Source organism: Drosophila navojoa, chromosome 3, assembly GCF_054131105.1.
Source record: "Drosophila navojoa isolate 15081-1374.11 chromosome 3, UAZ_NAV_1.0, whole genome shotgun sequence".
Classification (NCBI taxonomy): domain Eukaryota; kingdom Metazoa; phylum Arthropoda; class Insecta; order Diptera; family Drosophilidae; genus Drosophila; species Drosophila navojoa.
Window position 1 is genome coordinate 15,789,982 of NC_142891.1, and position 57,888 is coordinate 15,847,869.

At 39.3% G+C, this 57,888-nt stretch overlaps 12 protein-coding genes across 13 annotated transcripts; 6 read left to right on the forward strand and 6 right to left on the reverse strand.

Annotated features, from left to right (window-relative positions):
* Window positions 1-7,125: 7,125 nt before the first annotated feature.
* On the reverse strand, window positions 7,126-8,716 carry Lrr47 (Leucine-rich repeat 47). Its single transcript, XM_030383325.2, has 2 exons — window positions 8,006-8,716; window positions 7,126-7,935 (listed from the first exon to the last, which is right to left on the reverse strand). The coding sequence occupies exons 1-2, from the start codon at window positions 8,576-8,578 to the stop codon at window positions 7,222-7,224; spliced, it is 1,287 nt and encodes a 428-aa protein (XP_030239185.1). The 5' UTR covers window positions 8,579-8,716; the 3' UTR covers window positions 7,126-7,221.
* Window positions 8,717-8,786: 70 nt separating this feature from the next.
* Window positions 8,787-16,657, forward strand: Fatp1 (Fatty acid transport protein 1). Its single transcript, XM_030383320.2, has 6 exons — window positions 8,787-9,076; window positions 9,275-9,352; window positions 9,427-9,710; window positions 13,815-14,441; window positions 14,950-15,151; window positions 15,215-16,657. Exons 3-6 carry the CDS (start codon window positions 9,607-9,609, stop codon window positions 16,154-16,156), a joined length of 1,875 nt encoding a protein of 624 aa, XP_030239180.1. The 5' UTR covers window positions 8,787-9,076; window positions 9,275-9,352; window positions 9,427-9,606; the 3' UTR covers window positions 16,157-16,657.
* A 1,039-nt stretch (window positions 16,658-17,696) lies between these two features.
* LOC115562243 (malectin) lies at window positions 17,697-19,267 on the reverse strand. Its single transcript, XM_030383329.2, has one exon. It carries the CDS (start codon window positions 19,113-19,115, stop codon window positions 18,033-18,035), a length of 1,083 nt encoding a protein of 360 aa, XP_030239189.1. The 5' UTR covers window positions 19,116-19,267; the 3' UTR covers window positions 17,697-18,032.
* Window positions 19,268-19,698: 431 nt separating this feature from the next.
* l(2)05287 (WD repeat-containing protein l(2)05287) lies at window positions 19,699-27,355 on the forward strand. Its single transcript, XM_030383317.2, has 7 exons — window positions 19,699-19,969; window positions 20,034-20,420; window positions 20,530-21,184; window positions 21,245-21,423; window positions 21,491-22,650; window positions 22,717-23,090; window positions 26,797-27,355. Exons 1-7 carry the CDS (start codon window positions 19,878-19,880, stop codon window positions 27,163-27,165), a joined length of 3,216 nt encoding a protein of 1,071 aa, XP_030239177.1. The 5' UTR covers window positions 19,699-19,877; the 3' UTR covers window positions 27,166-27,355.
* LOC115562245 (uncharacterized) lies at window positions 23,815-25,612 on the reverse strand. The gene is made up of 2 exons (XM_030383334.2): window positions 25,243-25,612; window positions 23,815-24,298 (listed from the first exon to the last, which is right to left on the reverse strand). Exons 1-2 carry the CDS (start codon window positions 25,333-25,335, stop codon window positions 24,152-24,154), a joined length of 240 nt encoding a protein of 79 aa, XP_030239194.1. The 5' UTR covers window positions 25,336-25,612; the 3' UTR covers window positions 23,815-24,151.
* Window positions 27,356-27,983: 628 nt separating the features above from the next.
* On the reverse strand, window positions 27,984-33,312 carry LOC108658217 (uncharacterized). 2 transcript variants are annotated; one of them, XM_030383332.2, is made up of 3 exons: window positions 32,983-33,312; window positions 28,274-28,484; window positions 27,990-28,213 (listed from the first exon to the last, which is right to left on the reverse strand). In XM_030383332.2, coding segments are annotated over exons 1-3 (306 nt in total). In that variant the 5' UTR covers window positions 32,985-33,312; the 3' UTR covers window positions 27,990-28,120. The 2 variants fall into 2 exon arrangements, with proteins under 2 accessions (XP_017966360.1, XP_030239192.1); XM_018110871.3 differs by lacking the exon at window positions 32,983-33,312 and having other exon boundaries at window positions 27,984-28,213; window positions 28,274-28,703.
* A 105-nt stretch (window positions 33,313-33,417) lies between these two features.
* On the reverse strand, window positions 33,418-34,790 carry LOC115562241 (uncharacterized). Its single transcript, XM_030383326.2, has one exon. The coding sequence runs from the start codon at window positions 34,733-34,735 to the stop codon at window positions 33,494-33,496; it is 1,242 nt and encodes a 413-aa protein (XP_030239186.1). The 5' UTR covers window positions 34,736-34,790; the 3' UTR covers window positions 33,418-33,493.
* A 1,387-nt stretch (window positions 34,791-36,177) lies between these two features.
* Window positions 36,178-38,156, forward strand: ppk13 (pickpocket 13). Its single transcript, XM_030383321.2, has 7 exons — window positions 36,178-36,480; window positions 36,547-36,673; window positions 36,733-37,017; window positions 37,087-37,177; window positions 37,303-37,388; window positions 37,447-37,928; window positions 37,994-38,156. The coding sequence occupies exons 1-7, from the start codon at window positions 36,318-36,320 to the stop codon at window positions 38,143-38,145; spliced, it is 1,386 nt and encodes a 461-aa protein (XP_030239181.1). The 5' UTR covers window positions 36,178-36,317; the 3' UTR covers window positions 38,146-38,156.
* Window positions 38,157-39,016: 860 nt separating this feature from the next.
* LOC108658713 (uncharacterized) lies at window positions 39,017-40,921 on the forward strand. Its single transcript, XM_018111361.3, has 3 exons — window positions 39,017-39,316; window positions 39,595-39,733; window positions 39,790-40,921. Exons 1-3 carry the CDS (start codon window positions 39,143-39,145, stop codon window positions 40,656-40,658), a joined length of 1,182 nt encoding a protein of 393 aa, XP_017966850.2. The 5' UTR covers window positions 39,017-39,142; the 3' UTR covers window positions 40,659-40,921.
* A 592-nt stretch (window positions 40,922-41,513) lies between these two features.
* LOC108649977 (uncharacterized) lies at window positions 41,514-43,272 on the forward strand. The gene is made up of 3 exons (XM_018099092.3): window positions 41,514-41,970; window positions 42,131-42,405; window positions 42,467-43,272. Exons 1-3 carry the CDS (start codon window positions 41,616-41,618, stop codon window positions 43,118-43,120), a joined length of 1,284 nt encoding a protein of 427 aa, XP_017954581.1. The 5' UTR covers window positions 41,514-41,615; the 3' UTR covers window positions 43,121-43,272.
* Window positions 43,273-43,302: 30 nt separating this feature from the next.
* On the forward strand, window positions 43,303-45,389 carry LOC108658389 (uncharacterized). The gene is made up of 3 exons (XM_089258716.1): window positions 43,303-43,661; window positions 44,190-44,458; window positions 44,535-45,389. The coding sequence occupies exons 1-3, from the start codon at window positions 43,343-43,345 to the stop codon at window positions 45,198-45,200; spliced, it is 1,254 nt and encodes a 417-aa protein (XP_089114842.1). The 5' UTR covers window positions 43,303-43,342; the 3' UTR covers window positions 45,201-45,389.
* Window positions 45,390-45,505: 116 nt separating this feature from the next.
* On the reverse strand, window positions 45,506-51,633 carry tadr (torn and diminished rhabdomeres). The gene is made up of 9 exons (XM_030383266.2): window positions 51,230-51,633; window positions 48,919-49,064; window positions 48,547-48,741; window positions 48,389-48,480; window positions 48,183-48,317; window positions 47,225-47,379; window positions 46,486-47,158; window positions 46,212-46,310; window positions 45,506-46,148 (listed from the first exon to the last, which is right to left on the reverse strand). Exons 1-9 carry the CDS (start codon window positions 51,241-51,243, stop codon window positions 45,624-45,626), a joined length of 2,034 nt encoding a protein of 677 aa, XP_030239126.1. The 5' UTR covers window positions 51,244-51,633; the 3' UTR covers window positions 45,506-45,623.
* Between the last annotated feature and the right edge of the window lie 6,255 nt (window positions 51,634-57,888).

Consider the following 57,888-nt stretch of genomic DNA (forward strand, 5'->3'; position numbering starts at 1 on the left):
AATTTTGGACATTTGAATATAGATATTCATGTCCGGGAGTTTTCATTTGTATGCTTGCAAAGTTTTAAGGACATGGAAGATTTGATTCAGCCATGCTCTGTGACTTTTTTTGCAATCAAATTGAAGTCTGCATAATAGGTGCTGTCTATATTTCGGATGTAACCCTAGTGTGGGTTGGAGGAGCAGTATTTTTATAAACCAAATTGTTAAAAAAAAAAAAATTAAAATTTTGGAAATTTGAATCCTGTATCTGGTTTGTAGTTTTGATTTGTATGCTTGCAAAGTCTTGACGTGACGTTTGAGTAGGAAAAAAATACTTTATGCTTTGGAATGATACTTTATGTAGCCCTTAGCAGGAGTCATCTTGATCTGTCGTGTTGCGCGAGCTCTACGTCTCGTCCTTGTAAACCCGCAGCTTACTATTTTCGGACGCTAGATCTCTTATCAGTGGCTGAATTTCGTCTGTGCATTCAATGTAGGTCTGCCAAGCAGACGAACTCGGAAGCAATTTCCATACTATTATTTTATGTATGCACAGCTGGCATACGAATTCTTAGGTTTGCTTCCGAGAATTTGGCTAATGTACGAGGCAGCGTAAGAATTGGTGACAAAGCGGGTCGCGGGCTTTGGGTGCTTAATGCTGCCGTAATCTCAACAATGCCACTGAGCTCGTAAAAAAATCGGCAAAAGCGATAAAAATCAAAGAGCTTGCCAGAAGAGGGGGGCGGAGAAAAAAATAAGCAGCGCGCCCAGTGCACAAATAACAAATTTCCACTTTTCCACTGGCCGCAAAGCAAACTTTTGCCCGCCCGATTTATGCGGCAATATTTGACTTTGAAATTGTCTACCCGTCCCCCAGCCTGCTACGCCCATCTCCCCAGGGGCATATGATGCAACCTGTAGCTGTGCCCTCCACTGGGGTAAACTTTCGCTTCTATTTACATTTTTCGCTCGAACGCATCGGGGTGTTCCATCTAAATTTTAAATTGAAAATTGATTTTTGCCAATGTATATGTATTTGAATTTTTTCTTTGCTCATCTTAGTCATTTTTTTTTTTTATTTGACTGATTTGCCGTTTCTTAAACATTTTGCGATTGAGTTCGGCCTGGCCGCAGGTCAGATTCAACCAAGATAAAGGTTGAGACGGCTGGAAAGGGGTACTGGTTGTTTGGTTCTTTGGTTCTTTGGTTGTTTGGTTCATTGGTTGTTCGGTTGATTGTTTGGTCGGTTTGATCGGTATGAAGTGTTTTCTCTTAAGGGGCTGTTGGACATCAGATGAGAGCGCCTCACTGAATTTCCATATCTTGTTCGAACGTTGTTTTTTGACAAAAGTTCGCATTTTCTTCACATTAGATATTTTCAAAAAGGGCGAATGCATATAGCCAAAAATAATACTTGGCTAAAAGTGAGCTGGAATGGCACAGTCCTTATTTGTTTATCTAAGAATGGAAAATTGTCAATGTTAGTGGTATTTGTGGTGGAGAAAACAATTTTAGTTGTCGAGTCGATCTAGATAGGGTCTTAGAGTGGTTTAGGGAAAGTATTATCCCGTTAATTTAGTAGAGGAAGGTGGAATGCCTTGGAAGTATGCGGGAGTAAATATTAGTGATGTTGGAGGAGCAGTATTTTTAAAAACAAATTATATATAATTAATAGTTTCAGAATCGTTTCGAATTGTTTTTGTAGCCTGCATTTATAAGCTTGGAATGTTATAATGACTTAAGCGCCTTAAAGCCGAGTCATTTGGAAAGTGTCGCCGTGTTTATTGATTTTATACTGCTCGTCGGCCTAAGACTGGAAAATTGTCAATGTTAGTGGTATTTGTGGTGGAGAAAACAATTTTAGTTGTCGAGTCGATCTAGATAGGGTCTTCGAGTGGTCTTGGATTGAATCATATTTTTTGCATTAGGGAAAGTATTATCCCGTTTATTTAGTAGAGGAAGGTGGAATCCCTTGGAAGTATGCGGGAGTAAATATTAGTGATGTTGGAGGAGCAGTATTTTTTAAAAACAAATTATTAAAAGTAAAATAGCAATAGTTTCAGAATCGTTTCGAATTGTTTTTGTAGCCTGCATTTATAAGCTTGGAATGTTATAATAACTTAAGCGCCTTAAAGCCGAGTCATTTGGAAAGTGTCGCCGTGTTTATTGATTTTATACTGCTCGTCGGCCTGTGAATCCTTATCACGGCTCGCTATAACAGTTGGCGAGTAAATTTGATATAATATCGGGTTAGTCTCCTGGCGGTAGTAGCTGGTATAGAACCCGGTCATAAGCCTATCAAAACGTATTTATTGGGCTCGTGCACGCGTCAGGCCAGACCGAGTCAGACGAAAGCTAGGCAAGCCAAGCCCCCATCGCAGCGCGACGACAGTTTCGCGTGTGTTTGCACTTTTCCGGTCGTTTTCTTAGCTTCTCCACCCCCGCCCGTCTGAGCGCCAGCTCCAAATTCGGAGGGTTGGTTTTTCGGCTTCAAAGCTTAGAAATTGATAGCAACGACAAATCATACGCGCGTACCTTGGCCAAGTCTGCGAAAGTCAGCTGCATTCTTTTGGTGCTCAGTGTATGGAAATCAAGTATATTGGCTTTCAAAAGTATTGTCGCCATCAAAGTCTTAATTGCCTACAAAATCAATTTGCGACAAAATATCTACCTGAGCGTATAGCTGAACCTGTTGCCGAAGTTTATTAAGGTAAATTTTATTATTCTTATTTATTATTTAATTCATTTAATCTTCAAATATTCAATTTTCATTCTAGACTTGAAGGAAATACTTGGAAGAAATACCTGGAGGACGACATGATTGGAGGACATACTTCGGAAAAATACTTCGGGAAAATCTTTGAAGAAAAAATGGAGGAAACACTTCTAGACGAAATATTCCGAGGAAAATATATACATACATATAAATACCTAAAAATTTTAATTTTTGCTCTCAAATAAGATAACCATACATATTTTCCATAGCCTTATTAAAATACCACCAAATTTTATGTACTACAACTTTTAATTAAATTAACGAAATTATTTACATAAAACACAAAACTTTTTGTCTTATATTTATTTATAAATTTTGCGACATGAACGGGTATTACGCAGTCGATTGAGCCTAACATCAACTTCTTACTGGCTCACATTTTCTTTAGGGTGGGTGGCTCATAACTTGTTAGCAGTGCGGTGCGCACCACCCGAAAGTGAAGTTATTTGTCGTCTTGCAACAATTTGCTGGCCTGCTAATAAAATTTGATAAGCCAAAGTGGAGCGCCAGACGCCAAAGCAGCCGAGCATAAAATGTTGGCACACTGCACGCAAATTGGGGATAAATTTAATGCCGCAGCGCGGGTGGGTGGCAGGACATGGCGCGGGGGCGTGTAATGCAGGGGGAGTGACAGTGCCACACAGACAGAGACCACCCCCATATCTATTGGAAAGTTAATTTGTGCCCCAAGCATGCATAAAAATGTGGCCAGCACACGAGAGACGACTCAACCGACTGATGCTGTGCCTCCTGCTTCTCCTGCTACTCCCAGTCCTCCCGATGCTGCTGCTGCTACGTTCATTAGCCATAAAAATGTGTGTTTGCCTCATCGTTAGCCATCAGAGCTTGCAGATTTTTCTACTTTTATTTTGTGCGCTTTGGCCCTGGCACTCGCTCTCTTTGATTTATTCGATGTGTTTTGATTTGCGCCATTTCATTCTATTCCATTTGATGGCCGAGCCCTCCGCATCCCAAAACTTTCTCTGCTCTTGGCCATTTGCTGCATGCGAAATGCATTTTTGATGACAGTTAATGGAGTTTTTACTGCCTTTGAAGCGCACTTTATGGGAGACAGAGCAGAGTAGAGTAGAGTAGAGCTGTCCAGAGCAGTACCTCCCCCCTCGACAACAAATATTCCCCAGCCTCCGCTGACTTGGCATCTTTTTTGTTTCACTTTTTTGGGGGGGCCTCCCAAGTTTTGTGCAAATGATTGAGGGTTGGCTCATTTTATTAAGCGCAGACAGACACTTTTTGGATATACATATATCTTCTTTTTTTTTTGCAATAACTTGACTCTATAAAACCATTTTTTTTATATTTTTTGGTTTTTATGGCTATTAATAAACGAAAATTTGGATATTTTTCGTATATTTATCATGTTCATAACATAAATTGTTGCCCAATTCTGTTTATATAGAAAAGTAATGAGAGTTTTGAAATACATTTTTGACAGGGTTATTGGCTTACTAATATACATATTTTTAAATTAGATACTTTGAAGAAATTGTGTTTTTTAATATTCAATGGTAAGTAGATAAAATACGAATAATTAAATTTTTTTTTTAATATTTATGTATTCACTTGAAATAAACAGTTTTAATTTTGCAAAAAAAAAAAAAAAAAAAAAAAAAAAATTATAAAACAAAATTTATAAAATCGATATATAAAAAGGTTTAAAAAATATAAACTATCAAATATTTTTGTATAAGATTAAATATTAGATTTTTAGAATAAGTAAAAACATTTATTAATATTTAAAAATTAATATAATATTCATTTTTTGCTTAATATTACAACTAAGTATTTTAAGTTGTTCCAATTGTTGCTTGCTTTTAGAGGTTAATGCTATTTAATGGGATATAATTATTTGTACTCTTTCTTTGTAGGTAAGTGCAGTAAGGTATCCAGAGGAGAGAATTGCTGTATCGTCAGGACGAAGTAAGAAACTCTGGATTCTTGCTGGCTTGTAAATCTGGCTGATGATAGATGATAGAGCAATATACGCAGCCAGATATTAGCCTGTATAGACATCTATACTGGCCACCTTCGCAGATGATGTGTGAGTGACCTACAGATCTGGGTGCTGACGGCATCCAGGACTTTGCGGACATGGCCAGGCGCTGAAACATTGCCACCAACAGCTGAGACGGAGAATACCACCAGCCGTGCTCTTGGAGGAAGTTCCAGTACCAGAGGCGAATGATGCCAAATACAGACTCACATTGCACATTGCATTTGAATTTGTATTTTAAGGAGACTCACAGGCGCCAGCTGGTACGTTCGCTATTATGTGCTGCAATCGGAATAAATTTTGTAAATAATTGTATATAGTGTAAATACTGGCTTCTAGCCCATAATATAGGTTAAAAATAATAATATAGAGTCTAAGACATTAATAAATGAAATCAAAAAAGAATAAACAAAAAATAAAAAAAAAATTGTATCAAAATTTGGTTTATATTGAACACAGCTTAACTTTCGCTATTTATCTAAATGTTCTACACGCTTACTCAATCTGTGCATATTTGTTAAATATATTTAAATCATTTATGTAAATAAAGTTTGCTTCCTTTTGTAGAATAACTTTTCATTGCAGCCTTTTAGGCGCGCGCCGAAAAAAGAGCCAAAGGAACATAAAATCGAGTCAAATATTTGCAGAGCAGAAGCCCATGACAATGTCACGGCCAGAACAAGCCAAACACACACACACACACACACACACACACATAAAGTATATACATGTATGTTAGTATATGCATAGCTGTAAAAGAGAGAAAGAGAGAGAGAGAAAGCCCACTTGTTCTTTAATAGGCAGCTGAAGGGGTCACAGGAAATGGCATAGACGTTGGCAGGACACTTAAATGCTGCTCAAAATTGGATTTGTGCTGTGGCTCCCCTCCAGCTGCTCTTCTCCTTCTCGTACTCCTCCTGCTCTCTCTCTCTCTCTCTGCTTTACACGCATGCCGATAAAGATTTTTATAGTTAGGCCGAATTTTGCCACAAGTCATGCCGCATCCTTAGCCTTTTGCCTATTTGCTTGCTCTGGCCCGAATTCCCCAACTGCACATTAAGACTTTCTGCTTCTTCTTTTTTTTGTCTACCAAGTGGGAGGCGTGGCGAGTGGAGGCTGGAGACAGCAGACAGAAGACTGTCCCAGTGTGTTTATGCTTATTTAAAAAAGTAGCAGCGCCTCGGAGTTTTGATTTGATAAAGCTGAACGGAAAATGCCAAGAAAATGATAGCAACTCTACTGGAGTATGTGTGTGTGTGCGTGTGTGTGTGTGTGTGCTTAGGTGTCAGTTTAAGGCTGATAAAAAGTCATGCTATTGCCAGCATTTATGCAAGTCACATACGCACGAAGCTTTTAATAATAAAAACAACGAGCGCCCGTTATATGAAAACAAAGTAAGCGTTGCGCCATGGGAGCAGGGGGCGTGGCTGGCATGCTGAAACTGGGCAGAGAGTCTGGGACTGGGTAACAGCTCGGGCGTGTGTGTGTGCGTGTGCGTGTAAATGTCTTTATGTGTGCGTGAGCAGCAGTGAAAGCGAGAGTCCCCGATTGAGAGTCCTACTTCGCAGCTGCTTTCATTGCAGCCGCAAAGTGCGCTTCACATGCGAGCTGATTACGCTTTAACGAAGAGTTTCTCTTATCGGCAACAAGCAAGCAGGCAGGCCAGCCATACAATGAGCCCATGAGCCCAAACAAAATGAAAAGTAATCATTACATGCATACATCAGAGCAGGAGGCGGCAGAGGAGGGGAGACACGAATCTGGCTTATTAACAAGAGATAGAAGATGAAATGAATATTAAAGACTAAATACTAAATACTAGAGATAATGCTAGGAAAGCAAGGCATATATATATATATAAGGATATAAAACAAATATGATTATGATATGATCTGTTAGGGATTTGAAATAATTTACATTTTATTAATTTATTACAAATTGCTGCAATAATTTATATAATTATATAATATATAATACTATATATTATGATATATTTTATATATAATAAATTATAATTGAAAACAGAAGAAACAAAATTTGTATTTTTTTTTTAAATTATTTATATTTGCTGAAAATCAGAATCCAAATGAAGCCGAGACTATATGACTATTAAATATATATTATATACATATGAAACAGAGCAAATACTACATTACATTAACTATCCAATATATTTATTATAAAATATATTTACATATAATACACGTTTTATATTACATAATTAAATTCGATTTTATTGGCATAGACTTTTTATTTTTATATATAATAAATATTATTTCAGTCGCATTTTAATTTAATGGCTTGAAAAATGAAAAGTTTGTTATAGAAATAGAAAATGTTTGGAATGATCTCTAAATAATAGCAAAATAAATAAAATGTGTGTATGTAAATTTCTCAGTCGACATCTCATCTCACAACAGGCAACAAATAAATTGAAATGAAATAGACTAAATCAAGGGACGAGTAGAGTGAATAGACTCTTCAGCTGCTGATAGGCAGCACAATTGGAGCCGCAGATGACAACGTCCGAGTAGATTTGATGCTCGCGACTGTAGGTCAAGTTCTTGATATTGGTGAACTTGGGCTGCATGACGCGCTTCAGCAGATCGCGTGCTTCCATCGCATAGCACAGCTTGCCGCAGAGGCACGTGGGCGCCTCTGAGATGAGTTCGATGAGGATGGCGGGCAGTGTGCTTTCCGAATAGGGCAGCTTCTGGCTGGCCACAGTGCGTGCCGCCTGCAGCCAAAGCTGCGCGGGCGTGCATCCGCCAGTTGGGCGTTTCAATTGTTTACGGGCTGCTTCCATATTGAAACCCTTGAAACAATTGCCCCACACATCCAGCAGATCAATGTGCAGATCCTCAATGCTAACGGGCAGAGATTCCAGCTTGTTGCTAGACACATGGAGCGAGCGCAGCTTCTGCAGACGGCGTATGGCAAAGGGCAGATAGGTCAGATTATTGTGATTCAGATTGAGCGTAACCAGACGATCCAACTTGACCAGATCTGGCGGAAAGTATTTCAGTCCGTTGTCCGACAAATCGAGCTCACAGAGAGACGCACGCAGGTTGCTGCCACGCAGCCAGCACCAATCATTCAGCTCGCCCAGGGCATTATTGCTCAAGTGCAGCGTGGTCAATGAGAGGCGACCCAATTCCTTGGGTATCTGTGGAGATTGAATAAATATATTAATATATACATTAGCGAACAAAGTTGAAATAAATTTTTGTGGAAACCTTGGTTAGCTTGTTGCCGCTGATATCGAGCGTTGTTAGATTGCGGAGCGTGCAGATCTCGAAGCTCAGCTTCACCAATTGAATATTTTTGATGGTCAGCGATTTGAGGGTACGCGGAAAACCTTTGATGGGATACTCGCTACGTTTGTTAATTGTCATGCGCAGCTGCGGCTGGGATTTCTGCGGTATGGCCGTTGTGTTGGCAATGTTCAGTCTCAGATTGATGGCATCTTTGCCCTCCATGCCTAGCTTGAGGGTTTGCAGGAAGCCCTTCAGCTGTATGGGATCACATTTGATGAGCAGATTCTCTGCTGGCTGCTTGAAGCCAATGGTCGCCTTGCCATCTAGCACAAATTTGGTGTGCACACAGTGTATATTGTCAAGCACCTTATATCGTGTGCCGGCTTTTGCCTGTGGCGTAAATAGCACCATTTCCAATTCCTTTTTGTTATTCCCGTTGGAATCACGCGCGCTTTGCTTGTAGCCAATGGCCAGAGTGGATTTGACAGGACGAGGCGTGCGATTTGCTTGCGTTGTGCGGTTTAGAACCTGCACTTCACATAATATTTTCATAGCGCAGCTATTTTGATTTCCAGCAACAAAAAAATACCACCAAATGCCTCGCTTTGTAAAAAGTTTTTGTTACGGCTTTAATTTGCTCGCAGTGTTGCCATGTGGTTAAGCATTGAACAGCTGTTGCAAGCCGATAGCTGGAAATCATCGATAACTAATGCATTTGGCGCTTATTTCCTTTAAATAACATCAGCTGATTTCTTAGAACTAGTTCACGGAACACCCACGCAGGATAATCGCAAACATCGAAAATTATTACAATACGACACAAATTGCTCGAGTCGCTTTCGAAAGTGTTTTTAGAGTAGCTTGACTAGGGGTTTACCCATACAGCCCGGTAGACGCAGAGAAATGTTATTTCGCAAAGTTGTACGCTTTCGTCGACAATTTTTACCGTTCTATATGTTCAATGGATTCTTGTGACAACGTAATGAAACGCGTTATCAACGCTTGCGGTATAACAATTGCGACAACATTCCACAAAGGCGCGAACTAACTGTAAGTATTGCTATTGCAGCTGTTTGTTAATGGCTATGTAAACTTTATATGCAAATTAATGCAAAAGTCAATAACTGCGGTTGCTAACAATTGAAGCTTTCAAAAGCTAACATAGTCGAAAGCTTTGCTGAAATGGCGCGTTAATTATTTGAATAAACAATACAACAATAAAACTAAGTTATGCAATATTTTCTGCAGCATAACACTTTATTGGACAATGATGTGACTCGCAACGTGGTTATCAATATTGATAATTGTGCGCTTTATAGCACGAATGTAAGTATTTCAAATAGAAATGCTATTCTCATTTCGTGTTTTGTATATAATCTGGCAACTTTATTGCTCAACAGTTGCGTAGCGCTACCAACACAGCTGATCATCAGCATCGGCAGTCGTTATCGCTAAGCTATCGATCACTACAGCAACGCAAGCGCCAACGACGCGAACGGTTTTTAGTCATATTTCGCTATTTTTGCGCGACGGTTGCATTCGCTTTGACAGTCGCCTGTGTCGTCTATACACTGAATACAATGGGCTGGTTTTTTGCGTTACTTGCTGCGATCATCGCTTTGCTGCTAACAAGGTCTTGGCGCTGGTTCTACATCGCGGGAGCAACAGCCAAACGAGATTTAACGTGAGTTTCGTGTATGTGTGCTCAGATTGTGTGTTTGCGTGTGTGTGTGGCGTGGTGTGCGCCATAATGTTTTGATTCGTTTACAATACCGCAAGTGGTGTGCATTTCAATACAATTTACATATTCTTTTATAAAGCCATTTGACAATCATCTCTCTCTCTCTCTCTGACCGTCGCTCCGCTCTGCCTTTGTGTCCACTATTCAACCGCAAACAGATCGTCGTATACTTTGCCCATTGTACCCCAAAGCGCATAACAAGTAAAACGGCAAAAAACAAAACGGAAAAACTCGTTTTTGCCTTCTATTGGGGTCGACTGTCTGCAGCAGCCGCAGCCGCAGCCACTATTCATAGATGTGTGAAAAGCTACAGCTGAAGTTTTCTCTTTTTCATGACTTTTCACAAGCATATACATACAAAGCTATGTATGGACATTTTTAATGGCGCCATGTAAACAAAAACATATGCCAGAATGTGTCATCCAATTGAGTTATCAGTTACGCATTTATTTTTATCGTAGTTCCTATATTTTTTATTACCAGTCATTGACTTATTCAGGTTCAAGGTCGCTGCGAACAGTGCCACTAGGTGGATAAAAAAAAAACACAAACCAAAACAAACTTCGAAAATCAAATTCACTTTTCATACACGATTGAGCGGCTGCCCAATCCATGCGATAATACGTGAAGAGTTTCTGCACCGCATACTAATTTTTTTTTTTTTTTTTTTTTTGTCTTTTGTCTCTTGCGCTCTCTTTGAGCTGGGCGGAAGAAGCAGAGTTGTAGCCACTGGCACAGTTAACAACGTCGACGTCGACGTCGACGTTAGCGTCGCACGAACTGTTCTTGAAAACGTCGTCAAACAACTTACTTTGGGGGTTTTATTATTGCTTGTGTGCTCTCTCGCTCTCTCGCCCTCTGTCTCCAATTCAAAATTCAATTAAAATTTGCGGAAGTAGCACATATTGGTAGCCCAGCGCTCAGCCTAGGGTTGCCTGCGCTCGGCGTTGAGCTCGAGCTAGACTAATTCAATGCAAATGACAATTATAAATGTCCGATGTGCCTGGCAGAGAGGGCGCTGATCTATGGAATACTTTGCATGTGACACGTAGTCTGATGTGGTTGATAGGAAATAGCGGAGAATGGATACTTATATATGATATACGACACATAATATAGTCTAGGCATTGTAAGATAATTTTCCAAAACAGAAGCTAAACACAAGGTTTGCTAGAAAGATCGTATTATTATTATTTTAGAAAGGCATCCTAAAAGTCTATTTCAGTTACATTAGACTTTTGGCTTTTAAGTGTTAACATAAAATCTGGACAACTCAATTATATTTTTGCTTTGAAACTTGATTCGTAAATAATACGAAAAGGAACAGACAATGCAATTCTATGCCAAAACAGCTGTGTATATCTCTATCACAATTTATAATATCAAATTTCGAACCGTAAAGTAAAACATGAATGAAATGTGTTTTCAAAATACAACTGCTGTCCCCATAATACCTCCATCAACTACTCAACTTTCAATCGACTGTGTTGAAAACCATAATTTTATAGATCTCCATGACATATTATTACGTTGCTTGCTTGGCATTGAGAATCAGAGTCGCAAAAAAGTTGCTAAAATTCGTTTTATTGCCACAGAGGCAACAGCAATACGTAAGATCAAGTTCCAGCAAGGCCAAACGAATTTCGAGTTAATGAGCAAAATTCTTAAGATCGGTTAGTTGCTGCAAGTTGTTTCTTGACGACCTTACTCAACTCGCGCATGATCTCGAGTTGGCTAAAAGTGCACAGAAACATAATATATCTGTACATATATATGTATTTCTATGTATAAGCATGCCAATTGGCAGTTTATCGCCTGAATTGACACCCAGAGAAGGCCTCTGACATTATAATTACAAAGCTGAATTAATTTTCAGAGCAACGACATGGGGTAACTAATCCGAGCAATTGCTTAAGCCAGCTATCTTATCAGCTATGCTACACTTACCGCTGAGTGCAAAGTACGCTCAAGTGCAAAGCAAATTCGAGTGCGGTGCAAAAGGTCTATAGATCGATAGAAATACTAAGCTAGATTCTGGATCGTACAGATATAGAGCTGAATGCCCAGTGGGGGGCGATTATTGCCAACGGGGTTGTAGATAACGCTCGTTAACTTTCCGTTATGCTTCATATATATACATATATATATATGAATTATTACCCACTCCAACTTTCCTTAAAATAACATTTGCTTACTTTCTACACTTGAGTCTAATAAAACACTTAACAGTTAGGAGAGTTGGCTAAAGTTAGTCAGGTGTTCAAAATTAATGAAAAGCGCTAAAAACTTTATTTGACAATTGTTTTTGCTTGTTTCTCTAATATATTATTTATTTGATTATATCTGTATAATCTAGTAATAACTTTAGAAACTTTATTCAAGGCAGGCGATCTACTTGAAATTTATTTAAGTTTATTCTAGCTTGAATTCAGATTCTAAAATAACCTTTGATCTACACAGTGTGATTTATGTATAAGATAGAAATCTATTTAGCTGTATACCTATATGTTCTGCTTTAATTGGTAACTCTGACTTGAACTATTTTTACCAGATAGTTGTTTCGCTTAACAGAATTCACTCAACTGGTTTGTTGGGTTTTTATTTTCAGTTCATTCTCTTTTATTATAGAGCATCAATACTAACGTACTATATTATATATTGTATATCAGAAAATGCTAAACAGAAATCAATACAAATATAGTATAGTGTATATAGCTATACTAAAAAGATACCTAATACTAGCATGTATATAGAGGACTACAAAAATATCTGCATATGCATATATCGGAATGATAAACCACAAAAACTACTCGTTCAGCATATTCTTTAATTACAATGCGTGTCAGCTCGAATATCTTTTGCGGTCGGTATCAGATTTTGTGTTCCTCTACACGATCAATTAGTGAATAGAGTATATTGGTTTTCTGCAATGTTTATCCGTTTACTGAAGCGCTATAGTAAGTGGCTTGGAGTATAGAATCGATGCTCACATAGTAGATAAATATGTTAAGCTTGTATGTAACAGTAATAAACCCATATTAAATCTATAAAGTGAATATCTAAAGTTATATCTACACAATCATAATAACAATCGTAAGCGAGTGAATTCATGTGGATAGTTCTTTATTTAATAATACTTTTCTCACATACTGTCATAGTTTGTGATAGTATAGTTAAATTAATATGTTTGCATATGTATATAATATATATATATTAGCAGTATAATAGAATCAAGTTGTTGATTGCAGACTGCACTTAAATGGCTTTAATTCTAGAAGAGTCAAATGATAGGAGTGATATATGGATATCGTAGAAAAATTTTATGATGTATATAAATTTGAAAATATTTTACATACGTATAGTAAAATTCGTATATATTATTTAATAAATAATTTGAATAGTTATACAATTATTTAATATGCTAGTTTACAGTTTAAGCGCGTAAATTTTGATTGAAATTGCCAAATTTTCTAAAATAAATAAATAATACATAGAATACATAGTTAAGTGCTTAATTCAGTTGATAACATTTGCATTTGAATAATTGATAAATAACAGTTGTTCAATTATTAGTAATTAGATTAAAGTACCCTCTTATATTGGACATAGTATATGCATAAATATATAAATATATATATTATATACAAACATTCTTTATGGAATTCAAAATAAAATTTACCTAAACTCCAGCTAGTTATCAAATTCGTAGCCATAAACTTTCGCTCTTGATTTAGTGCAGCATTTGCCTGATTATTCCATTAGAAAACGCTGCAAACTGATTTCACAGCTACACTCGATGGCAATTGCGCCGCTGCCCTTCCCTGCCCTCACAGTTGTGGGCCATGGCTGTATGCACTTTAGGCCTTATCTGGGCACGCTTGAGCTATTTTGGTTTATTTTCACAATCGAGCCATAAAACACGCAATTCCAGTAGATCGATTGATAATGCCCATACACACACACACACACACACGCACACACATTATTTTCGCTTTTTATAACAACTCAGCGTTAATCGTGTTTATTTGCGCTCTTTTTCTTCTTTAGCGCTCTGTGGGCCTATGGAAAGCTGTTGCGCTACACGAAACGGCGTGAACGTCTCAACAACACCGTGGCCGATGTCTTCGAGGAGAATGTGCAGGCGCATCCGGACAAGGTGGCCGTCGTCAGCGACACACAGAGATGGACCTTCCGTCAGGTCAACGAGCACGCGAACCGTGTGGCCAACGTGCTGCAGGCGCAGGGCTACCAGAAGGGCAATGTGGTCGGCCTGCTGCTGGAGAACCGGGCCGAGTATGTGGCCACCTGGCTGGGCCTGTCCAAGATTGGCATCATTACGCCGCTGATCAATACGAATCTGCGTGGCCCGTCGCTGCTGCACAGCATCACGGTGGCCCACTGCAATGCCCTCATCTATGGCGAGGATTTCGTGGAGGCCGTTGCCGATGTCACCAAAGATCTGCCAGCCGACATGGCACTTTTCCAGTTCAACAACGAGAACAACAACACTCAATCGGATGCCATCAAGCAGGCCAAGAATCTGAATACGCTGCTCACGGCAGCCAGTGTGGCCAAGCCCGGCAAGACGCAGATGGGCCACCACGACAAGCTCGTCTACATCTATACCTCGGGCACCACGGGCTTGCCCAAGGCCGCCGTCATCTCGCATTCGCGGTAAGAACAAAGTGAAGTTAGCTAAACTGGGCCACAATCGAGTATTTACTTTAGACCACTATCAATGGGGGCTTTACACCTCTTGAAGGTATTCAATTGCAGTCAATTCAACTCATTCGATAGACTAATCGTTGTAAACGAATGCCTTTCTTCCCAGCTGCTCAAATGCATTCGTGCAATGTCTGTAATTGAATGGCATATATATAGACACTTGATATTCAATTGATATATACATATATAACTTTTTAAAAATAGAATTTGCTTAATTTCGATTCAATTATTCTCTAGACCAAAGAAGATCAAATACAAAGTGAAAACTGAGGGAGGTTTAATGCTTTGTCGGCTTTATATAAATATTAAAGATATAATTTAAAGCGAATATTACTATAGAATTTAATTAAAAAATTTATTTATAGCATAACTATTCAGACTAGAAGACTCGAGATTTATTTATTGTTTTTTTTTCTAAATAATTTACATTAATTGAAATCTCTTCCTCTCCTCGCAGTTATTTATTCATTGCCGCCGGCATCCACTACACCATGGGCTTCAAGGAGGATGATACGTTCTACACGCCTTTGCCGTTATACCACACCGCTGGAGGCATCATGTGCATGGGTCAGGCTGTGGTCTTTGGCTCCACGGTGTGCATACGCAAGAAGTTCTCGGCCACCAACTACTTTGCCGACTGCGCCAAGTTCAATGCTACTGTAAGTGTTGTTGTATTCATTCCGTCTATCAGCTGCCTGATCTGATAATAACTATCCCCACAGATTGGTCAATATATTGGTGAAATGGCCCGCTACATTCTGGCCACCAAGCCATCCGAGTACGATCGTGCGCATCGTGTGCGTTTGATGTTTGGCAACGGTTTGCGTCCGCAGATTTGGCCACAGTTTGTGGAGCGCTTCAACATTGCCAAAGTGGGCGAGTTCTATGGCGCCACCGAGGGCAATGCGAACATTATGAACCATGACAACACTGTGGGCGCCATTGGCTTTGTGTCGCGCATCTTGCCCAAGGTTTATCCGATTTCCATTATACGCGCTGATCCCGATACGGGCGAGCCCATCCGCAACAAGGATGGCCTCTGCGAGCTGTGCGAGCCCAACGAGCCCGGCGTCTTCATTGGCAAAATCGTCAAAGGCAATCCGTCGCGCGAGTTTCTTGGCTATGTCGATGCCAAGGCATCGGCCAAGAAGATCGTCAGGGACGTGTTCAAGCATGGTGACATGGCATTTCTGTCTGGCGACTTGCTAGTCGCCGATGAGAAGGGCTATTTGTACTTCAAGGATCGCACGGGCGACACATTCCGCTGGAAGGGCGAAAATGTGTCCACCAGCGAGGTGGAGGCGCAGGTCAGCAACGTGGCTGGCTACAAGGACACCGTGGTGTACGGCGTCACAATACCGCACACCGAGGGACGTGCCGGCATGGCTGCCATCTACGATCCGCAGCGCGAACTCGATCTGGATGTGTTCGCGGCAAATCTTGCCAAGGTGCTGCCCACCTATGCGCGTCCTCAGATACTGCGATTGCTCACCAAGGTGGATCTGACGGGCACGTTCAAGCTGCGCAAGGTGGATCTACAGAAGGAGGGCTACGATCCAAATGTGGTCAAGGATGAGCTCTACTATCAAACGTCAAAGGGACGCTACGAACGGCTCACTCCCAGCATCTACGAGCAGCTGCAACGCAATGAGATCAGATTTTAGTTGCTCGCCTAACAGGGTTATGTTTTATTTTTATTCCATGGTTCTTTGCCTTATCCAAACCTAATGCTGTTAATTAATGTGTAAGAACCTCTTCAACTAATGCACACTCCCATATATATATATATATATATATATATATGTATATTCATATGTATTTAGTATATAGCAAATTTGTGCATTTTTGTTTGAAACGCATTTGCGACTGTTTTGCATTTGACCCAAAACTTTGTTAAGTGCAATTTTAACGTGCGAGTGTGCGTGTGTTGAGCGCGTGTGTGTCTGTTTAATTTTGTTTGTCTTATTCTTAGTCACTTAGTAGTATATGAATTTTAGAGACCACAGACCATTTCATAAAGTATATATATACGTGCTTATATAATATGTGAAATGCTTTATTTCCAGCCTGTACATACGTGCAGCCATTTGGTAACTGTCCTAATTTTATAAATCCCTTGCTTATCTATCATAATAAAGTTCTACAATCAATTTTTCTTTATTGAATATATACGTATGTATTTATAATGCTTTGCTCAATGCGTTTCTCTTAATATGTCACGATGCTGCTCCCTCCACTTGCATACAAATTACGTACGTACGAAAACACGTAATCGTGTGTCTACAGCTTGACCGTGGATGTTGAATGCAGTGAACTTGAACTCTAGCCGACATGCACTTCACTATAAAAATTTGCTGGCAAGTGCAAATGCAGTTGCATGCCTTCATTTGCTTAATCAACTCTTGGGAGTAACCTTTAGGCCTTACTTGCAATTTATATGGGGTTTATATAGAGCGTACGCTGTTAATCTTGTCGCTAAATATTTGACAAGACTCGAAAATTAAAAAAAAGGAACTGGAGTATCTATATATATATATATATACAAAATATGTGGAGTACCTCACACGACTCTACATTTATCTTGCTGTATAAGGGCTGGCTGAAAACGTATGTTAAATTTTTGACATAAGGTTAATTTGTATATATGTATGTACATAGATATAGAAAATAAAACTAACAAAGGCGAATCACTTCTGAATAACTCAGGATAAATATTTGAGCTAAATTCAATTCACTTCATTAAGTATATAGATTACTATTTGTTTTTAGATATTGGATTAAATAGCATACTAATTAATCCTCTATCCATCAGTTAAATATTTGGCATGATAATAATTAACAATTTTAGGAAAGTATTCATGTTTCAGTGTTTAACAAGATGATCAATTTATTTTATGGATAAATGGAAAAGTGCATTTAGAGCAGTTAAATACGAAGTTTTCTTACAATAAATAACCACAGAATTTTACAAATAAACCCTAATTATTGTCTATAAAAAACTTCTTGGTTAAACTCTGGTCAGAGCTAAAAATAAATAATAATCTGAAAATTTGAAGTCCAATAGAGCAAATAATTCAGTTAGCCATTAATCTCAATTATATTCATACAAATATATAATATGTATGTACTTTCTGATAAAGAAGGCTTCTTCTATATTTCTAATCAAACATTAAACAATTAAAAATGCTTGACATCATGCAACAATTTGTTGATAACAAACATAGTTTATTTTCACTGATTTCGTTTAAAGCGAATTAAATATGTTCTTAATATGAGAGATAAAATTCAAAAATCAATTATTTTAAACTTAAGTAAATGAGCCGATTTGATTATGCATAAAAAGGAACACAATTTTATATAAATATTTATATATAAAGTAAGAGAGAGAGAGAGAGAGAGGGAGATTTGTGCGTTGGCATATGGCGGGGGAAAAAGAAACATTGAACCTTTTACATTTCGTCGCTATGAACTAAACGATAATTATATAATTAAGTCTTTTATAAAAATCACAAAAATCAACACGAATCGATCCCATGGGGATCAGAGCTTGCACAGGCAAAATAGCAGCGGTATGAACGCCCCTATGGCTATGAACACGGGCATCAGTATGGAGGAGTCATCCATTGAATACGGGTTGGGCTGACGTGGACCACTGCGCGTTCGCTTCGATCCTTGCGCCGATTGCTGTTGCTGCGGCTGCTGTTGGGATTGCTGCTGGTGGTGCTGGCGCTGCGGTACATCTGCCTCACCCTCCTCCAGGTCATAGTCATCCTCATCCTCGTCCTCGTCGTAGCCTCGTTGAGCTGGTCGCTCGTTGTAGCGCACAATGCGCTCTTGATGCTGCTGATTATCGCGTGGACGCGCTGCACGCGGCTTGTCCTCTTCCTCTGGCTCGGCCCGACGCTCGCTGGCCTCCGTGTTGTGGAGGCGTGGCAATTGCGAGACGTCGCCCTTGAGCAGCGCAAAGGCATTGATCTTTGGATTGTCGAGTGCGCCCTTGATGAAGTCCAGGCGCAGTCGACCATTGCGCACGTCCGACGTCTCGATTTCACCCTCATATTCGTAATGCATGCGCCCGTTGATGATCTTAAAGTACACGATTTCGTCGTGCGCCGAGCCACGTCCCACCTGATTGTATATATCCAGCTGCTTGACCACCGTGTGCTTGCGATTGAGCAGCACATCGAACACCTTGCGATTGGGCGCATCGAAGTAGACTTCGCAGAACTTCATAATCAGGGCATAGTCGCCATCGCCATCGGCGGGAAAGTCGTAGCCAAAGGTGGTGGTATGATAGCGCTCCGTGCGGTAGAGCACCTCGTCCTGCTCTGGGACACGGCCAATCATGAGCAAATGTTTGCCGTAGTCCGACGCAATGCCCACGTTCAGCGGGTCCGCCTCGTAGTGTATGCCATTCTGATCCGTATGCTCATCACCGCCCGCATTCACAGCATAAACGACTTTCAAAGGCTCCGCCTGCGCCAGTGGCAGGAGGCAGTATAAGGCCAATACCAGCACCGTTAACGGCATCGCACAACTTGCCAGCAAGTTGTTTACGTTGCATTTGCACATGTTTTCCGTTCTCACGGCTCTTTCTGTTAAAGTTGTTCGTTTCTTCGCCATGGTGAATTCGATTTGTCCACTAAAAATTTATCCGGACACGTGGCAGCGGTTTAATTTCTACCGCCTACTTCTTGCTGACCATTAGTTTATCCATTTATTGAACAATATTTTATTCTGATGTGGGCCGCAATGTGCTAGCAACAAAATACCAAAAGTAGCATTAATCGATAAAGCAGATACAATTTATCAACATTTTACATCACTACCCGGCGCGGGATGGATTTAAAAAGAAAACTTAAATTATACCACCAATATAACTTAAAAAATAATACTCCAATAAATTAAAAAAAAAAACTGTAAAGGTATTATTGTGTGAAAAAAATTAACTTTAATTTTGTTACATTTTGTTATTACGATTTGTCTGTAACAAAACATAAATCTCGCACTTATCTCAACAGAGCACTGCACTCATCTTTTTTATTCCCCACAATTTTTATAAAAATATGCCAGCTTTGATTAAATAACCAATAAACATAGTCACTATTCATGGCTGCTGATATAATTTGAAATAATCGAAATTTTCCCGCTCGATTGTTGTTATCGAGCAAAGTTGGCTGCTTCACATTCCGTTGCATAAATATGCTTCACAGCACTGTTGCTGTCGCCGAGTTTAGCAGCACTGCAAAAAGCAGCTACACGTGCGGTTTGTGATTTTGTATGAAAATACCTGGCGTAAAATAAGTTATTATTGCTTAAACTAAATTGTTTTGAAGCTAATAAGCAGTTAAAGCTGCTCTAAAAGGCTGCGGAGTTGTTACAGCCATGAATTTCGATGACGAAGACAGACTCGAGCTGCAGCATTTGGCGGGCGGCAACATTGTGGAACATGCGCCCGTTTTCTCTGCTCAGGGAAGGTTAGTTTAAACCACATTTAAGTCGCATTAATGCAAATACTTAATTTTCTAATGATTTGCCTAGATTTGTCTTTGTGCGTTGCGGCCTTAAAGTGCAGGTATTTGTCACCAGCACTGGTGAATTGACACGTGAACTAACAGATGCAACGGCGCCGCTGATAAGCCTCGAGCTTGATGTGAAGCAGCCGGAACTGCTGCTCGGCTGCACCAGCACAGGGCAAATGCTACGCTGGCATTGGCGCACTGGCGTGCTGCAAAAGAATGTGAACATACAACTGGGTGCAGAAGGTCTGCAAATACTTACGTGTAATCTGCTGAATCTGTACAAGGAAGGTGACACCGCGTGCGCCTTTATAACGGCCAAGCGAAAGAGCGGCGAGCAGATCGTGTGGCATGTGGTCAACACAAGCACAGGCGCCGTCATTGACATTCAATGTGGCCTCAAATTAAAGTGAGTTAAAATGACAAACGTAAAAAAAGTTAAAAAAAAATTGCCGAATATTTAAATCAAATTTATTTTGATTTCTTCAATATTCACCTGTTGCCTTCTCTCTTCACAGAATTCGCACACCCTTGGTGGATGTGGGCAAGGGCTCCTTTAAGTTCATAATGCTAGCACAGAGCTATTATCTCTACTTCCTGAACTACACGACGTGGAAGTTCTGGCGGTTCAAGAACCCAAATATGGTCCAAATAACATGTGTACGCATGAGTCCCTGCGAGGAGGCGGCAGCCACGGGCGATGAGTTGGGCCGGGTAATCGTCTGGCGGCAATTTGACAATCAGGAGCGTGTACAATGCACCGAACATCATTGGCACCATACGCCCGTAACGAGCATTGCGTTTACGCCCAGCGGTATCAGTTTCTACAGCGCCGGCCATGAGGCGGTGCTCGTCAAGTGGACACTGAGCAATCAGGATGAGAAAAAGTTCGTGCCGCGCATGGCCAGCATTATCAGACACATTGTGATTAGCGACGGGAATGAGCATGTGCTCGCCTGCACTGATGACAATGCTCTGCACTTTGTGAGTCCCAACGAGGGGAAGCTGCAATCCACGCTGCAGCATTTCACCTATGCGCTGCCAGACAAGACGGGCAAGCCCATGTTTCCCATTGGCCTGTGTCTCAATCCGCGCACCAATACGCTGGTGCTCAACGGACGCATTGGACACTTGCAGTTCTACTCGGCCTACACAAAGAGTATGCTCTACAATGTAAGGGAATTTGAATTTTAACTAAATTCAATATTAATCTAATACATTCTTCTGTGACAGCTTCGCGTGGTGGACAACAATGTGAACTCACAGGAGTCGGAGCGCATCATCTACAATACGTGCGTCACCCGGGCCGCCTTCAACATAAATTGGATGGCCACGGGCGAGATGTACAACGATCAGCGTAACTTTCCGGAGTTGCGACTCAAATTTTGGCAATACCAGGAAAAATTACAACGGTAAACTAATTAAAATCGAAATTAACATAAGCACGAGCAATTATTATCTGGTATCCTCCCTTTGCAGTTACAAACTGAACACAAATATAGAGCTGCCGCATGAGCACGGATTCCAGGCCATCATTTTTTCGAATCAGTTCCAGGTGAAAGATTTGCGCTGTGCCAGCGCTGGCCAGGACAATGTGATCAAACTGTGGACTTTGGGTGATTCGGAGAATATTTACAAGCGTACCGAAATGTGGAGCTGTGCAGCTCAAGCGAGCTACAAGCGGCAGGCGCTTGGCTCCATATGCTTCTCTCAGGATGGCTCATTACTGGCTGCGGGCTATGGCAGTACTCTGGTACTGTATGATGGGCGCTCGTTGCGACAGTTGCGTGCGCTGAGCACATCGGCGGGCTATGACGGTGTCGTGGCCAAGGCCCAGCTGCGTCTGGCGCCAATGCCCATGAATGGCACGCGCACAGAGCTCACGCAGCAGCGCCAAAAGCTGTGGAGTCTGCTGCAAACGTTGCTCGACAGCGACGATCAGAAGCTGGTGCAGCAGGCACGGCAACTGATGTCCAGTGCACCGATCAGCCAGTCCAAGGCCAGCAACGAACAGATACCTAAGGAGTCTGTGTACAAGCATATCATGAAAATTCCCGAGCTGGGACTGCATCAGAAGCTGCAGCTGTTGCGTCGCTTCGGCATCGAGTGCACCGTCCACGAGGCATGCCACAAGCGCCTCAAGGAGTATCTACAACAGTTTCTGGTGGATCCCATGGCGGTGCAGCGACGGCTCCTAACATTAGAGGCGCGTTTGCACCGGCTGCAGCCGCGGCACCGCTTCAAGGCGAAACTGCGACTGACACGGCTCAGCGACAGGCGGAAAAACTACGAAGAGCTCGTCAAACAGGAACTGCTGCCGCTCTTTAGTGTGCTGAAACTGGACGAGACCACCAAGGCAGCCAAGCCAATGTCTGCGAAGAAGCGTAAACGCTGGGAAGCGACGGCCGCGAAGACGCTGCCAACGAAGGCAGCGCCACTCCAGACAGTTGCCCAAATCTCGCATGTGCAATTCGGAGCTGGCGCGCAGGCGCACCTGGTGGCCGTCTGCACAGAGACGCGTGTGCTCATCTGGAACCTAATGACCCTCCGTCTGCAAGCGGGCCTCAAGCTCTCCGTGCGGCAATTGGCCTTCGATCCGCTCACCAATCTGATAGCTGCCGTCACACGCAACGATGAATGTGAGTAGCTGCAGCAGTCTATCGAAGCCTTGCTTTACACTCTCTTTTCCATGTCCATTCCAACAGTGCACGTCTTCCAGCCAAATGTGCCGCTGCCCGTCTATCAGCGCAGCAATTTGCCCAAGCTGCATGGCCTGGTCTGGCTGCCGCGTCGCCAGCCCAAGCAGAGCTCCATCAATGTGGACTTTCAGGCGCAATCCACGCTGCATATGCTCACGCACAACAAAGAGATAGTCTATCTGGCGACACCCGGTCAGGGCACAATGGACGATGCGCCGGCGCCCATTTCCTTCGCCCAGCCATCGGACGCGGATACACGGCTGCAATACGCCACCTTTGGCTGCTTCGTTGCCAGTAAGAAGTCCAACGTGGTCAAGCCAAATGTTCAGACTAGTGGACCGTTGATTGTGGGACGTAGTGCGCACAGTTCAGTGGATGCGGTAAGTTTCTTGATACAGCTCACTTATCAGGGAGGGTTTCAAAATAGAGTACACATAATTTATAAAACTAAGACTGTGTAGATGCTGCTTAGCAGATATTTGCACATCTCCCGGTTTAAGGTATATCAATTATTATCAGATATAGAGTTTGCAAAATTAATAACAATTTAATTAGATTTTTGTATTGGGTTTTTCCTTTATTTATTGGCAAGTTCCTTAAAAATGGTTTATATCGAAATCGGATGTTTAGTATATATGCTTATATATGCTAAAATAGCTCTATTTCGGTACTACTGTTTCTCTCTAACAAGTTAATACATTGATTTTGGTTTAGTATTAGCATTTATATAGGAAATCCATAAAGGGTTCTACTTCATTTGTCCCGTTTTCCCTATCCATCTTGTTTAAAAGAGAGGAATGATCCATTTGTTGTTTTAAACTTTCTTGGCCGATTATATTTCAATGCGTCTAATACAAATGCAGTTATCAAACCATAGAGAACATTAAAGCTTTCGATTACTAATTTTAAATATCAGTATACTATATGTTTTTATAAACGAATACATATGTATAGGATAGTTTTACGATACAATTAGTTTTATTTCGTTGCAATTCTATGCTTTTTTTCTCATCCTATATCAACTGACCTGACTAGTCGATCTAATATTATTCAGAAGTATTATTTATTATTATTCAGTTTTAGTAGTAGTAAAAAACTCTTGGGTATATCTCGCCCTTCTTGGGTTTCTCATCTTTTTATTGAAACCTTACGCGCTATGAAGTACAAGTGGTTAGACTTAAGGTTAGTTTAGGTTAAATACACATATATATATAACATAATAAATGTTTATATTTATATGTTTATATATAGAATGTATATTAATATATAATTATTTTGTTTTTGGTTTGGTTTTTTGGTCTTGTTATAAATCCTGTTAAAATTCTATTTGTAATTGGAATTCGTCTTGTTGTTCAGTCGGGTGCAATTCATGTTTTTCTTGCTGCTGTGATTGTTGATGTTGTTGCTCTTGGCTCAACTCGTCACCTGATCGTCACACTCTCTATTTCTTCTTCTTGCGTATGAGCGTCTCTCCAAGGCGTGGCGCCGTGGGAACACGCAAATGTCGACAGCGACGCATCATCAGAACGTCGTGCTTAAAGTAACGCAAACAATGCCATTGGGGCACCTTGGGCATGAGCTGTTGATGCTATTGTGGAGGATTACAAAAAATATATTGAAAATTTAGAGCATATAGAAAGGGGGAGACGATTTTATTGGATTTATTTTAATATCGAGCTGAGTTATATGAATTGTTCTTCATAAAAGTGATGTCTTCTAAAATTATTCCATTAGATTATAGATTATTCCTGATTTATGAGTTATTCTATATTTTATAATCAATATTTTCTTCTCTTAGTTTCATTTCATGGCTTTCGTGCTACAGTTCAGATCAGTGGCGTCGTAGCTTTTCTGGCAGCCAAGTGTCTACACTTTTCTATTTTGAACTCAATTTGAATAATTTCAATTCAGTATAATAACGCCATTCTCTTAAAAGTTAAAAGGCGCGATTGTATTGTCTATTTCTGGATGCCTTTCAATTGGCTAGACTCTGCGGGGGGCATTATCATATCAGCATGGCAACTAGATTAGCTTGGCATAGGTCTAATTTGGATAGCTGAGAAAACCGTGAAGGTACTAAAAAAGTTTACTTTGAGTCGCGCTCAAAGATCATTATTCATCATAGGCTATAAATTAATCACTTTGTTTATTTATAATGATTTTTGAAAACACCTCGAATTTTTGTCAGACAAATTGATAAGAAATTTCACTCTGCATATTAATATTATATAATATAAGCAAATGGAATATTCTCTGATCATAACAAACAGTTAGGCGTGCTGATTAACAGCCGCCCAAGTCGTGTTCACGGCCTTTTGATAGCCAATTAGAAAGTAATCTTTTAATTAACTGCTGCACAATGTTGCAGTACCCCGGAAAAGTATGAAATTCTTATTATAAGCGGTATGAGAGAGAGAGAGTGTGAGAGTGCAAAGAAAATTAAGAATTTCTTTCTTAGCTTGCAACTTTTTTGCACTTCCTACTTCTCTTCGTACTCGTACTCCACACAACGCCGCACGCCCCGAAGCTCACCTCATTCACAATTGGCACTGGTCCAGCTTGCGCCCAGGCACAGAATAATGCAAGGCAAAGCAGCGAAATAACGCCGAAAAAGTTGGGCCACATATCGGTATACTTCACTTAACTGCACTTTTTCTTCTTCTTCTTATTTGTTCTTTGAATTGAATAATAATTGAACTTTTTCTTCAAGCTGCAGGTCAAGTGGCGTTTTTTTTTTTTTTTTTTTTCTTCTGTTATTGTATTTCCGTAAACTTTTGCGGCACGCGCTTCTGTTTGCCAGGCTTCCTTAATCACGCTCTCCCAGGGTTTACAGCTCGGCTCCCACTGTTGTTGTTTGTGCAAAGTACAACGGCACAATGTTGGACGGCTGTTGGTGCTCAATGCAATTTATACGCCGCCCCGCTGCTACAGCAGCGCCAGCAGAAGCAGAGGCAGCGACAGCGACAGCACCAGCTTCGTGCGTGGCGCTCTCTCATAATTCTAACACACGAAGTGTCGGCTCATAAACTTCGGTTTGTTATTGTTTCTCTGATGCTCCTTGCTTCGTACTCTATGCACATGCACTCATACACACACATACATACATTCATGTATATATTTAGCACTGCATTGAGTGTAACTGCCAGTGCAAGCACGCCCACTCCATGGAGCTTGCTCTCTCTCTTTGTCTCTCGTCTTCGTTGTCATGCCACGTTCGCTCTGACTCTTTTTGTTATTCAATTTGTTTTGTTTATGCGTAGCGGCATTTTGTTGTTGTTGCGTGCTTTTTCGCATTTTTCAAGCTTATTATGCTGGTCAATACAATAGTGTCGCGCATTAGTTGTGGCTAGTTTATGATGAGTTCTGAACAAGTGTAATTTCCCCAGAGACGCAACCACGTGGGTTGATCCATTGTAATAATTATTATGCCAGCGTTTGTCCGTTATTGCCATAATTACGTTACATTCATGCACTTTGCTTGCGTAGCCTATATATTTGAGCTAATTTATTTGAGTCAGTTGCTCTTTTGAACTAGTTTGAGTCGGTTTCGTCGAGCTGCAATTGGCGAACGCAAATTGAATTCTTTTTTACTGATACTGAGTCACACATTGGATGATTTGTTTTGATGCTCCTTCCGGTTAAAGAATCTTAGTTAATTAATTGCTTGCAGTTGAGTAACATTTCTGCAAAATATTAATTTAAATATAGCCATAGAGCGCTAAAGTAAATGTGAAAACTGATTGAAAGGTAGCAGCGACGCATGCGCGAAGGCTAGCAGATAAGAGATACTTGAGCTTGACAGCAAATGACAAACTCATAAATTAAACGAAACACAACACTTCATGATTCGTATGAAGAGGTTCAGATTGTGATTTTGGCGCTGTGAACTTGAACTATAATCTGAATGAGCGTCGCCCCGCCAAAAAATAACAAAGTGACGACAAGTAATTGTAACAAAAAAATGTATATACTATATGTATATAAACAAATTTAATCCAACTAACATAGTTTTATGTCTTTTCTAGTGAACTCTGTCAAGGTGAATGCCAATTAATGCTCTCTCTCCGTTTCGTTTCTCAATTACAGCTGGTCAATTTGTCCGCCCACACGATGCCTGCGATGAGCCAGATCTGCGGCGAATTCATCAAATCGCTGCTAACGCCTGCCGACAGCGCAGCCAGACATAAAGAGGTGATGGAAGAGACTCTGAGCAACGGCAAACTAAATGGCAATGGTCTCTCGCACCCTGCCAACGATGTAGAGGAAGAAGTAGAGAGGGAGGAGGAGGTGGAAGCACAGGAGCCAGCAGAAGAACGGCAGGCAGAGGAGATGCGCAAAACTTTGCTGGCGCAGAATGCGGCACTGGAAGAGAGCCTCAGTCAAGAGGACACGCAATCGAAACTGGATGAGCGACTGCAACGCGTGGCGCAGCTCGATGTACAGCTTGAGTTTTAATTGTAGAATTATTGCATATTTTGCAGATAGAGACAAATCGATCGCTTAATTTTACAGTTCAGCTAGGTACACTGGCGCTTGTAGTTGTTGTAACAAATTGTCTTGATTTTCTTTGTATACAAACGAAACGCCTACAATGCGTGAGTGTTTTATAAAATATACACTAAATGCAGTTATTTTTACAAACCAATTTAGTACTCTATATATAGTTTTATTTTCTATTTTATAGTAACAATAGTACAATACATACAACTATGGTACTTCTAGAATAATCTGCGGCAGCTCCAATTCATATTTGTGTCTGCTCGTGTGCGCCTTGCTCTCTCGCCCTCGTATTTAAGCTTCGGAAGCCGCTAGCCTCAAGGCTTAGTGTGATGGAGCGAGAGGTCAGATGATCGGACTAGTTTACGCACTATACAATTATTCCGTGCTTGCTCGCTCTCAACTTGCTCTCTCTTCAATTTCACCCTTTTAAGAGAAGAGTAGTGCACAGTTATAAGCGAGTTTGCCATGTTTGTGTATAGAATTTCACACGAAAGAGTATTAAAGCTTAGGCGATCTTAAACGCACTCTTGCAAAGCCTGTCTACATGCATACATATGTGTATGAGCTAAATTTGTGTGTGTGTGTGTGTAGCTGCTTGTCGAAATTGTAGAAATGTAAGTTTTGATAAAAATGCATTCTACATTTCCTATTTTTGTACATACAAATATATATATATTGTGTAAGTTACAAACATATTTATAAATGTGATTATATGACAAATTAAGAATTTGAGCATATAAAAACTATTTTTCATCATTATCACCATCATGATGAAGTGCTTAAATCAGTTGCGCCAAAATAAAACATATTCCTTTTCGTTGCCTAAAAATAATGACTGTACGTATACATAATATATATTTTTCGATATTTTGTTCTTTCTATAAAATATAAGAGATTACAAGTCGAGTTCTTAGAAATGTTTGCGATATGGTATTAGACCGGCATGGGCAAGCACATTATAGATTTCCATACGCGGTATTTTTTCCGCTTGGCGCTCCAGAACCTACGATAAAATAGTTATTAAATTAAAGTATAAGAGGCATAGCAAAAATTAGCGACTTACCACCTGCTCGCCGGGCCCAAACCAACTGGATCTGGCTAGAGCATCCCTGACACGCGGCGTCTTATAAAAGGGATTCTGTAATTGCTGGGGCAATGTCTGCTCCCAGGCGGCGTTCTCTACAACCGCAATGTGTTGCAGGCTGCGCTGGGGACGTGCTTGAGCCAAGGCAGCTAGCAGAACTGTTAAATAGACCAGACGGTAGGGTAGGCACCTGCGTAATGGAGTATAAGAGTTGAGTATAAGATCAAGTTGGATGCGTAACATGATTGCAGAGGCGAATGTACACTATTATTATGATCATTACATAATTTTGGCGTGCATATGATATGACAAGTTTCCGCCTGTCACGCATGTGGAACTCCACTGGCTCCACCTTTCCCCGGGCCCCCCCTCTCTGACGAGGAGTGGCTGCCTATATATCCCCTGGCAGCACAACCAGGCTGGCAACACGCCTAAATAACCCAAGTGGACCGCTTTTCACAGTCGACACTGGACAACTGCCTCTATGTAGTCAGCTGACTTGGCACACCAACTATATACATATATATACAGATACTGGTAGGAGTTGTCGTCCATATGACGGCTCTCATTTCCTAGATATCGCGTGCATTGTGCGTATTGGAAAAAAAAAGTGAGAGAGAGAGAGAGGGAGAGAAAAAAGTAAAATTTTGTATTTGTAGACGGCCCACTTTTGCTGCAGCCAAACTAACTATCTCGAATCTGCGGTTTTAATTGGATAACCGGCAATGCGGCGCTGCTGCTGCTGCTGCTGCCGCCTGCTACTGGATGCGCCACAGACACACTCGCTGATGATGTAAGTTTTGGACTTGATATTGCCACTTGGGGCAAGATTGCATACTGCATTCATCACGTTGCTTGTTGCGTGCCCTTTATTCGCTCGTTCGCTTGTTCGTCAACCATGTTGCGTAGTGTGGCAGGCGTAATAGGATTACGTGATCATAATCAAGTGCAGTTGCAGTACGCAATTTTATTATTAAATATATATTATATTACACTCCATACAAATATATACTATATAATAAAATTTTAAATTAATTTACATTGACTCTTTTCAATTTGTTTAAAACCAAAATAATCATATCAAAAATTACTAATTTTATATAGATAAATATTTGTATTACATAAAATTAGAGCCACGATTTGGCTTTCACCCAAAAATAATATTTAAATAAAACATAAGCAAGGGAATACCGCTCCTATATTTATAAGGCCCGCATAGACCCACAACAACTCACATAAATAAACATAGTTAAGGGCTAATGCAGGCCATTAATTAATTTTACACTTTTCGCTTTTTACTTAACGCATGATAAACAATTGTTAATTATTAGCTAATTAACAATTACAGCGATTTTCATGAAAGAAATCACAGCGCCAGGTAACCTTGTAGTTGTTAAAAGGTGTGAGATGAACAATTTTACACTCTTTTTGTATTTCTTCTGGCATAACTTTACGAGTCCATTAATTGCCATACAACAGCAAACTGTGTTAAGAGCGGCATCTTTAAGCCGTGACATAAAGTTTCAAGGCCTCTCGAAAGGCCTTTCACTGTCGAATGATCCCGCGGTGGTGGTTCAGCACTTGCAGTTGCAATTTTTCTCAGTTTCAGTGATTTTCCAGTTGTATTTCCTCATTGTATGCAAAGCGAAAAGATGAGAGGCGGGGGAGAGGTGGCACGTAGAATAACAATACGTCAATCTTTGTCAATTAACCAAGTGACCCAAATTTTTGTGAATGAACGAAAAGCGTGTAACTGCAGCGACGACAACGCCAATTGGATTCCATTGACCCAATCAAATATAACAAAAACAAACTCGGACTGTTTTTCTAAGTTACAGAGTCCGAGTCTTCAAGCCGGACTACGTGCGCGATTCCAAGTGAGAGTCGCAGTCAGAGTAGCAGTCGCAGTCGCAGTCCCAGTCCCAGTCACAGTCACAGTCAGAGTAGCAGTCGCAGTCACAGTTCGTGGCAGAGCGCATAACATGACACACAAAATACGTTTAAATAAAACCTGTAAACACTAAAAATAAAAATCAAAATAAATGTTGTGGGGGACGCTCAGAGTTTGCCAAGTTGGATTGCATAATGCAGTCGATGCATGCGCATGCAACGCAGTTGGGCCTCCACTGAGGAGTCGGGCCCATGTCTGCGACAACAAGCACGATGCTCATTTGGCTGACGATCGTCAGTAATCGCATGGGTAAATAGTTTTCTCAATGGTCTTTGACGTTCCATTCAGAGCCAAAGAACTCACAAATATTAACAAAGATGCAGCAATATATGTTCAGATATTTAGTTCAAGGGCGAGAATCTGATATGGAAACTCAGATGACAGTATTATGAAGAGAATTTTATATTCATTATATATGTCATGAGTAGTAATAATTAAATGGAATACACTCAAAGTAGCGACTCAAGCTAGTCATCTTCCTAGGTCACTTGAACAATTTGAATATTTATGAGCTACTGCAAAAAGTTTCACTTCCGCATATGAATTGCAATTTTGTGTGTCGCAGTTCAGGCGTAGTTCATTACAGAGCGTACTTACTCATGGGAAAGTGTAAAAAATTATTAACATAAAAATATTGCTTAAGCTGGTTTGAATAGCTTTATCGAATATTAAAATATATATCTGTTACATAATGCACTCTTAGCAATATTATGATGATTATTATTATTCAATACTATATTGATTTTCACTTTTCGATCAACCTCACACAGTAAATAGAATCACGATTTATTGCCCAAAACAATTGATTTTGTCAATTACTTTAAACTTAAATCGTTGTCGATTTATGGTCAAAATTAATATTCCGTTCTTGTAGTGCGCCGAAGACATGACAATGTGATTTTTATATAGCGTGATTGGGAAGTTTGTTAAATAACTGCCTTGCCTATTTTTATATAAGATCAGAAGTAAAAGTAAACACTTATAATGTTAATTCATATATATATCTTCAGTAGAGCTATAAATATACATAGATGAAATATATTCAACATATTTTAAAGCCATAAGTCAAAGTCACACAGTTCAAGAGTTTGAGCCTTGATAAGTATATCAAGTTTAATTATTATGTGCTGAAGGTAGTACGATCTATCTGTATCTGCATCTGTATCTGTATCTGTATCTGTATCTGTATCTGTATCTGTATCTGTATCTGTATCTGTATCTGTATCTGTATCTGTATCTGTATCTGTATCTGTATCTGTATCTGTATCTGTATCTGTATCTGTATCTGTATCTGTATCTGTATCTGTATCTGTATCTGTATCTGTATCTGTATCTGTATCTGTATCTGTATCTGTATCTGTATCTGTATCTGTATCTGTATCTGTATCTGTATCTGTATCTGTATCTGTATCTGTATCTGTATCTGTATTATCTTGTATCTGTATCTGTATTCTGTATCTGTTATCTGTATCGGTATCTGTATCTGTATCTGTATCTGTATCTGTATCTGTATCTGTATCTGTATCGGTATCGGTATCCGTATCTGTATCTGTATCTGCATCTGTAGTTGTATCTGTATCTTTATTCTTATCTGAATCTGATCTAATTATTCGCTTTCCTATATAGTGCCTATGCTTCTATAAAAACTTTCCGAATTTTCAATGACAATGCAATCCGCAAAATGTTGCCATTAGCTTTATTAATTTATTTGGCATTGTTAGGAAAACGTGACCGTTAAATTGAATTATGTGAAATGAGCCACTGTCAACTTTTATAGTTTGGTTATTTTAGAGCTTGCCAATGTTTTTCTTGTTGTTGTTGTTGCTGTTGTTGTTTTTCTTGTTGAGATAGGTCAAATTGTTTATGGTCATTTGCATTGCGCCTTCAGCTGTAATGTTTGTTGTTATTTGCTGCATGTTGTTTTTGTATGTTGCTGTTGTTTGTTGGATTTGTTGTTGCTGTTGTTGTTGTTTGCTATCATTGCTGTCTGCTTGCAACTATTTCGCTTTTGGCGGACATACGTAAATATTTTGAATTTTTATTGAGTGTTAGCAAACGTTTTTTGGGAATTTAGTTGGTGAACGGCACTTGAATAATTGATGACAGGGAATTTCACAAGGTTTAATAACAGTTGTTTTTTTTTCGCGAACTATGAAATTGTCATTTAAAATAAAATAGTATATTTAATATTCAATTAATAAAAATGTAATCAATGTCATATATTTTAAATTGACTAGAATTGTATATATTTCTATTATATTGAACTAAATATTTATATTTAAAGTAAATATGTTATATTTATATATATTTTTAATTTCAGTAATATTATTTTGTTATATTTATATATATTTTTAATTTCAGTAATATTATTTTTAATTTTGTTGTATTATTCTTTTTTCAATATTTGTAAAAGTATATTTTTATAGAATTTTAAGTTGCAGAAAAACTATCTTAATTTTTTTTCTATATATTCCCGTATGTGTTTATAATTATTTATATTTTAGCAATATTATTTTTACAAATTTTCTTCAGTTTTGTATTATTATTTTTTTTTATATTTAAAGTTTGGTAAAGTTAATTTATTTAAAACAGAAGTAAATGCATAGAAATTTAATTTTCTTTGTTTATGTATATATAAATATATATATTCTTTTAGTTTAAATTTAATTATATTCATTATTTTTATTTATATTTTTTAACAGCTTCACTTTTGTATACAAACTTCAATTTCACTCACATTTTTAAATTATGGTTATTAATTTGTAATTAAATTAAATTTCACGCTCGGCTTGTTTGGCTCTTTATTTCGCTTGTTGTCTTCCCCTCTTTTTCGCTGCGTAATCCTGCCAAGTTGTAAAACCGTTATGTTTGCAGTCTCGATTTACCAGCAACCGCAGCAAGTTGTTTTAAAAGACGCAGCCAATTGGCAACTGAATTGCACATTTCCAGCCAGACACGAGTTGAGCTGCTCGAAGGCAGCTTTTTAAAGTTTTCGAATGACTTAAAGAGACGAAAACGAACGACAGCAACTTGACGATGCCTCAACGAAAACTCAACGAAATATCGAAAGCTAGGCAAAAATGAAAATGTGCAAAGTTTTAAATGTGAATACTCTATGTAAATATGGCCACTCAGTAAATAGAGTGCATATCGATAGTAGAGCAAAGAATAGTTATGTGAGTTTAGCATTTATTATATTAATTCAAGTATATATATTAAGCAACATATTAACAACTTAAACTAATTTATTAAGATTGTAGAACATAATGATCGACAAAGTCCTCCAACATGTCCACTAGGCGATCTCTGTACAGTTGATCGGAGTTGAAGGCCTTCATGCAGATATCGATGCGTTTGCGATCAAAGAAATCGCTAAAGCCATCAGCGGAGCCCGTCAGCTCCTGGGTGCTGGCTGGTGGCAGTATAACCAAATGGCAGAAGAGACAGCTCTCGATGAGACCGATGATGCGATACTCTTCCACAGACTCCTCGAACTCGGCCACAGTCATGAAGTCGGCGATGTCTAGGCCGGCGCGCTTCAAAAACTCGCTCATAAAGCGATAATACTCGGCTAGCAGCTCGTTGAGGTAGGCAGCACGAAACTGGCTCGTCGTCGGGATGGTGAGGACCGTCAGTAGATCCATGGCGGGCGGCGCATACCTGGCCAGCTGGAAGTCCACCAGACGGCATTGGAGCGGCGTTTCGCCATATTTGCCATACTGGAAGAGTATGTTGTTCGCCCAGAGATCGCCGTGCAGCAGCGTGTTGAGGCGCGTCTTGGACGGCTTCACCAGCTCAAAGATGCGCGACATGCGCTGGGTAAAGTTGGCCAAAATGAAGTCAAGCTGGCTCTGATACTTGGGCATTGTCTTGATGAACTCTTTGAGCACCTCGCACGACTGATGAAAGTTGACAATGCGCAGATGCTCTGGCGGCAAATTCGATGGATACGCGTTCTCCGTCAATGGCTGCCGGGGGCCATGCTTCTGGTCCCTTATGATGGAGCCAGCGTGCATGGCGGCCAGGGTCTTGAGACAGCAGTGCAGCTGCTCATAGCTAAACAGGCCATCACGGCCGGCGCCCATGCGATAGCCCTGATCGATCAGATTCTCAAAGACCAGAAGGTTCTTGTCCGCATAGTAGCACTTGGGTGCTATCTCCGTGCAGGCGGCCTGTATCTCGGGCAACACTTTCTTATAGACGACAATCTCCTTCTGGAATACTCCGAATGCCTCGAGGTACTCCATGCGCGTGGCATTGCCCTCCGGCGCCACCTTGCAAAAGAATCGCAGCTTCTGCTCCACAGTTTCCGACAGACGCAGCACCACCTCCAGGTAGAAGTGGCTGCCCAGAAATCCAGCCGGAGCATCAGATGTGGGCTGCAGCTTGTAGCTGACAATCTCGAATCTGTCGCTCATTTCATGCTGATGCAGATAGCTCTGGCACAGGCCCTGTATGTCGGTGCTGCTGAGCTCTAGTGCCGTTGCCATCTTGATTCCAACTGTTGCCACCTCTTCGGGTGCGCCTTTTACTTTATACCGTCAAATCCTAATGAAATACACAGGTGGATACCTGCCGCCATAAGCCGCTATAAAACACATTTCTGATAAGCAGCAGCGCATCAGCGATAGAACAGATTACATTCGGATGTTGCCATCTCGTAGCCTAACCCTAGCAACGCTTCTAAATCTTTGCAGCTTTTGGCAAACGAACGAAGTTTGAACACTCTTTAAAGATTTATTTCGCCAAAATATATATTCTCAATATTGCATTACCTATGCATATAATATTCTTAGTATTTATTGAATATATATTTATTTGATTATTGATTCTTTTTAGTGAATGTAATTTGAGTAGGAAATTTTTGGTTAATCAGTTGATCTTGTTATCCACTAGTCGTTCATAATCCTGTTTGCTATTACTAATAAAAAAAACTAAAGATGGGTATTAATAATTAATATAGATAGCTTTTGATGCAAAATATTTTATATATACACAACTCCTCTCTTTCATACTAAAATATAATTAACTAAGCTTCTTTCAGAGTGCACGCGACAATGGCTGCTGTTCCACTCATTTTAAAAAGTAATTTTATCTATTGACGCACTAAATGCTAAAATTTTTATTTATTTTTTTTTTATTCAAATAAAGATTAACGGTGAAGTTTCAGCAACGCTTAAATTTTACAACTGCGAAAATGCACTTTTCCCACACAGAAATTTAGATGCCCTACGAACATATGAAGGCATAGCTATTAGCTAATAACATTTTTAATTAAAAAAATTTAAAAAACATTAAAAAAATTGTCATTCAATGAAAAAAATCTAATGCAAATTTGTAATATTATTTAAAATATAATGCACATTTTTTATTAAATATAAAACGAATCGAAGTTTATTAATAAAGTTTATTTAATAATAAAGTTTATTTAATTTATTTCATTAAGTTTATTTAAAAAAAATTGCTACCCTTAATTTAAATTAAAATAATTTATAATGAAATGAATTGAATTGAATAAAAATATTAAAGAAAATGGTTACAAAAATATATACAATAAATTCAAATTGAATTTGATACAATCTAACAAATGAATGTAATAAAATAAAATGTAATTCAGACTTTGCAAAACTGCAAATATAAATAAAATTTTTTCATCAGCTGATGTCAACTGAACGTATAAATTTGATATTTAAGCAGTTGAGCTAGAAGCGTCTGGCTAAGCATTATCAAATGGGTTATGGAGGCGCCTGTCCAGCCCCACCGACGCGTGCTTATCACATGGATGTTTGATAAGTGTTGGCCACTGTTGACTCAATGTACACAGAGACTAAGACGAAAGATGATAAAGTTAAAGACCAGAAAGCTATATAAATAAGTTAATCTCAAAGCAAATATTGTCTAATTGGGGGAGGTCTGTGAAGTGCGTGCCTGGAAATGCTGTGAACTTCAACAGCTGCAGCCGAACTTTATCGAGATGAAATGAATGTAATTACGAAACATATATTCATATTGATTTCACCATGGGCAAATAGCAGTCAGTAGTCAAACAGAGCTCCGGTCAACGGCCACGCAATGCGTTTGCGACAGAGCGTTGAGGAATATTTGAAGAATTCGACGCTGCATGGCGCCCGTTTCATAGTGGACAAAGATGCCAGCTGGCTGGAGCGCATCTTTTGGGGCGCTTGCCTGATGCTCTCGTGGTATGCCTCCTGGCGACTCATCAAGGCATCGCTGGGTGAGCTTGGATACGATTAGATATAGTTAGTATAGCAACTTAGCTTTACGTCACTTTCCATGTCAGCTGCCTTTGAGAACAACGCCATTAGCTTTGTGGTGGAGAGCTCCTATCGCGATTGGAATACCAATTTCCCAGCCATAATTGTGTGCGAATCAAAGAACATGGATCGCATACAGGACGTAGCCGAGCAGTAAGTGACTTGTGTATATTTGTCTAAGTTTAGCTGTCAAAGTCCACTCCGCTCTCTAGGCTGTGGGGCGCCGATCATGACTTCACCTTGGAGGAGGTGCTCAGCGAGATTGCCTTCTTTCGCGGCGAATCGTATCACACGGTGCACGAGTGCAGCGGCGAGGAGTCCACAGCGGCGTGCTTCTATTCCAACTTCTCCTACTATGCTCAGTTGGTGCGCAGCAGCTGTGTGGACTCCATACACAACTGTGAGTGGAACGACAAGCCCTTCGAGTGCTGCAACTACTTTCAGCGCATGGAAACGGAGCTGGGCATTTGCTATGCCATCAACTCAATGCAGGCGGGGTACGCTGTGATTCTCTCCAGAAATTATAATGAAACGTGGCCATATATATTTTCTCTCTTCTATAGCAGTACAAAGTATAAAGGCCCCAAGCTAAATATGTTCTCCAATCGCTTTACGGGTCCGGGCTCATTGAAAATGGAATTGCATACGGAGGCAACGGTAAGTTTATAAGCTGTCAATGGGTTTTTTTTTTATTGATTAGTTAATTGATTAATTTAAGAATTCTTTTTGAACCAGTATTTATTTATTTTATTTATTTATCTATTTCATATATTTACCCACAGGTATTCATATTGGGAACCGAAGAGGTGCCCACATTGGTGACACCAAAAACAGATTTTTTCGTCGTGGGCCCCTACATATCTTTTGTGTAAGTCCAACATCTTTCCCTGTCTCTCTTTCAATTCACTCAAATGTCTTTCAATCAGTCGCTATGTGTCCAAGCGCGACATTGAGAACGATGAGGAGATTCGTCAGACGAGTGTGCATCAGCGCAATTGTCGCTTTCCGGATGAGAATATTCTGGATGTGCATCGCTATTATAGCTACAGTGCCTGCACCGTGCAGTGCCGCAAGGATCGGCAGATGGAGTTGTGCAATTGCTCCAGCCACCTGACGCCCAATTCGCCGGATCATCAGCTCTGTAATATGGATGGACTGGAGTGCTTGAATCGCAACTATGAGGATCTGTCGGTCATCATTGCCAAATGGTCGCGACGTCGCGGACGCAAAGGCCTCGTCTGCGATTGTCTGCCCTCCTGCACCGAGGTGGACATTACCACCGTGTTTGACAGCAAGGATAATATCTATGGCCATCAGAATCCCGTGTCCAAAATCGAGGTGGCGCTCATTGAGCTGCCCACAGAGCGCTACAAGCGCAATTTGGTGAGAGGCAAATTGGATCTGGTGGGTAAGTGGAACAGCTAATGGAAGTCGTATGAACCGTTGCTATATGAATGTATGTGTGCATTGCAGTGTCTATTGGTGGCACAACGGGTCTGTTTGTGGGCGCCAGCTTGCTAAGCTTTGTGGAAATCATATACTATATGACCATACGACCCTACATGAGCTACTCGAATGAAAGGCGACGCCAATTGAGACTTAGCCAACAGAGAGCGGAACAGTGAAACTCATTGCTTCTCAAAGCGTTATGAATTCTCGTTAAATAATTCAATTCTTTTAATTGTTAAAGAACTTTTTTTTTTTGTTTTAATATATATTATGATATATATATTTTATTATTTATATTATTATTATTATTATAAATAATTTGTATCTTTATAATTTAATGATAATAAAAAAATAAATAATTATATTAAAATAAAAAACAAAAAAAAACACAAATATTAAATAATTGATAATAATAAAATAAAAATAAATCGCAATTATAACAAAAAGAAAACATATTGAATTTTAATATATAAAAAATGTTTTTAATAAAATAATATTAATAATTAAAACCACAAAAAATTTAAAAATAATTTCTTTAAAAAAAAAAATTGCTAATTATATATTTATTGTAATGTAACAACAAAAATAATTATATTTTTTTTAACTGAATTATATACTTCTAATTTAATCATTAAAAAAATAAATCAATTTGACTATAACAATCACCTTAGCTAAAAAATAAAAAATAAATTAAATATATATGTTTCTAGATATTAACTTATGTATATTCTATTTTTATAATTATATCACACTCATATAAGTGGGTCACTTCATTGATGTCTAAGAGATAAGAGCAATGTTACAATATCTTAAAGAGCAAACTTTTATTTTATAATAAACATGTAACAATAATAAAGCGTGCCTTATCAGCTGTGCACTTGACAAGTGCTCGAATAGGCGTATCCATAGGTGCATACACCTACATGTATGTATATACTTTTAAATATTTACATATGTGTATGTATATTTGAAGGCACGAAAAACAACGAAAACGAATCGAACTATTCTATTCTCCGAGCAACGTTGAAAATAAATTTTCATTGCTGCTCAGTTGAAAAGCGTTGCGCAGCGCTTGCACACGGCCGAAGAAAAAACTGTTGCTAAAAAAAAAAAAAAAAAAACATACACACACATTATTCGAACTCAAAGAGGCAAAGAGCGGGCGTATACGTAATGCAACGTATACGCAATATGCTCTTAACGCGCGCCGAATGCGAGCAGATCTTAAAGAACATGTTGAATGCAACAGAAGAGCTGTGGCAACTATTGGACTATCGACTGGAAAGGGATACAACAGCTGTGGGCTATCTGGGAGATTATTATACGCTGACACTGAGCTATTGCACTGTGAGTGAGTTGATCGATTGAAACAATTGTTGTGATTATTGTCACAGTGACTTTTCATTGAACTTGGCGTGTTTAGCATAAGATTATATATGACTATTACTCTTAGTATAAGTCGAAATTAGTTTTTTTTTTTTTTAAATTTGTACTCATACTGTACTCATATTTATTTTTTGTAAATTAAAATTATTAAAAAATTCTATAGAACCATTTATTTTTTAGCGAACAAAGAATATATTTTATATATTTTTAATCCTAATAAAATCATTGCCTACTTTCAGGCTGACCCAAAAAATGTTCAAACTCGCCAACTTTTTGTTAAAGCGCTGCCACAGCTCAGCGATGAGATGGAAAAAGAGGCAATTTTTCGCAAAGAGGCGTGGCTATATGATAACCTGCTCACATACATGCAAGAATATTGTGCATCATCAAATAATCAACATCTAGAATAGAAACTAATTTGCGACTCTTTACAGCCAATGTCAAATGGAGCGCCAAATGTCTTTACACTCGACCAGATCTCATTGTGCTGGAGAACATCAAGCTAGCTGGCTATCGAGCTGCTGCAGAGAAGCTGCTGAGCGAGACGCAGCTGCAACAATTGCTACGCAGCATGGCTGCATTTCATGCGTCCAGTTTGGTTTACGAGCAGCGCCAGAACTTTAATATTGGACGCGAGTGTAGCGAACGATTGCAGGAGATTACAGTCGCATCCAATATAGCCTGGTTTACCACTGGGATCTCCGCGGTGCTCGCTGTGATTAAGAGTCTGCCACAGTATCAGGCGAACAGTTGGATCGATCAACAGTTGGCCAAGATGGTGGAGCGAGTTTATGAACAGGTTTCACCCTCGACGAAATATCGGAATGTGCTCTGCCATCGTGATCTATGGGCGGGCAATGTTTTCTTTCCAGCTGATCCACAGGATGCAGCTATACTAGTTGACTATCAGACCTGTCGCTACAGTCCACCAGCTGTCGATTTGTGCTTCTGTCTGTACTTAAATCTAACAAGCACCGAGCGACAGCGCCTCGAATCGAAAAGCCTTGATTTCTATTACAATTGGCTGCAGCAGAGCTTGCAGCAGTTTGGCTTGCAATCAGACGAAATAATATCCAAAGAGGAACTGCTGCAGTCCTACGAAAAGTTTCGTCTCTTTGCTACGGTCTACAGTGCTGTGGCGTCCACAATTATCAAGGTGCCTCCCGCATTCGTGACGAACGAATTCAAATACATAGATCGCAGCGCTGCTATAATGAAACATATGCGAGAGAATGCAGTATTCAGAGACGAAATGGAAAAGTGTTGTATAGAAGTCGTTGAGATTGCTATGGATAATTTATAGCTGCCTCTCTCTCTCTCTCTTTCCGTCTTCCTCTCTTTTGCTCTTTCTCTTTTGTTTACACTAAACACTATCGTCCCACGCTGATTTAATAAGAAGTGCGATAACTTATCGTAAATAGTAAAATGAAATACAATCTATGCATATAAACCACACGGCACACCGAGATTTTTATGCACTAAATGATGATTATTATTATAGGCCTTTGTGCAAATTAAGTTTCAATTAATGTAATTGATTATAAAAGCAATTTCTTGGAAAATAAAAATACATGCTGTGTATTTTGCATGCTCTACAAGTAGTTTAGAAATAAGAATATTTTTTTTTATTATTATTTTCATATTATGTTTCGCAGAAATATATTTGAGAAATGATCTTTTTATTTCAATAAATTTTAATAAAATATGGATGGCTTGAAAACTAGAATATATATAAATTTCTTTAAGTATTTTTTCTTTTTCTTTAGTTGGTAAAAAGCATATACATATATACCTTTTAAATAATTTTATTTTATTTATTTGTTTTTTTTTTTTTTTTTTTCAACTATTGCAGTCAGTTTATAAAATATAATATATGTACATATACATAAAAAATATTAAGTCTGGTACAAAATTTTAATTATTTATATATATTAACTCATAAAATATATATATATATATATATAATATATACAAAAAATTATAAGTCTAATCATTTTCAAAATTAACTCATATTAATAAATGTTTTTGAGCTTTCTTTCAAGAATTGTTAAATAATAAAATACATTATATAGAATTTAAATTCTTTATCATATACAAATTCAACAAACAAATTTAAACAGAGCAAACATCTAGTTCAGTATACCTCAAGTTAGAGTATAGCTAGTATATATACTGCTTTTGGCGGTCTCTCGCTCAGAACGTGCCGATTGCTGGCTGCGAACGGTCAGTTTTATATGTAATATTTTCAACAGAATTTGAAATGAGTGACAACAACTATAATCCCGTGCTAACGCGTGTAAATCGCCTGGAACTGTTTACGTTTGAGGAGTGTGAAAACATATTGAGAGCTGCCCTCGAGGATCAACAGCAAGAGGGCAAACTTAATGAATTCAAAGTTGTGCCAGCCATCGAACATGTGGGCTTTCTCGGGGAGTATTATCATCTGATTCTTAGCTATCAATTGGCTAGTGAGTCAGAGCAGTGCTCAATGCGTCTGTTTGTCAAATCTGTGGTCTACGAGTCCGCCAGTATGAGCTACTACGAGGAGAAGAAGTCGATAATACAAAAGGAGGCGAAACTATACGAGTTGCTGTTGAATGATTTGAAGAAATTCTGTAAGTATATTTGAATTGTAAAGATTAATATGTATATGTGTGTGTATCACAATTTGTATTTATTTAGTAAATATTTAATGTTTGCTTATCTTTTTATTATTTTTTAATAGTTTTTTTTATAGTTTATTTTTACTTCTTTCTTATCTTCAATCGCAAATAGCTGCCCATGTCTGGTGTGCCAAATGCTATTTCACACGAGATGATTTGTTTGTCATGCAGAATATCGAGGATTTGGGCTACAGTTCACTGCCCTCGGGCACAAGATTCCTCAGCGAGCAGCAGCTGTTGCCCATACTGAGGGCTTTGGCTACGTTGCATGCGAGCAGCGTGGCCTATGAGAAACGTCATCGGCTGACCATCGGCGTAGCATTCAGGAAGTGGCTGCTGGAGAAGTCCATTGATCCCGACATTGTGTGGTGGACCACAGGCATAAAGGTGAGCTAGCCAATCAAAGTAAGAAAGGGAACTGAACTAAATACGCTCTGTATAAATGCAGGCCGTGCTGGCTATGGCCGCAGCGCATCCGCGAGTTGTCAATGATGCAGCTGCCCAGGAGTATGTGGCCAATGAGCTGCCGCGCTGCCTGGATCGTGTCTACTATATGGTGAATCCATCGCCAGTGCATCGCAATGTCTTTCTGCATCGCGACGCCTGGGGCGGCAATGTGTTTTATCCACAGAAGGAGTCGGAGGAGCTGGGCTGTGTCCTGGTGGACTTTCAGCTCTGTCGCTATGCACCACCAGCTGTGGATCTGCTCATGGCCTGCTATCTGAACTTGGAGCCACTGCACCGCAAGCAAATAATGGATAATCTAACGATCTGTTATTACTCGCACTTGATTGATGAACTGACCGCCATGGGCATCGATGCCGGGCGTGAGCGCCTGGACCATGCATCCTTTGCGCGATCCTTGAAGGACTTTGCTCTCTTTGGCGCCACCTACAACTGCATAGCTGCCACCATACTACGCCTGCCCGACAACTATCTGAAGCAGCTGAAGGACCAACAACCCATGGAGTTCCATCGATTCTGCAATGTAGATCGCACCGAAGCGCTAGGGAGACTGATGAGTCAACATGAGGATTTTCGTAGCTATATGAATGCCTGCATCGAAGATTTATTAGAAATAACCTACTATGGGGCCAACTGAAATGGCTCAGTCTTATCGGCAACGTTTACACAATGCTCGCATAGTAACTCAGCTTATCAGTAAAGATTATTTACTGTGATGTATTATAAAAAAAGAAAACATTTTTTTTTTGTTTTGTGATAACTAAACTACACAGATAGCTTCTGAACTCATCTCTGGCAACTTTTTATTTGATGAAGCTCAATTTTTGTGGGTTCAGTTCACTTTCAACAGCCAGCCTCAATGGAGCTGCTCAGCCCCGCGGAATGTCTTCACATCGCCTTACGCACGCTTCAGCTGAAAGACGGCGATGAGAATTTGATTTTACTGAAGCGACAACTTGAGGCGGGCTCCACTGAATTGATGGGCTATATGGGCGAATACTACAAACTGCACTTGGAGTTGGAGGACACGAGAACTAAGTGCAAACACCATTTACAATACTTTGTCAAGAGTTTGCCCTACAAGAATCCACCACAGCGCGCCGAATGCGAACGCAAAGGCGTCTTTCGCAAGGAAACGTCTATATACAAGCGAATATTGCCTCATATACAGAGATATGGTGGGTTATAATGTAACTATGCGCTGAATATGATTGAAAAGTTTTTTTTTTTAAAGAGTATAATTATCACTAAAACTAAGCAGATTAGCAAAGTCAATCAATTCCAATGTGTATTTGAGCTTCGAAGAAGTTGATATTGTTGGGCCTAAGGTTTTCTTTTTGCTCTTCTCTGTCAGCAAAGCGTGATAAAAATCAACATTTGATGGAAGCATTTGAAAGAGAATAGAAATAATAACCGATATATTTTTTTGTATTTTTGAAGAAGAAAATATCAAAATATATTTATAGAGCAGGTAACTTACAATTAAAAGTTGAGATATTAATTATTATTATTTAACAACAGTGAGCCTAAATTTCAGTGTATAGCTGTATATATTTATATTAAGGATGGCAACAGTAACTTTCGCACTTTATAAAAATATAAGTTAAATTTAATAAAAAAAAAAAATCGAATAACATATAACTATATATAAATCATATATAATAATTTAAAAAAATTAAAACAAACAATTTCTATTATTATTTTAGCCAGTCGCAAGCTGTTCCCACAATGCTACTACAGCAGAGATGATGTAATGGTGCTGGAAGACCTTACACAGCATTATCGACATCTCAAAGCCAATGAGAGTTACAGCCAGGAGCATTATAAGTTGGTCTTGGGTCATTTGGCCGCTCTACACGCAGCGAGCATCGCCTGGGAGGAGGCGGAACAGTTTAATATTGGCGAGCGTTACAAGAATGTATTCAAAGAGCTGCTAATGAACACGGAGAACGAGTGGTTTATCACCGGATTAAAGGTGAATAGATCTCTATATATATATTATATATATAAATTACCTTATTGATTCTTCATTTCTAATATTATTCTTATAGGGCATCGTTTTCTTGGCCGCTCGACATGTCAAATACCAAACGGAGCGCGCTCAAACTTTCATAAGAGAAGAACTCTTTCGCCTCCTGAGCGAGACGGAACATCTTGTAAAGCCCTCGAAGAGCATAAGAAATGTGCTATGCCATCGCGATACCTGGGATCGCAATATCCTCTTCGGGTTCGACAGTCCGACGGCCAGCTTGCCGAGCTCTTGTTGCCTCGTGGACTTCCAGTTGACGCAGTATTGCTCGCCCAGCTTGGACGTGCTCTTTCTGCTCTATATATTGGTGCCCTCGGCCCAGGAGAGACGCAACATGTATGATCAGGCATTGGAGTACTATTACGATGCTCTTCAAGCTGAATTTATGCGCCTCGGTCTGCCCGCTAATCTGATTAGCAGGTCAAACTTTCTGGAGGAGTGCGAGCGAACGCGCTTAGCTGGCTTGACTATGAAGGCGCTGACCGAGCCACAGACCAAGATGTTGGCTGTGATTAGCAATAAGCTGCGCTCAGAGGAGCCGGAGAAGTTCGACTTCTACTTGAATTGTGATCGCAGCGAAATGTATTTGAGAGTCATGCAAATGCAGCCAGGCTATGAGGAAACGATCATGGAGCCCATAGCAGAGCTGGTTGACTATCTCATGGAGCGGGAGAATGTCTCCGCCTGATAAAGTTTATCCTGATTAAACAAAAAGAAACAAGTGCTTCGACATGCATTTTTTATTTAAAGACCTAACAGTTTGAACTGGAACTAGAGACACAAAATATATATTTGCTTAGGTATATAGAATCTAGCTAGAGAGATGGCATACATAAATATATATAATAATGTGTATATACTCGTATATATGTATATATGTTTATATATTTATTTTTATGGCTGTATAATACTAGCTTCGAGCCGGACTCGTCTCTGGTAATCCGCATTTGAATTGTGAAAAGCCTAGCTAAGTTTAAAAGGCGTCTTTGTTGACTGGACTCGCCAGCTAATCAGTCCAGCAATCCTCGTTGGCATCATCTTCGTCGTAGTCGCGCACATTGAAGTCCTCGTGGAATAGATCCTCGCCCTCCTCTTCGGAGGACTCCGACTGTCATCTGATGCCGCTGACACGCTGTGGCAGACTGATCACGCCCTTGGGCGGCCGAGGCATTCGAATGCTGGTGGCTGTGCCCGCTGCCGCCGATGTCGATGCCTTGCCAGAGACACTGGGTATCAGCTGGGCATTGAGAACGGTTGGCTGATCGAAGCAGTTGCAGCAGTACTTATCGCAGCGCAACAGCAGCGTCAGTCCGCTCAGCACCCAGACGAGCACGCCGGGCCAGGCGTGCACCGCACAGGCCGAGAAGAAGACGACGCTCAGCAGCAGGCAGAGGGCGCAGAGCACGGGACTCACATTGATGACGCTGCCCGTGTACTGCGGTATTATGCCCATCATCATGGCCACAATCAGAACCCCGATGGCTCCAGTGAAGGCGGCTGGTGCCCAGTGCAGCACCAGCCCGGCCACGCACAGGGCGATGCCCAGGCCGATGACAACTATCGAAAAGATGGTCACGCGCCAGGAGCTCACTGTGGGCACACGCACGCTGCGCTCCATTGGACCCGCTGTGGTCACCTGCAAAGTCGTACAGCTGGGTTAGGTTACTGGCTATAGTGGGTGCTGACTGAGCTGGCATACCTTTATCTTTTGTCGATACTCATCAACGATGGCATCAATGTCCGTTGAGGTGTCCGAGTCAGTTTTGTCAAACTTATCGGGATACTCAAAGTCCGAAGGCTGCAAGAAGGTAAGAAATGATATGTAAAGGAAAAATAAACAAATCTAATTGAAAGCTAAATCATAATACTCTCGGGATTTTCTGTCCTTTCAGGCCACTGGGGCCTTTAGCTTGATATATTGTTTATATATTTTCTTCACAGTTTTCTCTACTTATCTGCAACTCTATGCTCACCGGTGGCTCGCTGTCGGAGAGAACCGTGGACTCCACATCTCTGCCCTCGCGCTGCGGACAAGGTGAGGTGGGCTCGCCCAGGAGCAGCCACTCCTTTTCGACTTCGGGCTTAGTTCGTTGTTTGTTCTTTGGCTTCTTCATGGCGCGCTGCTTGTGCAAACCGAGATTCCAGAGGCTGCGCCTCACGCGACTTGAGCTGGCGGTGGCAGCGCTGCTGCAGCTGCTGCTGCTCTTGGCAATGGGCGCCGTGGAGAGGCGGCTGTAGGAGAGGGAAGACTCACTGCTGCTGGGCTGCATGAACTTGGGCCGATACGGCGTGTACAGCAAGTAGAAGGCACGCAGAAAGCCGGCCGTCAAATGGCTAGCCGCCAGGCAGTAGCTGAGATGCTGCAGCGGGCAGGCGAAGGCCAGCATGGCGCACAGGCTGCCCGCTATGAAGACGGCCAGGACGGGATTGCCGCTGTCAGAGCTCTCGTAGCTGATTTGCTTGCTGAGAATGCGCCACTCCGAGGTGGCCAGGCGCACCACAATGCCGTACAGCTCGGGAAAGATTTCCATAAAGGCCGCCGAGCTGGTCAGCAGCAGCATGCAAGCCGAGGCTGGCACCAGCTTATGGAAGCCGCTCTCATCCAGAATATTGAAGAGCGGCACGGCCACATAGTCATCGCGCAATCTGTTGAGAAAAGTGAGCTCGGAGAGTAAGAGTATTGATATTGATGGATAAAGATGTTCGACTTACTTGAAATGCACCACTGTGGATAAGCAAATGGCGGTTAGCAGCAATGAGATGCAGACCAGAGCAAAGACCATGATCGCTGTGCTGCGTGCGCCGCGATGCTGCTGAGGCAGAACGCTGGGTACTGCGTAGCTCAGCAAGGCGGTTGTCAAGAGGAACTGCAAGAGTGGAGTGAATGAGATAGAGATACGATACAGAGAGAGAGAGAGGAGGAGGAACAAAGAGAGGGAGAGGGAAATATATACATTTATGGATATATAAGAGATAGAGAGCGAGAGAGATGGAGAGGGACAGATAAGGTAATGAGAGAAAGAGAGAGCGTTAGGGAAATATTGAGGGGATTTAATTAGAAAATGATAGAGAGAATGATAAGAAAGAGGTAGAGAAAATGAAAGAGTGACAAATGGAAATAAATTTAGTGAAAGAGAGAGAGAGATATAGAGCGAGAGGAGATATACAGGAAAAGGAAGAAAGGAAGGATAGGGAAAAGAGATATACAGGGAGGATACTTTTAGCATTCACTTATTACAAATGCATTTCTGCGAATTTTCAGCTCTACTATATCCGAGAATTCCCATGAGTTAGAGCCTACTAGCTTCCATGCAAGCAATTATAATAACACTCACATAACACAGAATTCTTCTACACCAACAAAACCCACGCGCCTAAGCAGAAGATCCCATGCTAAACAAAACAAAACAAAACAAAAAACTTTGACGTGTCATAATCAAAAGCTCACATCCTGCGCCTTCTATTGTCGCCAGTCACGAAAGCCGGCGGCGGCAACGCGACCAAAAATCGATAAAATACAAAAAAATAAAATAGGAACAGCTAAGGAAATGGCGAAAAGTGCACTGACCCAATAACACGCCCATTACCGGACTATCAAAGGGAGGTAGGTGAATGTGAGAGAGTGAGAGGGAGAGTGTTGTAGGGGAAGTGAGGGAAATGATCCACTTACACTGTTAATGCCATTTGGCTGAAAGTAGTTCTCCGACCAGGCCAAAAAGTCGCCACGCCACCAGCCCACAGCGCTGAGAATTGCATTCAGACCAAACATGCCGAGAGTCATAATAAAACTGAATGCTTTCGAGTGCTGCAGCGAGAAAGAGTTGTAAGAGTTAGCAAAAAAAAAAAAATGAGGAGGGCGTGTTGCAGGCTGCATACCTCGAGGCCCAGCATGAACATGCCAGTTACCAGAAATACGACGGCTACGCCAAGTACATCCGGCCAGGGTTCGTTTGCAGGCGAGTTGCGGCCTGAAAGTAGGCAACGAAATTTGTTAGATTACAGGGCCACAGTGCAGGCAGAAATATTAGGCATACCCAGTATCAGTATTCGGGCCAAGCCGCCCGTCATGGCGTCCAGACAGGCGCTCAAGGTCCGTGCCAGCACTGCACAGGCGCACATGGCCGTCAGTGCGTCCATCCAGATGGCCAAGAAGAGGCAGCCAAAGTCAAATTTGTTCGTAGCGCGCACATAGGGCATCTGCAGGCTGCGCAAGCTCGACTTGCAGCGCGCTGTAAGGTAAGGCAGAGAATATATATATAAATATGCACAGATATACATATATACAGTAGAAAACGCTCGAAGGATCGTCGTTATGCCCGGAAGAGAGCTCATATAAGACTGTCTGAGTCGGAGTCTTTATAACGGCATTTCACTGTATATACGTTAACTTCTGGCTGCCTACTCACCGGCCATGGCACCGTAGACGATGGCCAGCAGCGTGGCAAAGACGAGAGCCGGTGCGGCTGCCTCATTGTAGGCTATCAGGTAGGCAACTATGGACGTGCCCAGCGCCAGGCGAGCGCCGCTGCCGGAGCAGAGCGCCTCAAGCAGACTGCAAACAGAAAAGAAAAAATCGTAAAATTAATTAAATCGGACGGCAAATGGCAATTAAGATTTAATGAGATGCTGGCCAGGACACGTGTGAAGACATCACGCCCACACACAATGCCCGCGCCGAATGGACAGCTATTGAGGCCCATCATCGTGGGGATCGGATTGTGTTTGCTCTCCAGCTGTTGCATGACTCATTTGACATTCCCTTGTCCTTTGGCAGAGTATCCTGTTTCGTAATTGAAGCTCTTTTTTCCCTCTTTTGGCCAATTTACTGTTTATTGTAATCGCATGCACAGTTAATGCATATTTCAGGGCCATCATTATCCTTAATTATGGGGAAATTGTCTGGCTAGCTCGCGGCTAGTTCTAAGTAAATTTGCCAAATTGGCTTACAAACTGAATAAATAATTGCCTGAGCTCATTCCCCGCACACGATGTGGCTTCCCTATCGACTTTTCCCAGCAATTACTTTGCAGCTTTTGGGCTACTCTTTCGTTTTATTTATAGCCGCAGCTAAGCAAATAATTCGCAAATAAAACACTTTCGTTCTCTATGGCTCGCATAAATGTCAGATTCACTTCTGTCGCCTCTGTCTCACTTTTTGTTTATCCGTCTGTCTGGCAGTTGTTGCTATGTGTTGTTTAGTTGTTTAATTTTGGCTGTTTAGTGCGTGACTAGCCAGCGACCTAAACAACTCACTAAACAAGGTTTTGGCTTAAAAGAATTGGGTTGCCTACATGGTAATAATTGCATAATCAATTTGAGATGATGTATGGGAAAATGTAATTGCAAATATTTAAATAAAATGAAAGTTAAGCATAATTTGTATATTAATAAATAACAAATCTTATGGATTATTTTTACTTTTCATTTTTCTGAATTATATTTTTGTTAAGCATATTTATAAATATTAATAAATGACAAATCTTATGAATTATTTTTATTTTTTATTTTCTGAATTATATTTGTAATTCTCAAGTTCTTTTAAAGTATAATATTAAAATTCACTAAAAAATATATATTTAATACTCTACTTATGTTTATATAGATAGAAAACAAACTTAAAATGTTTAATTTATCGTTATACAACAAAATTCCCTTAATATTTAAAAAAGACAGTTTCAAAGGGAGGCAAAGTTGAATTTGAAAATTTAAAAATTAATAAATAAATAAATAAATAAACTACGTTTCTTTTGTAAACTCCTTTGTTACTTATTAAATATTATTTAATAAATTATATGGCTATAAATATTCTGTTGATATTATTGTAAAGCCCTTCGTCTGTTCGTATAAGTCTTTTCATGAAAACTAAAATGTTTTTTTTTTTTTTCAAATAATTGCGACGAAACTTAGCTAAGATTCAATTTTCTATTTTGTGCAGTCTTGCGAATCGGTTCTTTATATATAATATAAATTAATTATATTTGCAATCTATGCTAAAATAATATATATTTATACAAATTGTAATGTTATTCTAAAATAGATTACATATAGATTATGCATACATCTTATATGGAATACATATTATGAAATGATATGATAATAATTAATTCATTAATTTACCAAGTCTGTGCAAAAATTGTCATTAAAAATAATCAAGTATACAATGAAATATACACTTAATTTATTACTTTTAGTTATTGACTAGCAATGTGCTAAAAATCTCAGCAATTCATCTATATCACACATACGCAGCATAGGCTGGCTTCTAAATGTGTAGCGCACACAAAAGTCAAATAGAAGTGAAAAACAAGCCAAAAAAACAACAACAATAACAACAATAGAGTAACCACAGCAGAGAGAGGCACAAACAGCGCCAGTCAGTGCGACGCCGACACAAACATGGAGAAGAAAAAAGTACAAAAACAAAGCGAAACTAAATAAAATAGAGGAAAAACAAATGCCAAACAGACAATGAGTTAGGCCGGGATATGGTGGAATGCCCCAGCGAAAGCAATCAAAAATCAATTTATTGATTACACGACAAATATATCAAGCATAATATATACATATGTATGTATGCTGGCTTAAGAGGCTTGACCATGAAAATTCAAATGTATAATGCATAGAGGCTCTTAATATGACATATGATGTAAATTATGTAGAGTGGTGGGTGGCGGGTTGGGTGGTTAGCTGAGCCGTTAGATGGTTGGTTGCTTTTACCTGGCGCTCGACATAGCTGAACGCTCCTCCTCCTCCTGCTGGCCTGCCTGCTGTGTTGTCGCTGCTATTTACGCTAGTTGGCTAACTGCCAGCCCGAAGCTCAGTGCTTGGACACGAGTTGTTTTAGTCATTTAATGTTAAATGCACAACAATTTCGCACAGTGCATTGTAATCTTCGCTTAACTATTGTTATTGAACGTTTTTGTGTGATTGAGACTTTACGAGCGCTTTGTGTCACTGGCCGCCTGGCATTGCCTTTAATTAGCCACGTCGACGTGACGCGTTGCAAGCAGCCCGCACTATGGGCCAAATACGTTGCCAACTATTTCGCTATGTTCCGCACTCGCAAGAAAAACAGCGTAACGTTCACTGAAATTGGCCGCAATTGACTGAATGCTCAATTGAAGCTTTTCCTTTGCCATGAAAAACGAAAGCTTTTCCTGACAGGCAGACGATGAGACAGAGAGAGCGAATGAGAGAGCATGGGAGAATTTCGCTGTGACTCCTGCGCACTGGCGATTGTTTACGTTTGCTTGAACAGTTGATTGCACCGGCCTCGGCTCTCTGCTTCTTGCTCTTTGATGGCAACGAGTGGTTGCATTGGACAGGTAATAGAATTTATTACTCTCAACGCTGCTCAAGTGGGTGACGAGTGTCATTTATTTTGAGCACAAATGTGCGCGCCTTTTCGTTTAAGAGTCTTTTATTTGCCAACGCATCGAAATATTCGAGCTAAAAATGTAATTTAATGAGAGAAAAATTTTGGATATCGATTTTATAGTTTTTTTGATAGAATGAAAATATTTAAAAAATGTATATAAATTTTACAGCATCTATTAAGTGAAGAATAACGAATTTAAATCTGAAAGCTTAATTTAATTATTATTATTTTTAATGAATAAACGATGTTGACAGAGTTGTCATTATATTTCCACTGGGCTTTCCCTTAAATGAAAAATTGATCAAATATGTTAATGTATTTCTTAGAATAAATAAACAAAGCTGAGCTCATCTTAATCGGATGGGGTTCCCTTTTAAATTTGGCATATTTAAATACACAAGAAAAAGGCAGCATATCTCATTAAATCAGTTTGGTCTTTTATATTTTTATGACATATTAATAATTTAGTTTTATTTAAATCTTAAATTCCATAGTCTGATTTAAAAATAAATCTGACTATATACATTGTTGACTATTTATATCGGATGCACATTAGCTATTGATTAAGAACATATCATAGAAACGATTTGAACAAAAAGCTAACTAAACCCATAGTTGTTGCTGCTTTGGCTATCAAAACTCGTTCACTCCGCTTCAACCGGTCCAACTTATTGCGCAGAATAAAATAAGGAATACAAATACAAATATCAAACATAATGTACCAAGTTTCATTAACATAAAGTCTGTGGAATCTAGATGCTAGTAGAAAAAGAGACGCAGAAGAGAAAGAAGGGGGGAGACATAAAATGAGCGCCAGACTCAGCTAGCAAATGTCTCTAATTGGAATTGTTGTGCGAATCGAATTTATATCTTAGTAAAAAGACAAGTCGAATGCAATTAACCATATGAAATATGGCTTAAATAAATCAAATCCTGGTATAACTTGTTAAGCACACTTAATATTTGTCTTATTAGAAAAAGCAGGAAATTGATTAATTTCTATTATTTAGAGTGATAAACGAATGGAGGATGATAATTATTATATTATAAGAATAATAATTATGTAATATATATTTTTATACCCTGAACCCATTGAAAATGGGAAATCAGGGTATAATGGTTTTGTTAAAAGTATGTAACAGGCAGAAGGAGGCGTGGCAGACCCCACAAAGTATATATATTCTTGATCAGGACGACAAGCTGAGTCGATTTGGCCCTGTCCGTCTGTCTGTCCGTCCGTCCGTCCGTATGTATGAACGCGTCGATTTCAGAAGATATAAGAGCTAGAGACTTCAACTTTTTTTTTAAATGTCCGTATATATCACGCGCAGATCGAGTTTATCACTAAAAAACGATAACTCATTCCGATATTTTTTTATCGATAAAAAACCTTATCGAAGATCACTTAAATAATTATATCTCCTACATCTTTCAAGCTAGAGTCTCCAAATTTAAAATGTATATTAAGATGAATTTTATACAATTTCGGTTTTTGTTAAAATTTACCTCCCCCCCCCCTAAATTCACCCCCTCACCCTCATCTTTGTAAAAGTCGTATATCAAATACTAAAGACTTGAGCTTCGGTATACACATACATTTTAACATTATGATTACGTTCTGAAAGTTTCATTACAATCGTACGTCTAGAAATTAAATTATTCAACAAATAAGTTTTCATTATATTGCCAACACTGCAGCGCAACCCAAGCGCAATCGCCTGTATATGTGAGTGTGTGTATGCGTGTGTTTGTTTGTATGCGTGTGTGTGTGCGTGTATTTGTATGTATGCGTGTGTGTGTGTGTGTGCGTGTGTGTTTGCTAATAATTTTTGAAATATCAGTTGCTTGTAGGGTTCAGGGGATCTCGTAGTCGAGCAGTCTCGACTAGAGCTTTCTTACTTGTTTATTTATTAATTATTAATATATTTTTATTCCTGTAAATTTATATAAATTAAAAATTGTATATAAAAAATAAAAACTTTCCAAAAGCTAAAATTTTATTCATATACATATATGACTATTCACATTCTTATTATAATTAAAGCTGCTGTACTTCGTCTATAATCTTTGTACTATTTACTTGTCTACTTGATATCGATATTCTAACTGCTTTGCATCATCTAAAAATATCACTTATTTCATTTAGGCTGACATCAATCATCTGGAATGAGCAATCCACAATAGCAGATGCTCACGAAGCGACTGACACCCACGCGCTGTGCTAAAAACGAATCTAAACACAAGAAAGAGTAAGAAAATAAATAAAAGACCAAACCTGCTAATCCCAGACATATAAATAATAAAATGAATGTAACTTAAGAATTAAAGTTAGTTCTAGTTGAAATGATTTATGATTCCAGAACTGGATATTCCGGCTACTTTAAAGTCGAACCAGTTTCAGACAAGTGTTAGACCAACGCTTATATAAGTCAAATTATTATTATTTTGAAACATTTGTCAAGAGTGAGCAAAAAAAAAAAAAATATATATATATATATATATAATAACCACCACGTTTAAAAACTTTGGACTTGGCGCATTTATAACTTTCGGCTGAGCTTTCGGTTTTAGAGGCTGCGGTCACTTAGCACTCATCAAAGCAACGACTCCAGCGATCGACCTTCCATCCAACTTTAGAGTTATTTTTATTTATTTTTTGTTAGTTACCTGTGAGATATGTGGGCATTATTATATTGTTTATAGCTTAGCTTACCGTTGTCTCTATATGAAATACTGTATTTTTTTCACTTCTCTTTTTATTTTGTTGATATCTCGCAGCCTCCATTTGTGCATTTGGCCTTATTACTTATGATTTGGTTACTAATTTAATTAAAAGCACATTTGATGTGCCGCTGTCTTCAGCTTTTGTTAAGGTTTTTTAAGTGCACTTTAAGTGGAGCTTACGCCTAATGCTTTCGGCCTATTAATAACTTTTAGCTACCGGCGATTTCATCAATATTCGCCAAGTATCTATTTTGACATTACATATTTGGAGTATTGCCTCATCAAGTGCAGCCAGTTTAAGAAAATAAAAATAAAATTATTTAATTAAATATTTGATTTGCAAATTGCTAAAATTAAAAAGAAAATAAAAACATTTATATTTGGATTTAAATTAAAAAAAATAAAAAATAAATAAAATTGGACTAGAGTAGTTAGAATTCAAATAAGGTAGTATAACTACAAATTTATTATTTTATTTATTATACTTGCAAAAAACAAATATGATTTAATATACGTTTGGTAAACAAACTTATAAAAGGTGAAAAAAAATAGTGTTACATAATTCCGAAAATTTACAGCAAGTCATGAGCTTATCAAATTCTTGTATATAGTTTACATATTTAACTTTGCACGTGGCTGCCGCGTTCACATCTATATAAAAATTAATACGATTAACTATAATTTGCATAATTTATATATGGATGAAAATATGTGTAGGGCCTATTCAGACGGTGCCCTATAGCTGTGTTTCTTATTAGCAGCTCGATAGCCTCAACGACTTTGTTTTGTTTCATTTTTCAGATTTTGTTGGGTGTGCAGGGCCTCTAATCGATAAGGCCTTAAAGAAAAGCCATAATTAAGATTCAATGTCGCTTGCATCACACTTTTGGAGTTAGCATGCCGTAAAGTAGGTCGATTTCGGCGGAAGCTCATGATAATCTGGTACCGGAAAATATTTATCTACCAACTCTACGATCTAAACAAAGATACTACCCAAAATGGTGTTGACATTTTTAGTTTGCTTTGTCAACTTAATAAAAGCATGATAAATTGTATTTGACAACATAAAACTTTGGAATACCAAAATTGTGGATAAGGTGAACAAAGAATGATATATTGATTAATTTTGCGATATTAAACTAATATATTTCTTTGATAATATTGGAGTTTTACATAAATTTATACTTAAACAGAACGAATACAAAATATAGAAATATTTATTTTTATTATGGGCATACAAAACTTTTATTAAAAATTTAAATTCAATATTTATTTATATTTTCATTTATTTTTATATTGATAAAATATTATTGTATGTCTTTGACATATACTTCCTAATCAATTTCAAACAAATCTTTATTTTTATTTTTTAAATTCATTCAAATCGATTTTTTCAGTTCCTTCAATTAAAAATTAACAACTCACATATTGCAATTAACACAATTGAGGAAAAAAAACTTTGAATACGATAAAATACCAACTTGATTTTGACCTTGAAAGAGACAAAAAAGCGGTAAGAAATCTTAAAAATAAAAAGTTTGGCAACAATTAGTAAGCTTATAGTTATGAACAATCCATGCGGGCATCATAAAGCGTCTACGTGCTACGTTGTTCTATCTGAAGTCGCCAATTAAAAATAAACAGCAAACGAATTTCCAAAGAATAAACGTCTGAGTCTGAGCCGCGATCCAAGTCTGGTCGCACATGGCTTAAAACACGTTCTATGGAGTCTTAGCCGGAAGTTTGCAAACTCCATGCTTCACAAACAAGAATTCTTAAAGCTAAACCATAAATGTGACTTGGTATTTTTATATATGTATACATGTATATGCACATATATTTGTACATGCGTGTGTGTATTCATGCGCGTGTGAGGAAGTGAAATAGGTTAAAGTTCGGTGATTGGCGCCAGTGTTGAATCTTTGACAAATGGCTTCGAACGGCAAATTACGTTAATTTCGCTATGAGGTTCTAGCGGGTTTTGAGCGCCCGTCAAGGTCAGTCAAATGAATCTTATGCCATTTTCAATACGATTAAGTTATATTTTTTTTATATATACGTATTGTGTGGATTAACATATTTTTAGTGCGCGGTCAACAGGGCACGAGGTTAAATTTTTTATGCAATCTTTAGAAAAAGGAAATACGATATTTGGAGAATGTTGTTTATTTGTTGTTCGAGCTAATAAAGCGGAAATTATTAAAAAACACCATTAAAGTTAGTTAAATAAGAAAACATTTAATTTGTCGATAAATAAATAAAGAACTATTTGTAAGATTTCGCTAATTTGCCGATGCGCAATTATTTGAATAGATTTGGCGCTTTGCCAACACTGTCAACAGCTGTTTATCGCTTAGAATTCGCATGCGCTCTCTTGCTCCTGCTCTCTTTTGCTCACAAATGCCAGCACAAAGTAAATAAAAAGACACGAGAAGAGCCAACAAACGGAGCCCTTTCATACACAGCCTGCTCTCACGCTTGGCAAATGCCGCTAGCTCTCTCTCTCTCACTCTCCCTTTTCCGCTGTGTTCTTGTGTTTGACGCATGCGTCACAAATATAAACGAATTGGTCGCAAGAGGACGCTGAAAAAGTGAAAAGTAAATATAATCAAATACAAAAGGCAAACATCAAACGTTATAAATAATTCAGTAATAAATTGAAAAGCCGGCAAGTAAGAGATTAATTGCATGCTTTCAATTGAAGAACGTCGCCGCGCCTTTGCCTGAGAAAATATTGTGAAATCAAAGGCAAGTGACATGCCGATATGTAAATTAAGTTCATAATATGTATTGCATAAAATATTGGAAGTTTAGAAGTGCACTCAGCCAGTCTCTGAGTTTTCTAAGTGTCTAAGTGTCTCTTGTGTGTATCAAAAGTCGTCTCTCAACATTTATGCAATTCACTATTGCGGCTTGCAATTCCCTCGTACCTCGTCCCACACACGCACACACACACTCTCACACCAACACTCACGCACACAGCTGCAATTTCGGAGTATCATGTATGCAGCTGACCAAATGTAGACGGCCTTTAAATATTTTTGGCGGTCTTTGACCCCAAGCAGCAGGCTGCAAATACTCGCTAAAAATTCAAATGAAAATAAGAATTCTAAAACAAAGCAAATTAAACCAAACGAAAAAATATAAATTAAATAAACCCAAAATATGTGACGAAATCGACAAGAATCAATAGAATGAAAAAAAATAAATAAAAAATAAACCCAAATAATAATTTGCATAACATGTTTCTATATAACATGTAAAGTGAAGTATG

Coding starts and splice junctions, on each gene's coding strand:
- Lrr47 (XM_030383325.2), bottom strand. CDS start 8,578: ATGAAAATATTATGTGAAGTGCAGGTTCTAAACCGCACAACGCAAGCA. Junction 7,936..8,005: donor GCGGCAACAAGCTAACCAAG/GTTTCCACAAAA, acceptor CAATCTCCACAG/ATACCCAAGGAATTGGGTCG.
- Fatp1 (XM_030383320.2), top strand. CDS start 9,607: ATGGGCTGGTTTTTTGCGTTACTTGCTGCGATCATCGCTTTGCTGCTA. Junction 9,711..13,814: donor ACAGCCAAACGAGATTTAAC/GTGAGTTTCGTG, acceptor TTTCTTCTTTAG/CGCTCTGTGGGCCTATGGAA. Junction 14,442..14,949: donor GCCGTCATCTCGCATTCGCG/GTAAGAACAAAG, acceptor CTCTCCTCGCAG/TTATTTATTCATTGCCGCCG.
- LOC115562243 (XM_030383329.2), bottom strand. CDS start 19,115: ATGGCGAAGAAACGAACAACTTTAACAGAAAGAGCCGTGAGAACGGAA.
- LOC115562245 (XM_030383334.2), bottom strand. CDS start 25,335: ATGTGGCCCAACTTTTTCGGCGTTATTTCGCTGCTTTGCCTTGCATTA. Junction 24,299..25,242: donor CAGTGCCAATTGTGAATGAG/GTGAGCTTCGGG, acceptor CCTCCACAATAG/CATCAACAGCTCATGCCCAA.
- LOC108658217 (XM_018110871.3), bottom strand. CDS start 28,537: ATGTTACGCATCCAACTTGATCTTATACTCAACTCTTATACTCCATTA. Junction 28,214..28,273: donor TTGGGCCCGGCGAGCAGGTG/GTAAGTCGCTAA, acceptor ATTTTATCGTAG/GTTCTGGAGCGCCAAGCGGA.
- LOC115562241 (XM_030383326.2), bottom strand. CDS start 34,735: ATGGCAACGGCACTAGAGCTCAGCAGCACCGACATACAGGGCCTGTGC.
- ppk13 (XM_030383321.2), top strand. CDS start 36,318: ATGCGTTTGCGACAGAGCGTTGAGGAATATTTGAAGAATTCGACGCTG. Junction 37,389..37,446: donor GGCCCCTACATATCTTTTGT/GTAAGTCCAACA, acceptor TCTTTCAATCAG/TCGCTATGTGTCCAAGCGCG. Junction 37,929..37,993: donor AGGCAAATTGGATCTGGTGG/GTAAGTGGAACA, acceptor TGTGCATTGCAG/TGTCTATTGGTGGCACAACG.
- LOC108658713 (XM_018111361.3), top strand. CDS start 39,143: ATGCAACGTATACGCAATATGCTCTTAACGCGCGCCGAATGCGAGCAG. Junction 39,317..39,594: donor TGACACTGAGCTATTGCACT/GTGAGTGAGTTG, acceptor GCCTACTTTCAG/GCTGACCCAAAAAATGTTCA. Junction 39,734..39,789: donor CACATACATGCAAGAATATT/GTGCATCATCAA, acceptor GACTCTTTACAG/CCAATGTCAAATGGAGCGCC.
- LOC108649977 (XM_018099092.3), top strand. CDS start 41,616: ATGAGTGACAACAACTATAATCCCGTGCTAACGCGTGTAAATCGCCTG. Junction 41,971..42,130: donor GAATGATTTGAAGAAATTCT/GTAAGTATATTT, acceptor AATCGCAAATAG/CTGCCCATGTCTGGTGTGCC. Junction 42,406..42,466: donor GGTGGACCACAGGCATAAAG/GTGAGCTAGCCA, acceptor GTATAAATGCAG/GCCGTGCTGGCTATGGCCGC.
- LOC108658389 (XM_089258716.1), top strand. CDS start 43,343: ATGGAGCTGCTCAGCCCCGCGGAATGTCTTCACATCGCCTTACGCACG. Junction 43,662..44,189: donor GCCTCATATACAGAGATATG/GTGGGTTATAAT, acceptor TTATTATTTTAG/CCAGTCGCAAGCTGTTCCCA. Junction 44,459..44,534: donor GGTTTATCACCGGATTAAAG/GTGAATAGATCT, acceptor TTATTCTTATAG/GGCATCGTTTTCTTGGCCGC.
- tadr (XM_030383266.2), bottom strand. Junction 47,380..48,182: donor AGCCAAATGGCATTAACAGT/GTAAGTGGATCA, acceptor CCACTCTTGCAG/TTCCTCTTGACAACCGCCTT. Junction 46,311..46,485: donor TCTCCGACAGCGAGCCACCG/GTGAGCATAGAG, acceptor ACCTTCTTGCAG/CCTTCGGACTTTGAGTATCC.